The sequence below is a fragment of the Oncorhynchus nerka genome, linkage group LG23 (genome assembly GCF_034236695.1).
Source record: "Oncorhynchus nerka isolate Pitt River linkage group LG23, Oner_Uvic_2.0, whole genome shotgun sequence".
Taxonomy (NCBI): Eukaryota; Metazoa; Chordata; class Actinopteri; order Salmoniformes; family Salmonidae; genus Oncorhynchus; species Oncorhynchus nerka.
This window is the reverse complement of record NC_088418.1, coordinates 24335148-24396095: the sequence shown is the minus strand read 5'-3', so window position 1 is coordinate 24396095 and position 60948 is coordinate 24335148. Positions and strand designations below refer to the sequence as shown.

Genomic DNA, 60948 nt, shown 5'->3' with positions numbered 1-60948 from the left:
ACAGCTTGTTGTGTCATACCCAAGAAGACTTGAGGCTGTAATCACTGCCAAAGGTTCTTCAACAAAGTACTGAGTAAAAGCTCTGAATACTTATGGAAATGTCATATTTCATTTTTTTTGGGTGTTGCTAAAATAAAAAATAAAACTGTTTTTGCTTTGTCATTATGGGGTATTGTGTGTAGTTTGATGAGGAAAAAAAATCTGTTTGATTAATTTTAGAATAAGGCTGTATCGTAACAAAATGTAGAAAAAGTCAAGGGGTCTGAATACATTCCGAATGCACTGTATAGCAACACTTTGGTGTCAGTATAAAAAATACACAAACGTTGAGCTTAGTAAAGAATTAGGACTTTTATTTTTCTAATACAACCCAATGCCAGTTGTAGAACTTAATTTACTAAGAATTATGTATGTCCTTCAATCATCTATAATATGCATTATCATACAGCTTTCAGATTTTAATATCGGCATACACAAATCCCTGTAAACCTGTGGTCTTTCCTGGTCGAGGGTAAATCCTAATACTGCTAATTAAATCATTTTAAAGTAGTGACAGAGGCAGCCAAATGTGTCCCTGCCCACACCCACCTGCAAAAGTAGAAATAGCGCATGAAAGAAGTTCATTTATATTGAGCTCAAACCATTTAGGTTAGATTGTAAAATAATTAAGGGAATTGTATGTCTCTCTTTAATAAGGTATTGGTAACATTACACATTTCAGCTTGATGATTATAACATTGTGAGCGTCAACCTTTTATGTTAATTACTTTTCCCCCCCTTCTAATTTCAGAGTCAAATCAAAATTCAAATTAATTTTGCACCAAAGTGGATTTTTCCATGAAGACATGCACATTTCATTTAAAAAAAAAAAAGTTGCTGACATAATGCTTGAGAGTTTTGAGAGTGGTAGCATGACATCACTGCACAACAACTTCCACATAATTGGCAGGGTAGAAGCCGTCCTTCCCTCCGTCCAGCATCCCCTTGCACCAACCCTGGTCGTCTTCCTCCTCGACCTTCAGGAACACCTCACCTGGAATAATACAGGTATGGAAACAGACATGATTCTGGATGACACACTTGAGACATTGGACTGGCAAAAGGAACTGTAGTCTTTCCAATGTTTTCGACAAAATGCTGAATTGAACTGTGTTTTAAAAGGTCATGTCACCTGCTTTAAAGGACAGCTCGTCACTTTCCTCTCCCACATAATTATACAGAGCTCGCACCTTCACTCCTCCAATCATCACACTAGAGGATGGAGGAATGATAGAATTAATAAGGGAGTTTATCTGGAAATGTATTACCATAAAGCTTCAATTAATTGCCCAGATATTTATTTTCTTAAATCAATAAACACAATAGGCTCTTATTAGAACCAAGGCGTCTGTTTGAGCTAGGCGTCTATTTTGCAGTGGTGTAAAGTAAGCAAGTAAAAATAACCTTAAAGTACTACTTAAGTTTTTTGGGGGGGGTATCTGTACTTTACTATTCATATATATATTTTTTTACTTTACCTTCACTACATTCTTGAAGAAAATCATGTACTTTTTACTCCATACATTTTCCCTGAATTACTTAGCAGGACAGGAAAATTGTCTAATTCACGCGCTTATGAAGAAAACATCCTTGGTCATCCCTACTGCCTGTCATCTGACAGACTTACTAAACACAAATACTTCATTTGTAAATGATGTCTGAGTGTTGTCGTGTGCCCCTGGCTATCCGTAAATATTAAAAAAACAAGAAGATTGTGCCATCTAGGTTTAATAATGGAATTTGGAATTTGAAATTATTTACACTTTAGCTTTTATTTTTTATACTTAAGTATCAAAAGTATATGTAATTGCTAAAATATACTTAAGTATTTTTATAACCAAATATTTGTAGACTTCTACTGAAAAAAGTACCCAATTGTCATACTTGAGTAAAAGTAAAGATACCTTAATAGAAGATTACTCAAGTAAAAGAGAAAGTCACCCAGTAAAATACTACTTGAGTAAAGTCTAAAAGTATTTGGTTTTAATTATACTTAAGTATCAAAAGTAAATGTAATTATTAAAACATACTTTTAAGTATTAAAAGTAAAAATATTAATAATTTCAAATTCCTTATATTAAGAAAACCAGATGGCACTATTCTTGTTTTTTATTTATTTACGGATAGCCAGGGGCACACTCCAACACTCAGACATCATTTACAAATTATGCATTTGTGTTTAGTGAATCCGCCAGATCAGGGGCAGTAGGGATGACCAGGGATGTTCTCTGGATAAGTGCGTGAATTGGACCATTTCTTGTCCTGCTAAGCAATCAAAATGTAACAAGTACTTTTGGGTGTCAGAGAAAATGTATTGGATTAAAGAGTACATTATATTCTTTAGGATTGTAGTGAAGTAAAAGTAAAAGTTGTCAAAAAGATAAATAGTAAGGTAAAGTACAGATGCCCCCCCAAAAACGACTTAATTAGTACTTTAAAGTATTTTTACTTAAGTACTTTACACCACTCGCTAGAAGTTCTGTTAGCAGCCAATGGCTAGCAGTTTCTTACTGGGGATGAAAAGGGATGCTTGCCATTATTTTTTCTAGTCATTACTGAATTATTTTATGTAATAAATCAAACATTAAACCTTGTAAACAATTCATGGTAATTCACGGTAACTTTGTAAACAATTCATGGTAATTCACGGTAATTCATTTAGACCCAGCGTTTATTTGTTGAAATGTATTTGAGACTCAACGTTTAATTGACATTTTACAGTAATCAATTGTAGTGGACATGGTAATATGTTGGATACAAATACACACACACACACACACACACACACACACACACACACACACACACACACACACACACACACACACACACACACACACACACACACACACACACACACACACACACACACACACACACAGCTTACGGTTTATCCTTCTGCCCTTTCTTGTCTCTCTTTTTATTTTTCGGCTTCTTTACAGGTGGGATCCATTCCTGATGATACAGATAAGCGTTAGTTCTTCCTTCTCATTAAACTCTCTCCGTGTCATTTGATTTCACACAACACATGGTCTGTATACGGCAGTAATCAGAGCTCTCTCTATATATGGCTGGTGGGAATACGCCTATCAACACTATCAAAGGTCAAAGGTCAATATAATGAGTGACAGTTGTATACCTCAATCGTTGGCCAGTCAGTGGGCATGCCTGGGCCGTGGTTGTTCTTCCACCACCTCAGATCGTCCGCCTCACTGATGGACGTGAGAGTGTGGTGGAGCTCACTGTACACGGTCTTCACACTGACAGACAGAGACAGACAGAATGGGAGAGGATATTAATAAACTGTACACATAGATCATCACAGACCTTTCACAAACACACACACACGACTCTATGCACACTCACACTGACACTCCAACACACACCTACAAACACACACACTTCATTTGCTCACACACGCACACAACACGCACACACATTCATGCTGACTCTGTACACACGCAAGCACACACACTCACATACAATAATTATATACGCTGCTGCTACTCTGTTTATCACATACAGTGGGGAGAACAAGTATTTGATACACTGACGATTTTGCAGGTTTTCCTACTTACAAAGCATGTAGAGGTCTGTAATTTTTATCATAGGTACACTTCAACTGTGAAAGACGGAATCTAAAACAAAAATCCAGAAAATCACATTGTATGATTTTTAAGTAATTAATTTGCATTTTATTGCATGACATAAGTATTTGATACATCAGAAAAGCAGAACTTAATATTTGGTACAGAAACCTTTGTTTGCAATTACAGAGATCATACGTTTCCTATAGTTCTTGACCAGGTTTGCACACACTGCAGCAGGGATTTTGGCCCACTCCTCCATACAGACCTTCTCCAGATCCTTCAGGTTTCGGGGCTGTCGCTGGGCAATACGGACTTTCAGCTCCCTCCAAAGATTTTCTATTGGGTTTAGGTCTGGAGACTGGCTAGGCCACTCCAGGACCTTGAGATGCTTGTCCTTAGTTGCCCTGGCTGTGTGTTTCGGGTCGTTGTCATGCTGGAAGACCCAGCCACAACCCATTTTCAATGTTCTTACTGAGGGAAGGAGGTTGTTGGCCAAGATCTCGCGATACACGGCCCCATCCATCCTCCCCTCAATACGGTGCAGTCGTCCTGTCCCCTTTGCAGAAAAGCATCCCCAAAGAATGATATTTCCACCTCCATGCTTCACGGTTGGGTTTGTGTTCTTGGGGTTGTACTCATCCTTCTTCTTCCTCCAAACAAGGCGAGTGGAGTTTAGACCAAAAAGCTCTATTTCTGTCTCATCAGACCACATGACCTTCTCCCATTCCTCCTCTGGCTCATCCAGATAGTCATTGGCAAACTTCAGACAGGCCTGGACATGCGCTGGCTTGAGCAGGGGGACCTTGTGTGCTCTGCAGGATATTAATCCATGACGGCGTAGTGTGTTACTAATGGTTTTCTTTGAGACTGTGGTCCCAGCTCTCTTCAGGTCATTGACCAGGTCCTGCCGTGTAGTTCTGGGCTGATCCCTCACCAGCCATATATAGAGAGAGCTCTGATCATTGATGCCCCATGAGGTGAGATCTTGCATGGAGCCCCAGACCGAGGGTGATTGACTGTCATCTTGAACTTCTTCCATTTTCTAATAATTGCGCCAACAGTTGTTGCCTTCTCACCAAGCTGCTTGCCTATTGTCCTGTAGCCCATCCCAGCCTTGTGCAGGTCTACAATTTTATCCCTGATGTCCTTACACAGCTCTCTGGTCTTGGCCATTGTGGAGAGGTTGGAGTCTGTTTGATTGAGTGTGTGGACAGGTGTCTATTATACAGGTAACGAGTTCAAACATGTGCAGTTAATACAGGTAATGAGTGAAGAACAGGAGGGCTTCTTAAAGAAAAACAAACGGGTCTGTAAGAGCTGGAATTCTTACTGGTTGTTAGGTGATCAAATACTTATGTCATGCAATAAAATGCAAATTAATTATACAATATGATTTTCTGGATTTTTGTTTTAGATTCCGTCTCTCACAGTTGAAATGTACCTATGATAAAAATTACAGACCTCTACATACTTTGTAAGTAGGAAAACCTGCAAAATCGGCAGTGTATCAAATACTTTTTCTCCCAACTGTATATCCTGATGCATAGTCACCTTACCCCTATACATATCTACCCCTACCACTCCAGTGTCCCTGAACATTGTAAATATGGTATTGGTACTGACTCTGAAACTGACTCTGTATATAGGTTACTTACTTTCTTGTGTTTTTTTAAACTAATACTTTTTTAATAGTACTACTGATATTGATTACTGCATTGCTGGGAAAGAGCTTGCAAAGAAAAGCATTTCACTGTACTGCATGTGACAATAAAACTTGAAACACACATGCACACACGCACCCACATGAGTGAGGAGAGAGAGAGAAGAACGAGGCTCCTCTACCTTTCATTGTTGGTGATGTCCAGGTGTCTGTGGATGGACAGGAAAGCCTGTTTGAGGAAGCTGATCCTCTTCCTCTCCTCCTCCTGCGATTGGTCAAAAATGGCCTCCATCTCCTCCATGTAGCGAGGCGCATAGGACGTTACATCCTCCAACACCTTTTCATATTTCTCGCGGACCTGTCACAACATCAGAGTAGTGATGTCATACCATCAAAACACATCTTGCAGATAAAGACTGTGTAAGCTTGCCACCAAAGACTGTGTCCCAGTCTGCTGTTCCCACATGCTTCAAGAGGGCCACCATTGTTCCTGTTCCCAAGAAAGCTAAGGTAACTGAGCTAAACGACTACCGCCCGGGAGCACTCACTTCTGTCATCATGAAGTGCTTTGAGAGACTAGTCAACGACCATATCACCTCCACCCTACCTGACACCCTAGACCCACTCCAATTTGCTTACCGCCCTAATAGGTCCACAGATGACGCAATCGCAACCACACTGCACACTGCCCTAACCCATCTGGACAAGAGGAATATCTATGTGAGAAGGCTATTCATCAACTACAGCTCAGCATTTAACACCATAGTACCCTCCAAACCCGTCATCAAGCTCGAGACCCTAGGTCTCGACCCCGCCCTGTGCAACTGGGTACTGGACTTCCTGACGGGCCGCCCCCAGGTGGTGAGGGTAGGTAACAACATTTCCACCCCGCTGATCATCAACACTGGGGCCCCACAAGGGTGCATTCTGAGCCCTCTCCTGTACTCCCTGTTCACCCACGACTGCGTGGCCATGCACGCCTACAACTCAATCATCAAGTTTGCAGACGACACTACAGTAGGCTTGATTACCAACAACGACGAGACGGCCTACAGGGAGGAGGTGAGGGCCCTCGGAGTGTGGTGTCAGGAAAATAATCTCACACTCAACGTCAACAAAACAAAGGAGATGATAGTGGACTTCAGGAAACAGCAGAGGGAGCACCCCCTATCCACATTGAAGGGACAGTAGTGGAGAGGGTAGAAAGTTTTAAGTTCCTCGACATACACATCACTGAATTGGTCCACCCACACAGACAGCGTGGTGAAGAAGGCGCAGCAGCGCCTCTTCAACCTCAGGAGGCTGAAGAAATTTGGCTTGTCACCAAAAGCACAAAAGCAACTTTTACAGATGCACAATCGAGAGCATCCTGTCGGGCTGTATCACCGCCTGGTACGGCAACTGCTCCGCCCACAACCGTAAGGCTCTCCAGAGAGTAGTGAGGTCTGCACAACGCATCACCGGGGGCAAACTACCTGCCCTCCAGGACACCTACACCACCCGATGTCACAGGAAGGCCATAAAGATCAACAACAACCCGAGCCACTGCCTGTTCACCCCGCTATCATCCAGAAGGCGAGGTCAGTACAGGTGCATCAAAGCAGGGACTGAGAGACTGAAAAACAGCCTCTATCTCTAGCCACTTTAAACAATGCCACTTAATATAATGTTTACATACCCTACATTACTCATCTCATATGTATATACTGTACTGCCAAGACCATCTTTAAACAATGCCATAACATAATGCCATTATCATCTCATATGTTCTGTCAAGACCATCATCATCTTATTCATATTCATACATCATTCATTTATGTACATATTCTTCATCCATTTACACTTGTGTGTATAAGGTAGCTGTTGTGGAATTGTTAGGTTAGATTACTCGTTGGTTATTACTGCATTGTCGGAACTAGAAAGCACAAGCATTTCGCTTCACTCGCATTAACATCTGCTAACCATGTGTATGTGACAAATAAAATGTGATTTGATTTGATTTGTAAGCTTGCCAACACAGACTGTATAAGCTTGCCAACAAAGACTGTGTAAGCTTGCCAACAAAGACTGTATAAGCTTGCCAACAAAGACTGTGTAAGCTTGCCAACAAAGACTGGATAAGCTTGCCAACAAAGACTGTGTATGCTTGCCAACAAAGACTGTATAAGCTTGCCAACAAAGACTGTATAAGCTTGCCAACAAAGACTGTATAAGCTTGCCAACAAAGACTGTGTAAGCTTGCCAACGAATACTGTATGCTTGCCAACGAATACTGTAAGCTTGCCAACGAATACTGTAAGCTTGCCAACGAATACTGTAAGCTTGCCACACACAGTCCCATTGTTTTAACGTAATTTGTCAATGTATTGTGACGTGGAATCTATGTGGAAAATACATTGGATTTGAAAAAAGTAATCAACTGTTGATTTTGAGGGTTACATTTCATCATGGATATCAAATTACAATACAGAAAAACCGTTGTATGAAATGTGTTGAATTTGTACATTTAAAACAGATCTTCAAGGTTATATCCACTATCAGAAGAAAAGAACAACAGGCCGGGCAGATAATTGATATGTCTACAGCTCCCCTTTGGTCTCCCATCCAAGGTTTTAACCAAGCCCAGCCCAGCCCTCCTTAGCTATGATATTTGTCACTGACTATTTCCAAAGTGCTATCATGAGAAAGATTGTTGAGAGATCTCCACTTAAAAACTAAATATACTCAACTGTTGCTATCGAAGTCATTCCAAAGGGTAGGTTTAACAGAGCAATTGAAATGTGACCACACTTTGTCACTCATATATCATCAATGCCGCTATTTAGGACTATATACCATAGGCAAAGTCATCCATTTGAGATTCTTCAAAGTAGCCACCCTTTGCCTGAATGACAGCTTTGTACAATCTTGGCATTCTCTCAACCAGCTTCATGAGGTAGTCACCTGGAATGCATTTCAATGAACAGGTATGCCTTGTAAAAAGTTCATTTGTGGAATTTCTTTCCTTTTTAATGCGTTTGAGCCATTCAGTTGTGTTGTGATAAGGTAGGGGTGGTATTCAGATATCCCTATTTGGTAAAAGACCAAGGCCATATTATGGCAAGAACAGCTCAAATAAGAAAAGAGAAACAACAGTCCATCATTACTTTAAGACATGAAGGTCAGTCAATACGGAACATGTCAAGAATTTTTGAAAGTTTCTCCAAGTGCAGTCGCAAAAACCATCAAGCGCTATGATGAAACTGACTCTTATGAGGACCGCCACAGGAAAGGAAAACCCAGAGTTACCTCTGCTGCAGACGATAAGTTCATTAGAGTTAACTGCACCTCAGAATGCAGCCCCCCAAAAATGCTTCACAGAGTTAAAGTAACAGACACATCTCAACATCAACTGTTCAGAGGAGACTGCGTGAATCAGGCTTTCATGGTCGAATTGCTGCAAACCACCACTAAAGGACACCAATAAGAAGAAGAGACTTGCTTGGGCCAAGAAAAACGAGCAATGGACATTAGACCGGTGGAAATCTGTCCTTTGGTTTGATGAGTCCAAATTTGAGATTTTTGGTTCCAACCACCATGTCTTTGTAAGATGCAGAGTAGGTGAATGGATTATCTCTGCATGTGTGGTTCCTACTGTGAAGCATGGAGGAGGTGTGATGGTATGGTGGTGCTTTGCTGGTGACACTGTCAGTGATTTATTTAGAATTCAAGGCACACTTAACCAGCATCACTACCACAGCATTCTGCAGCGATATGCCATCCCATCTGGTTTGGGCTTAGTGGGACTATCATTTGTTTTTCAACAGGACAATGACCCGACACACCTCCAAGCTGTGTAAAGGCTATTTGACCAAGAAGGAGAGTGATGGAGTGCTGCATCAGATAACCTGGCCTCCACAATCACCCGACCTCAACCCATTTGAGATGGTTTGGGATGAGTTGGACTGCAGAGAAAAAGCAGCCAACAAGTGCTCAGCATATGTGGGAACTCCTTCAAGACTGTTGGAAAAGCATTCCAGGTGAAGCTGGTTGAGAGAATGCCAAGAGTGTGCAAAGTTGTCAACAAAGATAAAGGGTTAGATTTGTTTAACACTTTTTTGGCTATTATATGATTCCATATGTGCTATTTCATAGTTTTGATGTCTTCACTATTATCTTGCAATGTAGAAAATAGAAAAATTAAGAAATACTCTTGAATGAGTAGGTGTGTCCAAACGTTTGACTGGTACTGTATATGAATGTATATGAATGGGCCTTTCTGGTTTAGCCAGTGTCCCTATATACTGTACACTACATGAAATCAAGTTTTAAAAACCTGCTCGTTGAATATCTCATTCCAAAATCATGGGCATTAACATGGACTTGGTCCCCCCTTTGCTGCAATAACAGTCTCCACTCTTCTGGGAAGGCTTTGAACTAAATGTTGGGCGATTAGGCCTGGCTCACAGTCAGCGTCCCAATTCATCCCAAAGGTGTTTGATGAGGTTGAGGTCAGGGCTCTGTGCAGGCAAGTCAAGTTCTACCCCACCGATCTCGACAAACAATTTCTTTATGGACATCGCTTTGTGGACTGGGGCATTGTCATTCCGAAAACAAGAAAGGGCCTTCCCCAAACTCTTACCACAAAGTAAGCACAGAATCGTTTAGAATGTCATTGTATGCTGTGCTGTTAAGATTGATATTCCCTGGAACTAAGGGGCCTAGCCCGAACTATGAAAAACAGCCCCAGGCCATTATACCTCCTCCATCAAACTTTACAGTTGGCACTATGCATTGGGGCAGGTAGCTGGTGGATGGATGATAGATGGTGAAGTGTGATTCATCCCTCCAGAGAATGCGTTTCCTCTGCTCCAGAGTCCAATGGCGGCGAGCTTTACACCAATCCAGTCGACGCTTGGCATTGTGATCTTAGACTTGTGTGTGGCTGGTCAGCCATGCAAACCCATTTCATGAAGCTCCCGAAGAACGGTTATTGTGCTTATGTTGCTTCCAGAGGCAGTTTGAACTCGGTAGTGAGTGTTTCAAATGGGACATTTTTACGCGCTAATCGCTTCAGCTCTCAGTAGTCCCGTTCTGTGTCCTTGTGTGGCCTAACACTTCGCAGCTGAGCCGTTGTTGCTCCTAGATGTTTCCACTTCACAATAACAGCACTTACAGTTGACCAGGGCAGCTCTAGCAGGCAGAAATTCGACAAACTGACTTGTTGGATAGGTGGTATTCTATGACAGTGCCACGTTGAAAGTCACTGAGCTCTTCAGTAAGGCCATTCTACTGACAATGTTTGTCTATGGAGATTGCATGGCTGTGTGCTGTATTTTATACACCTGTCAGTAACGGGTGTGTCTGAAATAGCCAAATCCACTCATTTGAAGGGGTGTCCACATACTTTTGTATATATAGTGTAAGTAAAAATAATTTACTACTGGATAAACAAAGATGGTGCCTAACAATAACATGGAAGGTGGTTACTATGGTGGTTACAATAACACATTTTTGCCCCTGCCATAAAAGGAAACTGTATGTGGGAAAAATTCCGCAAAACAGTCTACCAGATGGGCGCATGGGCTAGGGAAGTGCAACATTTCCATATCTGGCTAGTTGAGCATCCCACACTCTCAAATGAATGAATATAAATTTAGCAGTTGTGAGTTAGTAGCCTTTCAGTTTTTCTCACTTTGTCTTTCTCCTCACTGGCCTTCTCTCGAGCGTCTTGGATCTTTTTCAGTTTCTCAGGACTCAGCACTGTGTTCTCCTTGGCCTGCGTCTCTCTGTCTATGGCTATCTGTTCCTTATGGCAAGCCTTATGGTATGCACCACGGGCTTTCTCCAGCTACGACATACGGGTAAAAAGAGGCAAAACAAAGTTAAAACATTGTATTCCCTGCTTCCATGAACATGCCACTCACTACTCATCAGATCCGGGTTCAAATACTACTTTAATCCTTTCAAATACTTTGAGCGTATGCTTTAGACTGCCTTGGAGTGCCAAGTACTGGGTGTGGTTTGCAGATTTGGGACTTTTTAATTGGTTTCAATGCAAAAGACTTATCAATCAAACACAGCTAAAGTATTTAATTTAAAAAAGATATATATTTGAACCCAGTTCTACTACTCATGTCCTACTACTCATAGGCTAAAATAACACCTCCCTTGGGAGTAATTCAATCACTATAGTAGGGTGTGCCGCATACAGTAGGATACATAAAATATATTTTGAGGGTTCAGGAATTTATCACCTAGCTTCTAATCTTACCAGCAACGGGTAAGTCTTGCATGCTACTAGCCTTGGAGATGTAAATGTAATGGTGCCCAAACTTAGACTACAGCAAAACTAAACTACTGTAGAGAAACAGTTAGGCATAAAGTTGACTTCCTTGTAATCAAGCAATAGGGATGTGAAGTACAATCCCCCCAACGCACACAAATGCGGGCCCATTTGGTCAGTTCATGAAGATGTAATGTACACCTAACATATGGGTTTTGTAACCTTTCCCAGCCTCTTGGCCCAGGGTTTCTGAGCGCGTGCAAACCCTGTCTCGTTTTCGTGGGTCTCACGGAATCCACAGAATATCTTCTTAGGGAAGGTATCCTTCTGCCAGCTCTTTACTCTGTCCCCCTCCTCAGTAACGAGGGACTGGGAGATAGAGGAATGGAGAATGGATAGACGCTCAGCGGAGGAGAAGAAACACTGCCACGCCCTCATGAGGGAGCCATAGAGCGGCCCTAGGGTGATAGAGAAGAGAAAGGGAAAGATAAAAAGAGAGATGACTTTTAACTGATTAGGGATTGATAACTAATTAGATTGATGCAACCTGGACTCAGGGGTAAACGTAACATAGTAAACGAAAATGAGGAGACACTCAATTTACTGTGATATGCTACGTTTGGTATGGTATGCATTCATTTGTGGATGTCCATCAACCATTTCTTATGATATGTTACGCATTACAATTACAATGTGTTACAAATTGCAATTTGTACAATATGTCATGAATTTGCTATACGTATGATATGTTATGAATTCAAATTTGTTGTGACTAACATTAACTAGGTTGCTAGGTCGCTAACGGTAATTTTAACTAGGTTAGGGGTAAGGTTAATGTTAGGTTTAGGAGTTAGGTTAAAGGATTAAGGTTAGGGTTAGGGTTAGCTAGCATGCTAAGTAGTTGCAAAGTTGCTATTTATCTAAAATGCAAAAGTTGTTCGTGATGAGATTCGAACACAACCTTTAGATTGCTAGACGTTTGCGTTAGGAGTTACTGTAGGTTAAGGTTAGCATTAGGGGAAGAGTTAACATGCTAAGCAGTTGCAAAGTAGCTAAAAAGTAGTAAGTAGTTGCAAAGTTGCTAATTTTCTAAAATGCAAAAGTTGTCTGTGATGAAATTCGAACACGCATCCTTTGGGTTGCTAGACATTTGTGTTATTTTGTAAACTTCTGTCTTATGTATCCATACCAAACGTACCATACAGTATCATACTCATTTGAGTGTCCCGGATTTCCGTTTAATATGTTACGTCTAGTCTATGAGAACAGCCTGATTGATAATACAAAGACCAGGTAGGAGGATTTGGCATAGTGTATTTGTTCATCATTTTGACAGTTTATAATAAGTGCTATAGTATAGAAGTCCAGTCCTGAGGTTCTCCTTGGTTCTCCTTCACTTACGGGCGTCTACTATGGCCTTCCACTTGCTGCCCCACTCACTGAGCTGCTGGGCGTACTGCTTCTCTACGTTGGCCCTCTCATTGAAACAGGCCATGATATCTTTACATGCACGGAAGGACTGGTCAGTGCGTCGGACGGTTCGCTCATAGTTCCCTGGCTGGGGAGGAAGAGGGGGAGAGAGGGAATGGCGGAGAGAAGAGTTGATCAGGATCAGGAGGAACTGCAGAAAGAGGTATTGCTATAGAATCAACTCTCCTATTATAAGAACACATAGAAAATCAGTTAACGGTAGCCATGAACTGTTGTAAAAAGGTTCATGTTTATATTCATATCTGTAACTTCCTCCTCACCATCCAGAAGCTCTGCATCCTGGAGTCCTCGTGGGGTTCTCTAGGGAGCGTCGACATTTTTCGGTATGTCTTTGATGAGCAGAGGAAAAATCATAAACAACCTTCAGAACTTTCACAGGGATTTCATCATTATGTGAAGTACTGTGCCATGTTACAACTCCAACCAAGTGGGTTAACCCTATTGGCGCGATGTGTAGGGTGTTTGCCTTTCATACCAGCAACCCGGGTTTGCATCCCTGGACTGTAGTTCTATACATTGTTGTCAGAAGTGGGCAGTGGTGTAAAGGTACTTTAAAGTACTACTGAAGTCATTTTTTTCGGCGTCTGTACTTTATCTTATTATTTATATTTGGACAATTTTTACTTTTACTTCACTACATTCCTGAAGAAAAGAATGTACTTTTTACTCCATACATTTTCCCTGACACCCAAAAGTACTCGTTACATTTTGACAGGAAAATAGTCAAATTCACGCACTTATCAAGAGAACATCCCTGGTCATCCCTACTGCCTCTGATCTGGCGGACTACCTAAACATAAATACTTCATTTGTAAATTAATGTCTGAGTGTTGGAGTGGTGCCCCTGGCTATCTGTAAATAAAAAAATATATATACAAATTGTGCCGTCTGGTTTGCATAATATATGGAATTTGAAATGATTAATACTTTTACTTTGATACTTCAACATATTTTAGCAAGTCCATTTACTTTTTATGCTTAAGTATATTTAAAACCAAATGCTTTTAGACTTTTACTCAAGTAGTGTTTTACTGGGTGACTTTCACATTCACTTGAGACATTTTCTATTAAGGTATCTGTCACGTTCTGACCTTAGTTCTGTTATTATATCTTTGTTTTAGTATGGTCAGGGTGTGAGTTGGGTGGGTTGTCTATGTTTGTTTTTCTATAATTTGGGATTTCTGTGTTCGGCCTTGTATGGTTCTCAATCAGAGGCAGCTGTCAATCGTTGTCCCTGATTGAGAATCATACTTAGGTAGCCTGGTTTCACTTTTGAGTTGTGGGTGTTTATTTTTCCGTGTTAGTGTCTGTGCCACACGGGACTGTTTCGGTTTGATTTACTTCACGTTTATTGTTTTGTTCAGTGTTCATTATTCATTCAAAAACATGAACACTTACCACGCTGCGTTTTGGTCCTCCAATCCTTCATACTACTCCTCTTCGTCAGAAACCCTTACAGTATCTTTACTTTTACTCAAGTATGACAACTTGGGTACTTTTTACACCACTAGCCGTGGGGCCATCGGAAAGGCACGGCCCGGGACATGAGGGGTCTGAGCAGTCGAAGCACGGGGATTTGCCTCCCTGATAGGAAGGGGCAGTGCAGCTAAATGAGCCACATTACAGTTCTTACCAAGTGGGTTAAACCTATTGGCTCGATGCGTAGGGTGTTTACATTTTACGCCAGCAACCCGTGTTCGCTTCCCTGCCCCGCCATTCACTACAATATCAACAGATACACATGTATCTTTTAAATATAAGCATTTGGCTCTTGAATGTGAAATGTACATGCCAGTGATCAAACTTAATGGCTCGATGACATAATTAGTACAGATTTGTACAGAATCTACTCAAATTAAATATGATATACGATGTGATTTGGGATATACAGAATCTCATTGAAATCGATAATGCAACAAACAGCTACAAAACAGCTCCTACACTGAGCCTTCGGAACTGGAGCCAGCTGCAACATTATTTATACATTACATTGCTTACATCTATGATATACTAGCTGAACCAGAGGAGGCTGGTGGGGGGAGCTATAGGAGGACAGGCTCATTGTAATGGCTGGGATGGCATAAATGGAATGGTATCAAATGCGTAGAAACCACATGTTTGACTCCGTTCCATGAATTCCATTCCAGCCTTTACAATGAGCCCATCCTTCTATTAGTGCCTCACGTCAGCCTCCTCTGCTCTGAACCCATCGTGAGTAAGGGGAGTGTCATTCCGAGACTGGAATTTATAGACTGGAATCTAACAGCAGGAATAGAACACCCGCTCCGACATTCTTCCTGCTGCTGTCCCAAAATAAACAGGGAGGGAAAGGTCATATTTCCCTGGCTCTGACTAACGGCCTCCCTCACTATTAGCCGAGCCATCTTCTACTCTCACACGTCCATTCCACGCTCATGGAAAACATGACAACAAAGTGCGAGGGGAGAGAGTTTGGGTTCAGCAAATCAGATAATATGCATACTGTAGTTCTAAGTCAAAGCTTTGTTTGAAATAATTAACACAGCTTTGTGATATCCCAACTGAGGGAAAAGATATGAGGCTGTGTCAGTATAGGAGGTACTTTGAACAGTACAAGATAAAAAATCAGATTCATGCACAAGCACACAAGCACTCAGACACTTACAGGCTTATTTATCTCCCTAACACATTGGCACTTTGTTGGCTGAGTGATAATTTACTCTGTGTGAAACTGACTAACCGCACCTCATCACAAGACTAACGCAGAGGGAAGAGAAGAACCAAGGTTTTGTCTCCGAAACGTTCTCCCCCTTGCTGCTGTGCTTATCTACCATCTCCCTCCCTCAGCTGGTCTTCTATGCCATGATATAACAGTACAGAAGGCCTACTGTTGATAAATGTCACAGGATTGTTGTTCAGTTTTAGATATGGTCCCACTATAGCGACTTTGTTGTATTACATATCTGTCTCTACCCCATCTCTTCCTCAGCATGCCGAGGTAAGGTGGGTAGGGGACTGGGGTGTTTAAGTATCAATTGGCTAGTTTGTCTTGGCTCAGTTTCACAACACTGAACAGTATCATAGACTATAATTCAAAGAAAAATACATTCAAGTTGCATTCAATCATTACAAGGATCAAGTCCTCATTCAAACGTGACAAAATAAAACCATGCCGGGGAGAATCCATCACTTACATGTCTCCCTCTGAATCACCAGTGACTACTCAAGTGGCCACTTGCTAGTTCTAGGGCCGTTCCGACTTTTCTCTCCGTCTCTCTTTTCTCTCCGAATGCCTCTCCCACAACACATGTTCCTCACTCCTCACTCACTGACCCAATTTTCCCTGGCACTTAAAGTTACACACACCAGTGTGATCTGAAAGACTGAGTCACCAAGGCAGAGCCAACGAAAGTAAGACCGAGACAGTGAATTTGCATGAAAATCACACAACGATTGATGGGCAAGGGGAAAAGAAGGTTCTCACCTTTCTCTCCTCTTCTGTCAGCAGGGCTGTTCCATCCTAATGCTCATTCCACCGTTGGTCAAATTTCTCTTTCTCCTTTCTGCTGTTGCTATCCAAGTCTCCCCATCCCTCTTTTACTCTCCTCGTGGTTTCCTTAATACTCCGTGTGTAAGATGATTCGTTTCGCCTACCCCTTCTTGCTCGCTCACTCATTCCCTCTCTCTCTCCACAACTCTTACAACTCTTACGTCTATTACAAAAACAGCTGGAAGAAACTTCATCCTCCTCCTCCTCCTCTCCTTCCCTCCCTTACTCTCCTTCCCTCCCTCCCTCACTCTCCTTCCCTCCCTCCCTTACTCTCCTTCCCTCCCTCCCTTACTCTCCTTCCCTCACCTCTCTCAATATGGTGCTAATGAATTGTAGAAGTTCATTTTGACCCTCTACTGGTCACAGCGTTGTGTCAATGTGGCACTGCGTCATGGGAGCTTATTAGTGTGTGAGTGACGGGTGGCCCCCGGGAACTGTCGCCTTCACCCTGTGCACTTTTGCAACACTCCATTCTCTGTTGAGACTTGGGATTTGTCTGTTTGGAGAGACTAGGCCGCCATGCACTCGGGCCACATAGTGCACACGCTGCCACACTACTTGGGTGCAAAGTGGGAGTGGGAGTTTCCCTGATGCAGTGGGCCCCTGCAGAAGGACCCGTCCAAGTGTGTCAGGGAACGACTTCTCGTTTACCCCTATCGAGTTTCTCTCTTTCTCCCTTCTGACTACCCACTTCTTAAAGACCCACCCTTCCTCTTACACTGTATGACCACAACAGATGAACCCAAGTACTTCATGTGGCCGGCTTTTCCTCATTCCTGCCAGATCTGAATTCATCCTGAACATGAGAACAATATGGCGTAAGGCCCCTGGTTGGCTGGGAGAAGGAGACTGATAAATGAGTCAATCATAACAGGGCAGTCTAGATTGGATCTTTATGTGAACCTAGAAGCCTTGGATTCAGAGAGGGAAAAAAAAATATCAATAGAGTTCAATAGTTTATTCAGCATTTATTTCAACACCTTAGTTATAACTCTATCATATCAGTACATTTCTGCATTTCATTTTGAACATAACTTCATAAATACCTCTTATCGCTGCATACATTTGCTCATACTGTAAATAGTCATCATATGTTTATATTACTAGTCCTAAAATACTCTTTAAAACATAGGACCTAATGCTTCCTACACTGACGCTCAATCATTTCCCTCGGAAGGTTGTCGAAAGGCAACAGCCCTAAAGAAGTGAAGGGTGTGTGTTGATGTGTAGGAGTTTCACAGGGAGGATGAAGTGGGTAATGGTAGAACAAGTCGAGCAGTATAGAAAGCATTTACCGGAAACAATAAATAAAGAGAAAACAAAACAAGTAGCTTCAAATCATTTCTCACACTATTTGGAAGACAGAGATTCTGTAGTGTTATTTTTTTTAAATTATATATATATATATTTTTTACATATACCTAATGATTAATATAATAATTGTTTTAAAATTATACTATAATTTATGTTTTTGTTGTCGTCGTTATCATACTCGTCATTATCACTATATCATATAGGCCTATAAAGGATGTGTACAGAGTTTGAGTGTATTCCTCATCTTACAGTGCATTTCACTGAAGGCAATAGCAAAAAAGGAACCTAAAAGTGTGTGTGTGTGTATCTCTGTGTGTGTATCTCTGTGTGTGTGTCTCTGTGTGTGTGTCTCTGTGTGTGTGTCTCTGTGTGTGTCTGAACGTGTTCTTCTGAAATGTGTGGATCTGAAAAAGGTTTCTCTTGAGATCCTGGAGAGGAGTTGATGAAATAGGGCAAAGTTAGGATTGTCAACTGGTGCAAAATATACATCTCTACATTTTCGGGAACCGTTCGAAAACTGGCGTTGAGTTGTGGAGAAGGCATATGAGAGAGGGACAGAGGGTGGGGAAAGGATCATGAGTAACCAGGCAGGCTGACAAACAGATCGACACAAACAGACACACACTCACAGAGGGAGAAGGCCTTAGGGAACCAGACATACCGTATAGACTGACAGACGCACAGTAAAAGCCCTTTTGTTTTGTTTTGATCGCTGCACCGGTGTGTGTGTGTGTGTGTGAAAGTCGACATGGGACAAAAGACGCTCACATCCCTGGTACAGTCGTAAACATCGTCATCATGAATGAATGACAAACAGCTTTTGTAGTGTAAAATGACATGAGTTCATAAGCAAACCCTGAGTCATGGCTGTGGACTCCAGTACAGTCATGTCTCAGGAAAAAACAAACCAACATTTGAATCTCCTCTGTACCTCTCCTACATACTCCGGATGGCCTTTTTAAAGATAATAACTATCATAGTAAAAATGACATATTACGACTATGTGTTTTGAATATTTTTTGAGTAATCGTCGTTACACACAGATCTGGATGATTAACTATCAATAATACTCTGACCCGTTTTAAATGAATGATTGCAATCAGCACTTGGTACGAAACAAATTCATGATTTGGATCTGTGAATCCATTTTTACATGTAAGCTATATTGTTACTCAGAGTTAGTAAAATAAGTCGAAAGCTTGTTGGGAAATCACTAGGGAATTAGGGCATAAACTGACCTCAGTATAAAAAGTCCACTATTTTACTTTTTATTTTTTTATTTTTTTTTAACTGTTTAACTTAAAATGTCATGTACTTTTCCATTTTAGGACCATATTCGGACTTTTAGACATTCCAACAACAGCTTCCAATCCCATGCTCTAATGCGCGTCAGAGTTTGCGCATGAATTTCAGGATAAGAATAGGGCCTGTATTGTTTATTAGACGTACCCAACCACCACCTTTAGTATATCCATGGGCTTACCATCTCTGTATGGGTAGCAGCATTACAATCTCAAGATTCTTGTTAGCATTTCTCCCAGTACTGTAACCGCCAGGCAGCAGATGGAGTGTGAGAATCACCAGTCAAATGTCTGTGTGTCTGTGTGTGTGTGTGTGTCTGTCTGAGTCCATGTGTTCATTAAAAGCCTATTTATCAGTAGTTGTACAGTGGGTGTAAATAGACAATTGTCCTCCACTCATAACAAATCTCTCCTGGTGTGTTTAAGCCTTTTCCGTCGTGATCCTTTACGCCATTTGTCCAGCTCACAGTCTGTGTCCAATGGTCTTCTATAGAACTCATCTCGGTCTGTGTGTTTCTCTGTCTTTCTCTGAGCCCTGAGTCACCTCATCTTTCACTCTCTGCCTGTGGCTCAGGGGAGGGGCTAGGGTCATGCATGGGAGAGAACAGCCTGAGGAAAGAGGGAGGGGGGTAAATCAAGAAATAAGAATAAATAGAAAATGAAAAGTAGTGAAGGTAGTCAATTAAATGATAGAGAGAAATACATGTAGAGAGAGAGAGTGAGAGAGAGTGGGAGAGAGGAGAGAGAGAGAGAGAGAGAGAGGGAGAGAGAGTGAGGGAGAGGGAGAGAGAGAGAGAGAGAGAGAGAGAGAGAGAGGAGAGAGAGAGAGGGAGAGAGAGTGAGGGAGAGGGAGAGAGGAGAGAGAGAGAGAGAGGGAGAGAGGGAGAGAGAGAGGGAGAGAGAGGGAGGGAGAGAGAGGGAGAGAGGGAGAGAGAGAGGGAGAGAGAGAGTGGGAGGAGAGAGAGGGAGAGAGGGAGAGAGGGAGAGAGAGAGAGAGAGAGAGAGGAGAGAGAGAGAGAGAGAGAGAGGGAGAGAGGGAGAAAGAGAGTGGAAGAGAGAGAGAGAGAGAGAGAGAGAGAGAGTGAGGGAGAGAGAGAGAAAAGAGAGAGAGAGAGAGAGAGAGAGAGAGAGAGAGAGAGGGAGAGGGAGGGAGAGGAGAGGGAGAGAGAGGAGAGAGAGAGAGAGAGAGAGAGAGAGAGAGAGAGAGAGAGAGAGAGGAGAGAGAGAGAGAGAGAGAGAGAGAGAGAGAGAGAGAGAGAGAGAGAGAGAGATGGAATAACTTAGCAAATTAACTCTAAGGATAAATGCTTAATGGCTAAAAAGGGAAGGGGGATGGACTCATCTGGCTCGCAGGGAAGGAAAGAGGCACTTGTCTTTCCTTCTCCATCCGGTCCTTTTGTCTCCCTCTTTATTTCCACTTGCCCCCTGGCTGACATGTTGCCTCTGTCTGTGCATTGACTCTGCCGTTCTTCCCTCACCTGTCAGTCAGTTTCTTCAGCGCTCTCTCGATGTTCATGCGGTGGCCGACGCGCGTCACCCCCAGGTCCAGGAAGTCGTCCTTGGTGAGGGAAGGCAAGTGGGAGCCGTCGATCTCGTTATCCAGGAAACGTTCCCTGTGCTCCCCCAGGTTCAAGTAGGAAAGCCAGTCGGCCACGTCCCACTTGGTCCAGTAGGACAGCGGCTTGATGGCGAAGGGCTTGGCTGGGGGAGGAGGGGCGAGGTGGGGGTAGTTGAGGCAGGATGGAGAGGGGGGCAGGTGCATGGAGGGTGAGGATGCGCCGGAGAGTAACTGGGTGGGGGAGAGGGAGCGGGAGACCAAGAGGGTGCTGGGAGGTTGTGGGGATGTGGGAAAGAGAGGAGAGGTGGAGGGGTTGTAGGGGTCTCCTAGGGTGTGACCTGGGGATGAGAGCGTTAGGGGAACGGGGAACTCAAAGGGGGTGTTGTAGACAGGGGTGCTGGGGAGGATGGGGAGGGAGGAGGGTCTGGGAGGGGTGGGGCTGGGGCAGTTTGTGGAGTAGATGAGGGGGCTGGGGGCACGCCGGCGGGACATAGATGACCTCAGCTCTGGACCAGGGGTGCACTGGAAGTCAAAAATCTTGGCTCCACGGTACTTAGTGCGATGTTTGGGGGATGTGGGATAGGGTGAGTACGTGGGGGAGAGAGGAGGGTGGGATTGAGAGGGGAGTAAGTGGGGGAGAGAGGAGGGTGGGAGGAGTGAGAGGGGAGGTGGGCATCTGGGGAGAGGGGGAGTGGATCCAGTTAGGCTGGAGTGAGGGCTGGTGGGATGGCGAGCCAGACGGGGTGGCAGTGAGATTGGGGGTGAAGATTGACGGGCGATGCTGCGGGGAGGAGGTGGGTAAGGGGGAAGTGGAGTGACCTGTGGGGGGGCTCTGAAACGAGGCAGAGAAATCCCCTGAATATCTGAAAGAGAAGATATAAGGGATTACTGTACTCAGTAGGCAGTGCCGTGGAGTCACTGAGTGCAAACCTTAAACAACAGCCTCACCTTTGCATTGTGGGCGACCTCGGATTAATGGGACTCGGACCTCGCATCTCAGACTGACTCCAGTCCTCCGTGCTCTTATTGCTCATCTGTTGCAGTTTGGAGCTCAGCTCGTTGATGATGCTGGCCTTTACTCCCGATAGGGGTGAGTGCAGCCTGCGCCCCTCCACAGACATCCCACCCCCGCCTCGCTCCAGGCCCTGCCCCGGGTCGACCCCCTCGCCCCAGGACAAGGGTCTTGGCTCCAGGGTGTTGGGCCGCTCAAGACAGGCGGCCAAGGTGGAACCGAAGCTGTCGTCCATCTTGGGTCGACTCTGTCTGCGTTGTTTCCTCTCGTCCGCTGCTCCTCCCTCTCCTCTCCTGGCCTCCTCCTCTGGGTTGGCCTGTCTCTGGGGGTGTTGTGGGACGCTCTGGCAGGGCGGATTGGTGCTTGCCTGTCGACGCAACGCTTCCCTTGTGTCCTTGATGCCCCCCTCTTTGTACTGCATCGTCTTTGGATACACAGGGGGGTTGGCCGTGTGTTTGGCATGGTGCACTTCAAACGTCTGCCCACCTGAGTAAGTCAAGTAAGGATCCGGGTGCTCGCCGCCCACTCTCTCCCCTTCCGCTCCTCCTCCTCCTCCTCTCTCTCCCTTCAGTCTGCTCACTCCCAGTGTTTCCAGATGGTGGTCGCTGCTACTGTCCAGCTCCTCAATCCCAGAGTCCACCACCGTCTCTGTCTGCCAGTCTCCAGTCTTCATCCTGGAGGGTTGGTGGTCGCCTGCCTTGTCAACAACACTGACGGTGGTTCTGGGGGCGGTCCCAGCTACATTGTAGCCTGAAGACGGAGCAGAGGCGGTGGTACTGGTGGCGGCGGCGGTCACGGTCATCGTGGTGGCGTAGGTCACAGTCGTAGTGAGGGTGGCCGCGCCTCGGTCCTGTGCTAAGGTCACCGGGGGAACAGGGGCCCCCGTATTAGCGGGGTTAACCGGTACGCTGGGGCCACTGGAGAAGGGGTGTGCACTGGGCTGGGGTCTGTGGAGTGAGGGGGCGGGTAAAACGGAGGCGACTGTGGCGGCGGAGGAACGGGGGAATATTTGGGGCGAGGTGAGGGAGGGAGACAGAGCTGACTGGGTGAGGTTGGCCACCTCGCTGTCGTAGGACGTGAGGCTGGAGGCAGCAGAGTCCCCAGTTTGGGGGAAGGGAGGGGGCGTTGGAGGCGAAGCCTCCTGGTGGAGGTACTTTAGGGGAGGGAGGGGGCGGCGGGGGGTGGCGGGGGTGGCAAGGCGAGAGGGGCGTGTTGAGCTGAGTGTTGATGCTGTTGAGAGTATCCCCTCTGCAGTTCTCTCTGGCCTTGGCCATTGGCAAACTGCAAGGGAGGGGGTAGGGGGTCAACAAAGACAAACTCATCATCTATGTCTATGGAGGGGGTGGGCGGTGGAAGCACCATGAGCCCCAGTCCCACTCCTCCTCCTCCCTCTCCCTCATCTTCATGTGGGTGGGCTGGGGCTGCGGGTAGGCGGTATTGGGGGATGTAGCTAGAGTTTGCACTGCTCTCCATCTGTAGGAACGAGGGTCTGCGGGGTGCAGGCTGAGGCGGCGGGCCGGGCGGCTGCATGGGCGGGCCAGGTGGCTCCCTGTCTCTAGGACTCTGTTGATAATACTGGGTCTGGTACTGGTTGGTTCTGTCCTCTGAAAAGCGAACTCTGAGGCCCTCTCTGGTTCCGGCCGCCTGGTCCCTCTCCACTCTCTCCCCTCCCCCTTCACCTCCCAAGCGTAATATCCTGGGTGACAGCGGGCGGCTCAGGGAGGCGGGGGAGGTAGTGGCGGGGAACAGGGACGGCGTGGGGGATGGGAGAGAGGTAGGAAATGCCCCCACGCTGGACATCTGCCGGCCAAAGTGCCGCTCCTCCCGCCGGGTCCTCCGGTCGTCCTTGAGGGCCCTTTCCCGTGCAGCCAGCGCCAGGCCCAGAGGGGACGAGGGGTCAAGGACCTTCCCAGTCAGAGGGTGGATGAAGGTGGTGGCTGGAGAGCCTGGGCCGTAGTTGGAGGGAGCGGACTTGGGCTGGCCGTCCTGGCCCATCACAGGGGAGTGGTACTCAGGCAGCCCGAAGGCAGGGGGCATGCTGCTGGCGTAGTGGACGTAATTGTCCCCAGAGAACATGCCCTCATCGATGGACTTGGAGGGGCGGAGGCGGGGGGTGGGGACATCCATCCCCATCCCCTGTAGGGGCTGGGTCCATACCCCTCCACCTCCCCCCGCCTCCCCTTGGATGTCCTCTTCGGAGGAGAGAAAGAAGGAAGCACTCTTCCTCCTCATGTCACGGAAACGTTCCCGGTCCCGGCGCGCTGCCCCCACGAAGGCCCCCCTGAACTGGTTGGTGAAGTCCAGATTCTCCAGGTTAGGGGGCAGCTGGGGGGCGACAGTCGAAGGGGGCATGGTGGAAGAGACAGGGGGCTGGGGTGGTAAGGGGGACACAGGGGAAGGCAGGCCGGGAGTGGTGGGGGTGTCGGGGGAGGCGGATGCGGAGGTAGGGTCACCTATGTCGGGAGGCGGATGCTCGGCATCTACGCTGCTGCCCTGGCTGCTGCGGCCACTGCCGCTGCTGGTGGAGGGGGCCTTGACGATGATGGTTGGGATGGGGATGGAGCTCTTCTCTTTGGCTCCTGAGCGCTTACCCCCCTGGCCTTGCCCCCCTCGGTGGTGCCTGCTGAGCCCACCTTCCACTGTGGTCTGCTTTACTAGAGGGCCCCTCCCGCCCTTCCTGCCTCCCCCACCCCTGCCTGCCCCTCCGCCCCTCTCCCGGGTCGCCACTTGCTGCTGGGGCTGCTGCTGCTGGGGTTGCTGCAGCTGGGGTTGCTGTTGAGTTTTGGGAGCTGCACTCGTGGGTGGAGTAGCACTACTGTAGCCCCTCCTCAACACCCCCATTTTGCCCCCTCCTCTCTTCGTCCCCTCTGGGGGCTCCCTGTGTATTGTCCTCCTCCTCTCCGGAGGGTCGGGGCCATGCCGTGCTGTTGATTGGCCCCGCCAGGGCCTCCCCTGTCCCAGCCTGCCTGGGTGGCGTGGACTGCCTGCTGCTGGGTGAGGAGGGCCTGGGCCTGGGCCTGGGAGGATGGAGGTTGGGGGGCAGACTGCTCCCCCCTCCAAACAGTATGGGGGTCAGCAGATAAGGGGGGTTCCGGGGCGGATGTGTTTGGGGGAGGGGGGATGTCCTCTGACAGACTACGGGCCAGTTTCATGGCCGGGTTGTGGAGGTACTGCCTCTCCTCCTCCATCACACCTGAAACAGGGACACACAGAGATAAACAGACTATCTGGTTGGAAAACAGTTAACAAACAGTCAGAATGTAGCTTTTTTTTGACAGTCATAGCAATAATATCTGTAGGACTTACCAATAGATTTCTGTCGCAGCATTACTCCATGAGGCTGGCCGGGGGGATATTGACCCTGGTTGTAACCAAACCCAGGCGGCATCACACCAACCAACTGGTCATGACTTGGCTTTAGGTGTTGCAAGACACACAATGGAGGAAGATGCACAGGGAGAGATGCCCGAGAACGGGAGGAAGTGATGCCGCATTAAAAGTGCATTGGCAGTAAAAGGGATATATAGTGTAATATGGAGGAAGCAATAAGTTCATATCCTGTTCTGTGATGTTTCTTTCACATCCATCGTTACAGACACAAGCACTGAATTGAGGGTAGGATCCCCAGGGCCAGTAGGACCTGCAGGTACAGTCATGGTAAGGTAATGTCAAGAATGATGCACTACCTCATTGGGGGCGATGCTCTTGGTTCGGTCTCTCTTCCCTCCTTGACCCCGCTGTCCCTGTCCGTCTGATGTGATTGTGTGCTGAGCCGCCGCCAGGATCTCATCCAGTTTATCTGAAAGACGGAGGGCGATAGAGCGACAGAGCGAGGAGAGGGAGAGAAATAAAAGATATAAGTTAGGGAAGAGAGAGATCAAAAGCGTAAGACGATTGAAAGCGGCGGCACATTATTGTCACCCAGTTCAAAGATGGCCCTTTTGGAAACACAAAGGGGAGGGGGGGGGGGGGGGGCAGAGGTCAGATCTTACTCAGTGCCATTTGATAGACTGTCCTCTTCTTATCAGGCACCTGGGAGGACTCGTACTCTGAAAAACAGAGGTGATATATTCTCAGGACCCGAGCAGACTGATTTTGAATGGAGGCTTAAGGGCTGATTAAGGTAATGATTAGAGAGATATTCACCTGCTTTCTTTTTCCATGGAGAGGCAGCTGCAGCATAATTAGAGACAAGAAGGTTATCATATTATGCTATAACAGGACACTGAGACTGCTATTATGGGCATCTCTGTAGCATCACAAAATAACATGAATGAATACAGTACATTTTGTGCATTAACAATGATGATGACTCTGATGACGGGATGGTGATAATGATGGTGAGGAGGAAGACGACGACCATGACAATGACGTCACACAACTCAACCTTTTCCCACCTTTCTCCACTGTTAGTCGTCCATTGGATTCAGCAGAAAAAAAAGAAGACATCGAGCAGAGGTTATGTGCATAACGTAGAGCTTCCACAACGTGAATGACTTCACTGTATCTACATCTTACCTAGTGTTTATACATTCACTTGAAGGAGGACATGTATCCCCACAGTCCTCCTCATTAAGCCATTGGTAATTAAAACATGAAATCTTACCTATATCCCGAAACATCCAAGCTTCCCTGCATCAACTCACTTCATATTTAATGGACTTTTTCAATTAACGTCGTTTTCTATGGGTCAGAATTCTAACGTGAACAATCCTTTTCTTCTCCTTTTCTCCCTGCTTTTTATGCTTCCCAGCCCCTTCTTCTTCTATTGTCTTACCCATGTCTTCCAGCTCTGATGTCATTGATTTAGAGCGCAGGGCAATGGCAGGAGGAGTCAGCCTCTTAGCCTGCTGGGGGACTGCCAAGGGACAAGGACCAAACAAACTTACTGCTTACTGCTGTATTATAAACGTACACACAGTAGCTGTTACGGTATTGCGAACAAGCATTATTATTACTAAGTTATAAACATGAATTGTATACATTACACAGAACAAACTGAAAAAAGTATACCTTTCTTCCTGAGGTTGGTCTCCTCCATCTCCGGGTTGCGGGCCACCATGACAACCTTGACCATCAGCGCGTTGCCACCTTGTCTGATCATGTTGACCACCTGCCTGTGGCCCACCTTCACTACATTCTGACCATTAACCTAAGCACACACACACACACGCACACACACACACACACGCACGCACGCGCACACGCACACACACACACGCACAGAGAGATAACATTGGCTGTCAACAACACTAAACTGTCACACTGCACTCAACACGATACAAGTTCAAACTCTTAACAAATTAACAAATGTACAATTTGATAGTGATTACAAAAGTTGGACCCACGTTGATTACCAGGCCTGCATAAACTGTCAGGGTGACAAGCTTTTTCAGGGATCCATACCTCAATAAGGAAGTCCCCCATCCTTAAACCAGCCCTCCAGGCCACACCCCCCTCATCCACAGACTCCAGGTACTGCAGCGCGGGGAATGCTGGGGTCGGAGTGAACTCCTCTATAGGAGTCTGGGCTGCGGAGAGAACAAGTCAAGAACAAGAGGATGTCAAGAACATGAGGATGAGGGAGATTTGAGAGAAGTAATAAAATAGTGTCAAAGTAGGGGGAGAAGGGAGGCCGAGAGATGCGATGGAAGAATTGGGTGAGAGAGGAAGTGCAAGGAGTGAAAGTGAAATAACAGACGAGTAGAGGTATTTCGGAAGGGGGGGGGGCTCGCACTCACCTTTGGCTCCCCGAAGCACAAAGCCAAAGCCCTCATTGTCTTTCTTCTGCAGGAGCACTGTCTTCTCCTTAATGATGTAGTCACTGAGAGATAATAAGGGGGGGGGGGGGGGGTGAGAGAGCGCAAGCTACATGACTTCTTTGGCAGCAGAAAGTCTAATTGTCATGCAAATAAAGTATTTCTGAATCTGGGAGACAGCTATACTGCATCACATTATGAAATCACACTGCACCAAAAGATGGGAAGGGGGGGTTGAGGCATGTCATACCAAGACCACCACCGTACAAAGACACCCGACAACCAGGGTAGAGTTGATGTCATGACGGGCAAGGATGGAGTGCACCGGAGAGACCTCTACATAATCCGGCATAATGCTGACGAGCACCAGGAAGCACATGGGAATGTACACGAAAACGGCTGCCGAGACTCTTCACTGTTAGTAATTAGAACTTATAAATGCACCTGTAATGCTGCACGAGCTTTCCTCAAGCGTTCACTGCACCAGCTATCTTGGCTACCACTCATCGCCACATGTTTTTTTTCTTCTTCTCAATTGATGATTGACATGGCCGTGTTGTTATGAGATGGTAGGAGTAGTGTTATGGAGTGGGAGCCAGAGTTGTCCATGCTGTTTCATTGCTCCATTACCGTGTCTGGAACTCCTGTTCATTGTCAGATTTACGGATGCGTTACAGCAGCTTTGCCTCATGTAGAGAGCTCCAATGTATACTGTAGCCTCACACTCCACAGTACCCATATAATGTACTGTACTATAACAACAGTGTCTCCAATTCATTTGAGGTCTCCATCCTAGACAGCCCGGCCGGGTCTCAATTGGCCGCCGACCGACTGCTGACTGTGCAAACCCACCCAGGTACCACATGACTGGGGACAGGGAGTCTTTGCTTTATTGGGAGTTGCTGAACTTGGTGTGAGCAGGCAGCGCCCGGAAGCCATTGCAAAGCTGTAGACTCAACTTTCAACTTTCGCGTGCAAGAGGTCTACAGTTTGCGCCGTCCCTTTCCATCCGTCGCTTGTGCTCTGTCATACTGTCAACGTTAGTGTTTCGCCAACGCAAAAAAAAAAAAAAGAAAGACGCCTTCCATCCATCTGCTGTTCACGCCTCGTTCCCTTTCTCTCACCCTGACTCCTTCGCGCGTTCCCTCTCAAAGGATCAAATCGACATGCAGCAGTGTGTTCAAACGGCTGGTTGCAATCCACTACTGTCTGGGAACGGTATCGTTCTATCCCCGAGGCAATAGAGGTGTAGCTCTGATGCTGTGGATCTTTGAAATAGTCCACCATTTAACCCTCTCGCTCCTGTTCGCTCTGTCCCTGCTGTTCAGGAAAGGACCTTAAATGTGCATGAGTGTTTTTACGTAACATGAATTCCCAATTGGCCAGTGCTCACAGTATGACACTCACATATTACAGTGGCCTACACTATTACAGTAGCCTACAGTATTACAGTGGGCTACATTATTACAGTAGCCTACAGTATTACAGTAGCCTACAGTATTACAGGAGTCTACAGTATTACAGTAGCCTACATTATTACAGTAGCCTGCAGTATTACAATAGCCTACATTATTACAGGTGTCTACAGTATTACAGTGGGCTACATTATTACAGTAGCCTACAGTATTACAGTGGACTACATTATTACAGTAGCCTACAGTATTACAGGAGTCTACAGTATTACAGTAGCCTACATTATTACAGTAGCCTGCAGTATTACAATAGCCTACATTATTACAGTAGCCTACAGTATTACAGGAGTCTACAGTATTACAGTAGCCTACATTATTACAGTAGCCTGCAGTATTACAATAGCCTACATTATTACAGGAGTCTACAGTATTACAGGAGTCTACAGTATTACAGTATTCTACATTATTACAGGAGTCTGCAGTATTTCAGTAGCCTACATTATTACAGTAGTCTACAGTATTACAGTAGCCTACAGTATTACAGTAGCCTACAGTATTACAGGAGTCTACAGTATTACAGTAGCCTACATTATTACAGTAGCCTGCAGTATTACAATAGCCTACATTATTACAGGTGTCTACAGTATTACAGTGGGCTACATTATTACAGTAGCCTACAGTATTACAGTGGACTACATTATTACAGTAGCCTACAGTATTACAGGAGTCTACAGTATTACAGTAGCCTACATTATTACAGTAGCCTGCAGTATTACAATAGCCTACATTATTACAGTAGCCTACAGTATTACAGGAGTCTACAGTATTACAGTAGCCTACATTATTACAGTAGCCTGCAGTATTACAATAGCCTACATTATTACAGGAGTCTACAGTATTACAGGAGTCTACAGTATTACAGTATTCTACATTATTACAGGAGTCTGCAGTATTTCAGTAGCCTACATTATTACAGTAGTCTACAGTATTACAGGAGTCTACAGTATTACAGTAGCCTACATTATTACAGGAGTCTACAGTATTACAGTAGCCTACATTATTACAGGAGTCTACAGTATTACAGTAGCCTAAAGTGTTATCATGTACCCTCCCTCCTGACTCATCCTCTGTAGCCTCCACAATTATACAGACGAAGCAGCATGTTAGTCATACACACTCATCTTCTACCTTTACCACAGGAGGTTGGTGGCTCCTTAATTGGGGAGGAAGGGCTCATGGTAAACGGCTGGAGCGAAATGAGTGGAACTGTATCAAAAACAGCAAACACATGGTTTTCAGGTGTTTCAAGCCATTCCATTCGCTCCCGTCCAGCCATTATTATGAGCCGTCCTCCCCTCAGCAGCCTCCACTGACATTTCCATACATACAATGAAACCATGAGACACAATGACACATACATGCAGCCAAAATCCAGGGACAGAGACACAGATGAACTAGTCCCAAGACGACCCTCAACCACACTGTGACTACGCTCACACCAGTTTACAGTCAAATGAAGGAAACCACAAACAAACCACTGTGTCCTCTGTCCCTTTCTATACAAGACTTTCATCCTGTATGTCAGTGGTACCAACACAGATGCACATTTATGAAACACAAAATGCATGTCACACACAATTCATGAGACATGGCAATATATACCGTAGCTATAAAAATCCACCTACCCAACAGGAATCAATGATACCATGAATGAGAGAAATAAATCATTTGAAACGGTGAGACAAAATGAACGAAACACACACCGGCTGACATTACTAGAAATGCATTTACAAAATGCTCTCAGATCACATTCAGAAATACACGAGAGGAGAGACAGAGATAAACACGCTGCAGTCAGAGCCTACGGTACATTCAATAGCCACTTCCATCACACACAAACGTTCGCACACACAGGAAAAAGATGATTCACACACACACACACACACACACACACACGCACATATGTACACAGACACACATGCACAAATTCAATACATAGCCTTTCACATCCACGGCCTTTCTGTTGCATCTACCTCTCCCCTCTCTCCATTGTCCTCTCCTCACATCCATAGCCAGGCAATGAATGAGGAAACAGCCTCTACCTGTAAATGAACCACACGCTTCTGTTTCTGGGGCCCAGTGACGGCCACGAAGAAGAGAGGGAGAGAGAGCGAGACAGATCTCTCTCTCTGCATCCCCCCATTGCACCCCCCCCCCCCCTTCTCTCCTCCACCCCCTCCTCTCCCTCCGCCTCCCGGTACTCCAGCGAGAGCACAGCCAGAGAGAGCCGCGAGAGTGGAGGAGAGGAGAGAGAGAGAGAGAGAGAGAGAGAGAGCGACTGAGCGCTGGCCTAGCATGTCTACACCCTGCCTGCTTGAGACAGAGCGAAAGAGGGGGAGAGAGAGAGGGTGGGAAAGAGGGAGGGAGAGTGAAAGGGAGAGCGACAGAGATGGTTCTCCGCGACAGGGAGAGAGAGCGCAAGAGAGTGGAGGGAGTGAACGGTGGATTTGAGAGTGGTGGTTCAGCATGGAAGAGAGAGAAAAGAGGTGATTTTGCGGTTGGGGGAAGTGGGGGGTGGATTTAATGTGAGGGGAGACGGGGTAACAGGAAGCAGGGATGGTGTGTTTATTTGAACGTCCACTGACTTGCTTCTGGCAGATTCACAGACAGCTGATTTCTCCCCGCTCCAGAGAGATTTCCTCATGGGCCAAAATACACACTACCCCATGAACAGAACAGCACTCACACCATTCACGTTCAAACCAAACCCACTCAAAATTCTCATTGACATTATCCCAAGCACAGAAAATGCAGTGGGTAGCAGCGGCCATACATATGCAGCTGGATCTGTCTCAAAACGCCACTGTATTACAATAGGCCACATAATCACTACCACTGTACTGCACACATCCTCCATGCACTCTCCGTCTCCCTCTTCACACAGACGTCATTCACCGTCTGTCACTGGCCATTGTTCACATTGCCAAATACCAGTGAACCTTTATTAAGCTGATTGACTTTGTGACTGATAATGAGAACTTCTTAGCGCACGGCTAATGTCAGCTACACACTGTCAACCCAAAACGCCGGGGGGGCATGGAGTCCCTCCTCACACTTGCCGATGGACCGAACGAACGCTCATCACCTCCAAATCCCCATGACTCATCATCGGGACGTTGTGCCGAACGCTCACACGCGTAGAAACACACAGACAAGCACACATACACACAGAGCACTGTTAGCCCTCATGATGCACCGCACAACTGCAGCTTCCTAGGGTTGGGCTGCAGATTGATGCTAGCGGATTAGACAGATGCAATAGAAGGGTTGGCTGACAACGTCACGAAAATGATGCGCGCGCATCAATGTGGCCAGAAGGCGTGCGTTGTGAACGGTCAAATTGCTAGCAACAAGCTGCCTTGTGGGGAATCGTAGTTGTTTCTTTTCAGCTCGTTGTATCTTGTTTTGAGGTGTTTTGACTGATGTCATGTCTATGCTAATACGGCAAACATTTGCTAGTTAACTAACAATGTATTTGAGAGACAACAAGTGCTCATTGTGCAAATGTATTCAAGTTTTAAAGGACATTTGGAGACTAAATTTTGTTTACATATTGTTAACAGTCTAAGCCAACCTCATTTGTTGCTAAACAACGAACCCGTCTATGGGGGAGAAGGGAAACCATTGTCCACATTTTGCCATTATTTTTAACTGGAAAAATAGACAGGGGACTGGAAGGGCAAATTCGGTGGGGTGATGAGTCATGTGAGGGAGGACAACACAAGTTGGGCTCCTCTTGGCAAAGATGATCAAGGAAGTGTCAAAGAAGAGCCAAGGAAGAGTCGAGGGAGAGCCAAGGAAGAGTCGAAGGAGAGCCAAGGAAGAGTCGAGGGGGAGCCAAGGAAGAGTCGAGGGAGAGCCAAGGAAGAGCAGAGGGAGAGCCAAGGAAGAGTCGAGGGGGAGCCAAGGAAGAACCGAGGAAGAGTCGAGGGAGAGCCAAGGAAGAGTCGAGGGGGAGCCAAGGAAGAGTCGAGGGAGAGCCAAGGAAGAGTCGAGGGGGAGCCAAGGAAGAGTCGAGGGGGAGCCAAGGAAGAACCTAGGAAGAGTCGAGGGAGAGCCAAGGAAGAGTCGAGGGAGAGCCAAGGAAGAACCGAGGAAGAGTCGAGGGAGAGCCAAGGAAGAGTCGAGAAAGTGCCGAGGGAGAGCCAAGGAAGAGTCGAGGAAGTGCCGAGGGAGAGCCAAGGAAGAGTCGAGGGAGAGCCAGGGAAAAGTCGGGGGGGAGCCAAGGAAGAACCAAGGAAGAGTCGAGGGAGAGCCAAGGAAGAGTCGAGGGGGAGCCAAGGAAGAACCGAGGAAGAGTCGAGGGGGAGCCAAGGAAGAACCAAGGAAGGGTCGAGGAAGTGCCGAGGGAGAGCCAAGGAAGAGTCGAGGGAGAGCCAGGGAAAAGTCGGGGGGGAGCCAAGGAAGAACCAAGGAAGAGTCGAGGGAGAGCCAAGGAAGAGTCGAGGGGGAGCCAAGGAAGAACCGAGGAAGAGTCGAGGGGGAGCCAAGGAAGAACCAAGGAAGAGTCGAGGGAGAGCCAAGGAAGAGTCGAGGGGGAGCCAAGGAAGAACCAAGGAAGAGTCGAGGGAGAGCCAAGGAAGAGTCGAGGGGGAGCCAAGGAAGAACCAAGGAAGAGTCGAGGGAGAGCCAAGGAAGAGTCGAGGGAGAGCCAAGGAAGAGTCGAAGGAGAGTCAAGCGACTTTGTCTGCTAGATCAGTGTTTCTCAACCTCAGTCCTCTAGTACCCCCAGCAGCACACATTATGTTGTAGCCCTGGACAAACTCACCTGATTTAACTCATTGAGGGCTTGATGATTGAATAAGGTGTGCTTCTCTGAGGCTACAACAAAAATATGTGCTGTTAGGGGTACTCGAGGGCTGGAGTTGGGAAACACTGTGCTAGATGTACATATTACTGCACTGTTGGAGCTAGGCACACAAGCATTTCGCTACACTGCAATAACATCTGCTAAATATGTGTATGTGACCAATAAAATTTGATTTGAAGAAATGGAATTGACCCGACGTGTCTAGTTCAGTGGCTTTAGCACTAGCATGGTCTAAATACAGCTGATACACGCACACACACACACACACACACCCACATACACACACACACACATACACACACATACACACCCTCGTCCAATTCTCAACCCAGAAACACAAACAAATTAGCTGTCAAAGGACACAAGACACACATAAAACCGCAGGTTGGCATTTATTAAAATGACTCATGTACTGGAGGTAGCTCTGCAGAGTGGTCACTAGCTGGCACATCCACAAAGTCTTAAACCTAACCCTAACCTTAACATTAACCACACTGCTAACCCTAATGCCTAAACCTTAAATTAAAACCCAAAAGCACATTTTTGTTCTTATGAATTTTTACGAAATAGACAATTTTGACATTGCAGCTGGCCCATCTAGCGGAAACCGCTTAGGGCAAGACAGCACTAAAACATTAGCATGGGTTTACAAAGTAAATCATGTCTAATTTTACTGTATGTTTTCTACTGAGAATTAAATGGGCTACAGAGCACGATTAGTGCTGGGCATTCAATGTAAGCATAGTTAGCTAGTGATTTCCCCTAGCCCCTACGCTTCTGTTTCTTCACTACGTCTCTACTCCTGCCTTCAGAAAGTATTCACACCCAATAACTTTCTCCAAATTCTGACGAGTTGCAGTCTGAATTTAAAGGTGCAATATGCAGAAATAGCACCGCCATTTCCTGGTTTCTAAAATTCTAATAGTTCGCCTAATTTCAGATTATGTGACAAAACAAGCAGCCATTGTGTAGAGAATCATTAGCGCCATCTTAACCACTGACCTACACACAATACCCAATAATGTCAATGTGGAATTATGTTTATAGAAATGTGTTGTAAAAAATATAAAGCTGAAATGTCTTGAGTCAATAAGTATTCAACTCCTTTGTTATGGCAAGCCTAAATAAATTCAGGAGTAACAATTTGTTTAACAAGTCACATAATAACTTTTACCCAACATATACAATTACATGTATCTGTAAGGTTCCTCAGTCGAGCATTACATTTCAAACAGATTCAACCAGGGAGGTTTTCCAATGCCTCGCAAATAATGGATCGTGTATCAATACACCCAGTCACTTCAAAGTTACAGGCATCAGGGATTTGACCATGAGGCCAACTGTGACTTTAAAACAGTTACAAGAGTTTGATGCCTGTGATAGGAGAAAATACTGACCTAAATGACTGAGTGAAAAGATGTACGCCTGTACAGAATAAAACGATTCCAAAACATGAATCCTGTTTGCAATAAGGCACTAAAGTAAAACTGCAAAAAATGTGGCAAAGAAATTAACTTTATGTCCTGAATATAAAGCGTTATGTTTGGGGCAAATCCAACACAACATATCACTGAGTACCACTCTTCATATTTTCAAGCATGGTGGTGGCTGCATCATGTTATGTGTATGCTTGTCATCAGCAAGGACCATGAAGTTTTTTGGAGTTCAAAATAAATGGAATAGAGCTAAGTGCAGGCAAAATCCTAGAGGAAAACCTGGTTCATTCTGCTTACATTCAGACACTGGGAGACAAATGTACCTTTCGGCCACATATACACTGGAGTTGCTTACCAAGACAACATTGAATGTTCCTGAGTGGCCTAGTTACACCTTTGACTTAAATCGGCTTGATAATCTATGGCAAGACTTGAAAATGGCTGTGTAGAAATGATCAACAACCAACTTGATAGAGCTTGAAGAATTTTACAGCTGTAATCGCTGCCAAAGGTGATTCTAACATGTATCGACTCAGGGGTGTGAATAATTATGTTAAGGAGATATTTCTGTATTTAATTTCAATTTCAATAAATTAGCAAAAATGTCGAAAAACATGTTTTCACTTTGTCATAATGTATGTCATATGTAGATGGATGAGATATATAATTGTTTTTATCCATTTTGAATTTAGGCTGTAACACAACAAAATGTGGAGTAAGTTGAGGGGTATGAATACTTTCTGAAGGTACTGTAACTTGGTGACCATGGTGACCATGTTTCCCAGGGGTCAAAATGAGGTCATTCATCCCTACATCTAGTCTTTGAGGAGCAACACATGACAAGCTTTTATCAATTCCAGTCTTACCTGGGGCCATCCACACCATCATATGCTCCCACGGTAACATTACGAAACAGCTTCCTCTTGGCTTTCTCACTGCGCGTCTCTGGAACACAAAGAGTTCATGTGTCACAATTCTATTGATGTGTGTTTTGTGTGTCTTTGTGTTCCCCTATTGGTTTATTCCGTGTGTCTTTGTATACTTTTGTATTCCAGTACATCTCTGAAACACACTATGATCAAGTTGTTTTTGGTGGTGTCATTACTGTTACTGGGTGGGTGTGATACATGGCCTACTGCTTGTAACATTGTGAGGATGTCCTGCAGTCAATAAGAACGCTGGGAACTGAATGACGGCAAAAGGAGTCATTCAGTAAATGCGGGGCTAGCATCTGTAGATGGATTTTGGTTGTTGTTTGTCTGAGCTGATGTAATGCGAGTGGAGATAGTGACTTTGTCTGAACACATATATTATTTGGTTTCTGTGAGGTTGGTAATGTTGTCTCACCTGATCGATTGTCCTTAATGGGAGGACCCACCTCCTCCACATAGTCTGAGGGGAACCAGCCTGTACGACCCTTCACTGTGCCCTCCCAAAACCCCCCCTCTCCCACACTCAACACTGAGGGGAGAGGGAGAAAAGAGAAGAGGGGTGAATCAAAACTTTACAATCAACACAATGCATTCCAAAAAACCCACTCCTCTCTGAATCTCACTTACCTTTGACTTTGTCTCCTTTGCTGATGCTAAGCTCTTTGTCTCCGTGGGCAGTGTAGGCCCTCGTGGCCACGTACACTCGCCCTGGAACCGCACTGTACATACGCCTCATCTGACCCCCAGCTGACCCTGCACCACCACCCGTTGTTGAGGTCGCACTGCAAGAGGAAAGACAGAGCGGGACAGAGTAAAAATGTGTGTTAGTGTGTAGCGGAACAACACCTGGTGACACCAATAGCTGAGAGGGAATTTAAATGACTTAGGAGTCATGCCAGTGGTTTACACTATTACAATAACACGTTTTGAAGCTTCAAAGTTGGTCAGACAACCGAGGATGTAAAAACACAATATTTTGCATTTTCACATTATTTTATAAATTGAGTTACATACAGTTGAAGTCGGAAGTTTATATACACCTTAGCCAAATGCATTTAAACTCAGTTTTTCACAATTGCTGACATTTAATCCTAGTAAAGATTGCCTGTCTTAGGTCAGTTATTTTATCACCACTTTATTTTAAGAATAATAGTAGAGAGAATGATTTATTTCATATTTCATTCTTTCATCACATTCCCAGTGGGTCAGAAGTTTACATACACTCAATTAGTATTTGGTAGCATTGCCTTTCAATTGTTTAACTTGGGTCAAACGTTTCGGGTAGCCTTCCACAAGCTTCCCACAATAAGTTGGGAGAATTTGGTCCATTCCTCCTGACAGAGCTGATGTAACTGAGTCAGGTTTGTAGGCCTACTTGCTCGCAAATGTTTTTTTCAGTTCTGCCCACAAATGTTCTATAGGATTGAGGTTAGGGCTTTGTGATGGCCACTCCAATACCTTGACCTTGTTGTCCTTAAGCCATTTTGCCACAACTTTGGAAGTATGCTTGGGGGTCATTGTCCATTTGGAAAACCCATTTGTGACCAAGCTTTAACTTCCTGACTGATGTCTTGAGATGTTGCTTCAATATATTCACATAATTTTCATTCCTCATAATGCCATGTATTTTGTGAAGTGCACCAGTCCCTCCTGCAGCAAAGCACCTCCACAACATGATGCTGCCACCCATGTGCTTAACGGTTGGGATGGTATTCTTCGGCTTGCAAGCCTCCCCCTTTTGCCTCCAAACATAACGATGGTCATTATGGCCAAACAGTTCTATTTTTGTTCCATCAGACCAGAGGACATTTCTCCAAAAAGTATGATCTTTGTCCCCATGTGCAGTTGCAAACTGTAGTCTGGCTCTTTTATGGCGGTTTTGGAGCAGTGGCTTCTTCCTTGCTGAGAGGCCTTTCAGGTTATGTCGATATAGGACTCATCTTACGTGGATATAGATACTCTTGTATCTGTTTCCTCCAGCATCTTCACAAGGTCCTTTGCTGTTGTTCTGGGATTGATTTGCACTTTTCGCACCAAAGTACATTAATCTCTAGGAGACAGAACGCGTCTCCTTCCTGAGCGGTATGATGGCTGCGTGGTCCCATGGTGTTTATACTTGTGTACTATTTGAACAGATGAACGTGGTACCTTCAGGCATTTGGAAATTGTTCCCAAGGATGTTTTTTTTCTGAGGTCTTGGCTGATTTCTTTTGATTTTCCCATGATGTCAAGCAAAGAGGCCCTGAGTTTGAAGGTAGTCCTTGAAATACATCCACAGGTAAACCTCCAATTGAGACAAATGATGTCAATTAACCTATCAGAAGCTTCTAAAGTCATGACATAATTATCTGGAATTTTCCAAGCTGTTTAAACCAGAGTCAACTTACTGTATGTAAACTTATGACCCACTGGAATTGTGATACAGTGAATTATAAGTGAAATAATCTGTCTGTACACAATTGTTGGAAAATTACTTGCGCCATGCACAAAGTAGATGTCCTAACCGACTTGCCAAAACTATAGTTTGTCAACAAGAAATTTGTGGAGTGGTTGAAAAATGACTTCAACTGTATGTACGGTCACTCCCTCCACTATGTCCTTACCCTTGTCTGCCGCGCTGTGGTTTGCTGTGATGCCTCTCCTCTGTGTCACTCTGTCCTCCTCCTCCTCCTCTTCCTCGTGATGGGGAGCGGGTACGAGCCCTGGGACTGCTGGAGCTCCTCACACCTACAGAGGCCCTGCGACCCTAGAGAGAGAGGGGAACAAACAATTACACAAACACACACACTGATGATATAAATACATAGGCTAAATTATGTAATTGTGTTGACACTTACACAAACCCAAACTCACAAATCGTTAACTAAAAGTAACTTAAAGCATAGCTCCCCAATAAACTATTCCCCACTGCGTCTCCATACTGTGGCCCTCAGTACCTGTCCAGGGATGGGATTGGATCTAGCAGACTTGTTGGGCAGGGCCATGGTATCAGGCAGGGTCATGCTGTTATCACTGTTAGCACGCAGAAGGGGGTGGGGGTGAGGGTGAGCCATGAGGAGAGGGATTGCGCGTGCACTCTCTCCTCTTTTGGGAGCATACTTTGGGAATTCCAGAAAGGGCACTGAGAAAAGAGAGTGACAGGTAGGTGGGAGAGCAGTGAGGTTAGTGCAAGAGGGGGAGAGAAAGAGGGAGGGAATATTGTGAGAGTGTGAACGATTACCGACCAGACTCAAGTGATTCGGATGAAAAGACAAATACACAAGCAACACGGATGGACTTGAACACCACACACACAACCCTGAAACTGGGCAAGCAATCATGAAAAGGATCACTTGAGGTAAAAGGGATACTTCGGGATTTTGGCAATGAAGCCCTTTATGTACTTCCCCAGAGTCAGGTGAACTCATGGATACCGTTTTTATGTCTCTGCATCCAGTATGAAGGAAGTTAGAGGTAGTTTTGCAGGCCAATGTTAACTAGCACAATAACTGGAAGTCTATAGTCTATGGTAACAGCTAGCTGTTGGGGCGGCAGGTAGCCTGGTGGTTAGAGCGTTGGGTCAGTAACCGAAAGGCTGCTAGATCGAATCCCTGAGCTGACAAGTTAGAAATGACGTTCTGACGTTCTGCCTCTGAACAAGGCAGTTAACCCACTGTTCCCTGGTAGGCCGTCATTGTAAATAAAAATGTGTTCTTAACTGACTTGCCTAGTTAAAAAAAAAACATCTGTTACCATAGACTCCCAGTCATTCAGCTAACGCTAGTTAGCAAATTTCTTTGAAACAGCACATAAATGGTATCCACAAGTTTAGGCCACCTCTGAACCAACACAGTGCTTTCAGAAACAAAATCGTTTGCAAAATGTCTAGGGATTAGCCTCTATTCAGATTCAATGCACTGCAAACAAATACTATCTACCAGTGTGATAAAACAACTTAATAATATGACAAAAGACAACATATATTGTGAGTCAAAGGTTGATTGAGGAAGCAGGACATTCATACCAAATGATGCACTGAAAGGTGTTTTATAGGAGACAGAACAAAATAAATATAGTAGACACTCATTCATCAAAACACACTATCAATCACTCCCGAATCTGAAGATAACCCAAGTGGAGGACCAAAACTTACCTACATCTGCATCTCTGTGGTTTTTGATGATTTCCCCGATTTCAAAATGGCCTGACATTACTGCTACCTTCAAAACACAAACACATGTAGACACACAATTACATGCAACTGTGCAACACAATACATGCTCCATGTACAGGAACAATTCTACAAAAACACAGAATTTGATAAATGCTTTGCAAATAATACATTTAAAACAAGTAACTGATTATTAACTCAATGGTTTATTTACCTATTTATTTTATTTTTTAATTTAACCTTTATTTAACCAGGTATGCCAGTTGAGAACAAGTTCTCATTTACAACTGCCACCTGGCCAAGATAAAGCAAAGCAGTGCGACACAAACAACAACACAGAGTTACACATGGAATAAACAAACATACAGTCAATAATACAATAGAAAAAGTCTATATACAGTATGTGCACATGGCGTAAGGAGGTAAGGCAATAAATAGGCCATAGTAGCGAAGTAATTACAATTGAGCAAATTAACACTGGAGTGATAGATGTGCTGATGATGATGTGCAAGTAGAAATACTTGTGTTTAAAAGAGCAAAAACGTTTTTTTTTAAACAATATGGGGATGAGGTAGATAGTTAGATGGGCTATTTACAGATGGGCTGCGTACAGCTGCAGCGATCTGTAAGCTGCTCAGATAGCTGATGCTTAAAGTCAGTGAGGGAGATATGTCTCCAACTTCAGCGATTTTTGCAATTCTTTCCAGTCATTGGCAGCAGAGAACTGCGTTCATCCACCTCTGGCCTGCTCGCCTCCCTACCACTGAGGAAGTACAGTTCCCGCTCAGCCCAGTCAAAACTGTTCGCTGCTCTGGCCCCCCAATGGTGGAACAAACTCCCTCACGACGCCAGGACAGCGGAGTCAATCACCACCTTCCGGAGACACCTGAAACCCCACCTCTTTAAGGAATACCTAGGATAGGATAAAGTAATCCCTCTCACCCCCCCTCCCCCTTAAAAGATTTAGATGCACTACTGTTCCACTGGATGTCATAAGGTGAATGCACCAATTTGTAAGTCGCTCTGGATAAGAGCGTCTGCTAAATGACTTAAATGTTAAATGTAAATGTAACTGGAAGGAAAGGCGGCCAAAGCAGGTGTTGGCTTGGGGATGACCAGTGAGATATACCTGCTGGAGCGTGTGCTACGGGTGGGTGTTGTTATGGTGACCAGTAAGCTGAGATAAGGCGGAGCTTTACCTAGCAAAGACTTATAGATGACCTGGAGCCAGTGGGTCTGGCAAAGAATATGTAGCGAGGGCCAGCCGACGAGAGCATACAGTTCACAGTGGTGGGTGGTATTTTGGGCTTTGGTGACAAAACAGATGGCACTGTCTGCATTCAGTTTGCTGAGTAGAGTGTTGGAGGCTATTTTGTAAATGACATCGCCGAAGTCGAGGATCGGTAGAAGTGTCAGTTTTACGAGGGTATGTTTGGCAGCGTGAGTGAAGGAGGCTTTTTTTGCGAAATAGGAAGCCGATTCTAGATTTAATTTTGGATTGGAGATGTTTAATGTGAGTCTGGAAGGAGAGTTTACAATCTAGCCAGACACCTAGGTATTTGTAGTTGTCCACATATTCTAAGTCAGAACCGTCCAGAGTAGTGATGCTTGGCGGGCGGGCAGGTGCGGGCAGCGATCAGTTAGTTTTACTAGCGTTTAAGAGCAGTTGGAGGCCATGGAAGGAGTGTTGTATGGCATTGAAGCTCGTTTGGAGGTTTGTTAAAACAGTGTCCAAAGAAGGGCCAGATGTTTACAGAATGGTGTCGCCTGCGTAGAGGTGGATCAAGGAATCCCCTGCAGCAAGAGCGACATCGTTGATATATACAGAGAAAAGAGTAAGCCCGAGAATTGAACCCTGTGGTACCCCCATAGAGACTGCCAGAGGTCCGGACAACAGGCCCTCCGATTTGACACATTGAACTCTATCTGAGAAGTAGTTGGTGAACAAGGCGAGGCAGTCATTTGAGAAACCAAGGCTGTTGAGTCTGCCGATAAGAATACAATGATTCACAGGGTCGAAAGCCTTGGCAAGGTCGATGAAGACGGCAGCACAGTACTGTCTTTTAGCGATGGCAGTTATGGTATCGTTTAGTACCTTGAGTGTGGCTGAGGTGCACCCGTGAACAGCTCGGAAACCGGATTGCACAGCGGAGAAGTTACGGTGGGATTCGAAATGGTCAGTGATCTGTTTGTTAACTTGGCTTTCGAAGACTTTAGAAAGGCAGGGCAGGATGGATATAGGTCTGTAACAGTTTGGGTCTAGAGTGTAGGGAGATAACTGTGGTAGCTTTCCAATCTTTAGGAATCTCAGACGATAAGAAAGAGAGGTTGAACAGACTGGTAATAGGGGTTGCAACAATGGCGGCGGATAATTTTAGAAAGAGATGGTCCAGATTGTCTAGCCCAGCTGATTTGTATGGGTCCAGGTTTTGCAGCTCTTTTAGAACATCTGCTATCTGGATTGGGGTGAAGGAGAAGCTGGGGAGGCTTGGGCAACTAGCTGCGGCGGGTGCAGAGCGGTTGGCCGGGGTCGGGGTAGCCAGCAGGAAAGCATGGCCAGCCGTAGAGAAATGCTTATTGAAATTCTCAATTATCGTGGATTTATTGGTGGTGACAGTGTTTCCTAGCCTCAGTGCAGTGGGCAGCTGGGAGGAGATGCTCTTATTCTCCATGGACTTTACCGTGTCCCAAAACCTTTTGGAGTTAGAGCTACAGGATGCAAATTTCTGTTCTGTCCTGACTTTACTTCAAAGTTGCATATCACGGGGACTATTCGATGCTAGTGCAAGCCGCCACAGGATTTCTTTGTGCTGGTCGAGGGCAGTCAGGTGTGGAGAGAACCAAGGGCTATATATCTGTTCTTAGTTCTACATTTTTTGAAAGGGGCATGCTTATTTAAGATGGTGAGGAAATTACTTTTAATGGATGACCAGGCATCCTCTACTGATGGGATGAGGTCAATATACCCGGGCCAGGTCGATAAGAAAGGTTTGCTCGTCGCAGACGTGTTTTAGGGAGCGTTTGACAGTGATGAGGGGTGGTTGTTTGACCGCGGACCCATAGCGGATGCAGGCAATGAGGCAGTGATCGCTGAGATCCTGATTGAAAGAGCAGAGGTGTATTTGGAGGGCAAGTTGTTCAGGATAATATCTATCAGGGTGCCCATGTTCACAGATTTAGGATTGTACCTGGTGGGTTCCTTGATCATTTGTGTGAGATTGAGGGCATCTAGTTTAGACTGTAGGACTGCCGGGGTGTTAAGCATATCCCAGTTTAGGTTACCTAACAGAACGAACTTTAAAGATAGATGGGGGGCAATCAATTCACATATGGTGTCCAGGGCACAGCTGTGAGCTGACGGGGGTCTATAACAGGTGGCAACAGTGAGAGACTTAATTCTGGAGAGATTCATTTTTAAAATTAGAAGCTCGAAATGTTTGGGCATAGATCTGGATGGTATGACAGAACTTTGCAGGCTATCTCTGCAGTAGATTGCAACTCCTCCCCCTTTGGCAGTTCTATCTTGATGGTAATTGTTGTAGTTGGGGATGGAAATCTCAGAATATTTGGTGGCCTTCCTAAACCAGGATTCAGACACGGCAAGGACATCAGGGTTGGCGGAGTGTGCTAAAGCAGTGAGTAAAACAAACTTAGGGAGGAGGCTTTTGATGTTAACATGCATGAAACCAAGGCTTTTACGCTTAAAGAAGTCAACAAATGAGAGCGCCTGGGGACACACAGGGCCTGGGTTAACCTCTACATCACCCGAGGAACAGAGGAGGAGTAGGATGAGGGTACGGCTAAAGGCTATCAAAACTGGTCGTCTAGTACCTATAACAATCCTGATTACATTTGGCGTAGTAGGCAGTATATATATATATATATATATATATATAAACTGAAAACATGAAGTTGTTATTGATACCTGAAAGGGGGTTTGTCCATGCTTGTTCTTCATTTCCTTATTGGCACCTCTGTAGAGCAGAACACGAACACAGCTTTCCTGATAGGCCAGAAAGAAAGTCGTTGTTTTAAGGCCCAGTGCAGTCAAAAATGTAATTTCCTGTGTTTTATTTCTATTTCCACATTTTGAGGTTGGAATAATTATGTGAAATTGTGAAAATGATGATAATGCCCTTTTAGAGAGGGAGGGAGAGGGAGTTTTGTTATATTACTTAATTAGACCAATAAGAAAGAGATTTACAAGCCTCTCTACCAATAACAGCAAATGTAACGTTTTCCCCTCCCCACTCAAACCACTCCCAGACAGTCCTATCAACATACTTGCTTGAAAAATTGCTCTTTGCTAAGAAACTATTTGTTCATTTTTTTACCATTTTAATTGTAAAGGTACTTCAGTGTTATCCAGAAATTATTTGATATTTCGATAAAAATGGCTGCATTGGACTAAAGGACTAAAATATCATACAGTAGTTTTGGAACTCACATACCAGTTTCTTTAAGTTCAGCTTTGAATGGAAACACACACTCTTTATTGCATATTTTAAATGGTACTTACCTTATTATACAGAGCACAAATGTGAAGTGCAGTGTTCCCTGAGGCATTCTGAGAAGTGGTATCTGCCCCATAGAACAGAAGGTGCTCCAGGTGCTGGGCAAAACCATTCTGGCAGGCCTTGGGGGAGGGTGTATAAACAAAGTATCTAAATATGACAATTATTAGCAATAGAAAATCTCAGGGGTTGTAGAAGGATCATCACGTCACAATCAATTTCAAATAAATGAAATATATTGTATGTAGCAACATTTGTGACAACGTGAAAGATAAACAGAATAGAAAGATATAGAGTTGATGAATAAAATGATATAAATACGCTTTTGACTTCCCCTTCTGCTTAAAGATTTCCTCATTCTTTTTTGCACTTGAAATAACACAAGAAACCAAATTAAAGAAGTACCACAGGACACTCCAAAAGCTAATATGAACAAAAGTAAAATAGCATGACACCACACTGGTGAACAGCACAGCACAGAAAAAGTGAGGAAATGATGCAGAGATAGAAGATGTCAGCACGGGATGGTATCTAATGTCTATTCGCATTGGACTCAACAGTTACATGAGATGAAGGTACGGATTTGGCACTTGGGAAGGATCCCTGTTTCAGGAAGAAATGACCAATCTCCCCTTTCTTTCTTTCTTTCTTTCTTTCTTTCTTTCTTTCTTTCTTTCTTTCTTTCTTTCTTTCTTTCTTTCTTTCTTTCTTTCTTTCTTTCTTTCTTTCTTTCTTTCTTTCTTTCTTTCTTTCTTTTTTTCTATAACATTTTTTCTTAACCACTTTGAGACCATGGAAGGTTGTGTAAGGTCATGACCCTAAGTGTTACTCTTCCCCCAACTTCATGACTTAAATCGAAGTATTAATGGATTACATGACGAGTACCTTGTGTATTTCTTGCATTCCAAATTCCTCTTCATCCCTGAGCTGTGGAGAGAAAGGAACAGTGGAGGAAAGGGAAAGAATGGAAAGAGATGAGTGAGAGTGTTTCTCAATGGGAGAGAATGGAGAGTAGAAAAAGAGGGATGAAATGTTTAAGACGTGGACAGGACAGGAGACTGAAAGTAAAGTAAAAACCTAATGTACTATACCAACGTATGATAATACACAGAAGACAAAAATATGAATAGACATAAAAACAACAGTATACATGTCACCTTCCACAAAAAGATCCAGTTATTGCGTGTGACAAAACAAATTTCAGTTCATTACTGTAGCTACCGCCTTGGTCCAGTCTGTGTAGTTTTGTAGATATCAGATCTCTATGGAAAGACACGTCCCTCAGCCAATTTTAGTCAAAATAGGGCCAGTGCTGTCTGAGACATTGTTTGTGATGATCATACGGATGGAGGTGATTCTTTTTTTTTTTTTTTTAGGGAAATTGATCTGCTTTAGACAGCCAGACGGATACCTGGTGAGACTCCTCCCAGCCGTTTTCATCTCTCACTCCCAGTCTGGCCCTGTAGTAGAGTAGGGTCTCACAGCAGGAGGTGTCGCCACCTATCAGCACTGAGTGGTACAGCGGGGTCAGGCAACATCTGTCTTTGTAATCAGGAGACGCTCCCAGGGACAGTAGAGCCTGGCAAGGATGGAGAAAATACATGCTTATTAAACCCATGTGTGTGTGTGTGTGTGTGTGTGTGTGTGTGTGTGTGTGTGTGTGTGTGTGTGTGTGTGTGTGTGTGTGTGTGTGTGTGTGTGTGTGTGTGTGTGTGTGTCTGTGTGTGTGTGTGTGTGTGTGGAGTCCTAGTTACCAGCAGCGCAACATGATTGTGTGCCTTGACAGCCTTGTGTACAGCTGTCAGTCCATCTCTGGTTCTGAAGTCGACATGGGCCCCACCTTGAACGAGCGCCCTGATCCCCTCCACTGTCATACCAGATTGCACCGCCACAGACAGGGGAGACTCTGAAGAGGAGGGAGCGAGAGAAATGAGGGAGGGGGAAATGGAGGATCAAGAAGAGAGGGAGGGAGCAGGGAAAGAGTTTGAGATTATGGGGGTTGTTAATATCGGTAATGATCATTTGACTGAAAACAGTGCCAGAGTCATGCAGTGGTAACCCTTTCAAGCTAGTTTTCAACTCACCTCCATTGTCAGGGTCATGGTAGTTTGGGTCGAGACCTTTGTCCAGGACCTTTGATATCTTATCTAATGATCCACTCACAATGTAGTCCATGAACTTTTTCAGACTCGCCTGCAGTGGAAGATGTTCACTGGACATTAAAAACATTGGCCTGCCATAAACTTTCATTTCCATAGCTGTACAAATATCTTTCACCTACAACAAGGGACATAGGAAGTACCTTGGTGTGCAGTTTAGTAAGTAGTTTTTCATCCAGGTTTGTTTGTTTGTATACCCTGGTCTTGTACCTAAACTGTGGAACAGAAAATATTTGCGGTAGAATCAAATCTTTAAAGCCATCTGAAGGATGAAAACACGTTATTTTCATACCCCTGGCTTCAACCTTGCCTAATCTAAACACTGTAGTCCTTCTGGAACCAACTCCAGCCCTGACCTCTTACATATTTGGAACCCCACCCAGGTCATAAACACCCACAACAGACATACCACCAGAGGGCATCATAATACCAGTGCATGGGTATCACTGTACTGTGTATTGGTTTCACAGTAAGTGGAGCTCCGCAATGAAAAATCGAAGCACTGCAAACCCACTAAAAAGCAAATGTATATAAATATATTGATCCAAATCTGTTTTGACCTACAAGCTGGTTGTGGTTAAGGTTGAGGTCAAATCCATTCATATCAAGTCAGTTAAAAAAATGCAATGAAAATCTGACTTGGGGGCAGCCCATTAGTCAAAGTGAGTTTTTAAATGCACTCCCCGAAAAGTCCGGGGTCACTTAGAAATGTCTTTGTTTTTGAAAGAAAAGCAATTTTTTTGGTCCATTAAAATAACATCAAATTGATCAGAAATCAAGTGTAGACATTGTTAATGTTGTAAATGACTATTGTAGCTGTCTTAGGTCAGTTAGGATCACTACTTTATTTTAAGAATGTGAAATGTCAGAATAATAAGAGAGAATTTTTAATTTCAGCTTTTATTTCTTTCATCACATTCCCAGTGGGTCAGAAGTTTACATACACTCAATTAGTATTGGATAGCATTGCCTTTAAATTGTTTCACTTGGGTCAAACGTTTTGGGTAGCCTTCCACAAGCTTCTCACGATAAGTTGGGGGAATTTTGGCCCATTCAAACTGAGTCAGGTTTGTAATCTGTCTGTAAACAATGGTTGGAAAAATTACTTGTGTCATGCACAAATTAGATGTCCTAACCGACTTGCCAAAACTATAGTTTGTTAACAAGAAATTTGTGGAGTGGTTGAAAAATGAGTTTTAATGACTCCAACCTAAGTGTATGTAAACTTCCGACTTCAACTTTACATACTGTAGGTGTACAGAGGCCCATTATCAGCAACCATCACTCCTGTGTTCCAATGGCACGTTGTGTTAGCTAATCCAAGTTCATTATTTTGAAAGGGTAATTGATCATTAGAAAACCCTTTTGCAATTATGTTAGCCAGCTCCTAGCACAGTTAGCACACATAGTACCCGCAAAACACCAGTCTCAACGTCAACAGTGAAGAGGCGACTACGGGATGCTGGCCTTCTAGGCAGTTCCTCTGTCCAGTGTCTGGGTTCTTTTGCCATCTTAATATTTTATTTTTATTGGCCAGTCGGAGATATGGCTTTTTCTTTGCAACTCTACATGGAAGGCCAGCATTCCGGAGTCGCCTCATCACTGTTGACATTGAGACTGGTGTTTTGCGGGTACTATTTAATGAAGCTGCCAGTTGAGGACTTGTGAGGCGTCTGTTTCTCAAACTTGACACTCTAATGTATTTGTCCTCTTGCGCAGTTGTGCACCGGGGCCTCCCACTCGTCTTTCTATTCTGGTTAGAGCCAGTTTGCACTGTTCTGTGAAGGGAGTAGTACACAGCGCTGTACGAGATCTTCAGTTTCTTGGCAATTTCTCGCATGGAATAGCCTTCATTTCTCAGAAAAATAATAAACTGACGAGTTTCAGAAGAAAGGTCTTTGTTTCTGCCCATTTTGAGCCTGTAAACGAACCCACACATGCTGATGCTCCAGATACTCAATTAGTCTAAAGATGGCCAGTTTAATTACTTATTTAATTCAGAACAACTGTTTTCAACTGTGCTAACATAATTGCAAAAGGGTTTTCTAATGATATATTAGCGTTTTAAAATTATAAACTTGGATTAGCTAACACAACGTGCCATTGGAACACAGGAGTGATGGTTGCTGACAATGGGCCTCTGTACGCCTATGTAGATATTCCATTAAACAAATCAGCCATTTCCAGCTACAATAGTCATTTACAACATTAACAATGTCTACACTGTATTTCAGATCAATTTGATGTTATTCAAAAACAAGTACATTTTGTAAGTGACCCCAAACTTTGGAACGGTAGTGTATTATTAGTGCATCACTCTCTAACATCCAGTGTCTCCCATCAAAATACCTCCAGGTAAGGCACCCCTTTCTCAAAGGACTGTGGGTAGTCTCGGAGGCAGCGCTCCTCCTCCAGGAACATGGCGTCTCGTCCCTCTCCGGCGGGCTGGAAGAGGCCATAGTTGTAGATGTCCCACAGTGGCTCGCTCAGCGAACAGACGACCTGCTGCTTGGCACTCCACACCGTGAAGTCAGGGTCAAACTGCAGACACCTCTGACAGAGGGAGGAGATGAGAGACGAGAGGGCACAGTGGACAGTTAATAGGTATGAAAATCACGAGTGTATTCTTTTCAAGGTGGTGTGCATGTGTGTGTGTGCATGTGTGTGCGTGCATGCGTGAGTGTTGGATGGAAGCAAGGATTGGGGCATAGTGAGTTCTACATTTTAAATGCCATTTGATTTGACTGAAAGGTGTATAATTAGCTTGACATACAATTTGTGATCCAAATCTAAAGCATCATGGCAGTTAATTATTCATAACATGGTGACATTTTAGCAACAAGGCTGTATTAACGGCATGTGATTGACAAGAGTTTGTTTTAAAAGTAGACGTAGAAAGTACTTTATGGAAATTCGTTTCACCTTTCTATCAATGGCCTTTTACTGGTCCCATTGAAAACGGACAATTATCATGTTTACTCTACTTGAAATGAACAAATAATCTAACTGATCTAGCACACTAACTACTGAGCATCAAATGTGCTCATTCGCTGCAAAGCCACCGATTCGCTATCACCATTCTGACTCATTTGTATACAAATGAAAGGTGTGTAAATGATTAATCAGTCGCCATGTCTATTAACTGTGTCTATTAACAAGACTCAAGACACACAATGAGAGCCAATAATTACTAGGACCCAGAGTACAACACTCACTCTGTCAACTAAACCAATTATCTGCCTTAGCCATAACCTTAGACCTGCATTGCAATCAATGGAAGACAGAGATTTTCTTCATAGACTTCTTTAGAGGATAAAGCGCGTTCCCCCCACGTATGTCTGTGTTTGATACATTAGAGGCTTTCTGGTCACAATGGACAATGTCTTTGATGTTTTTATATGCATCTGGTAACTTTGCATTAATTTGATTTTAGGCTGATGTTTGTGGAGTATATTTCCATATTATTATTTTTTTGGGGGGGGGGACAACATTTTCTATAGTTTTCTCCCCTTCTGTCTATCCGTTTGATACTGTAGCCAACAGCACATGGCGAGATCATTAGAGGAGCAATGTACCCGTTGCCATAGCGATGCCGTCCCTTGGAGGAAATACCCGAGTATGTGTGTCTGTGTGTCTGTGTGTGAGAGAGACGTGTGTATGCAAGACGTATGGTGTGTGTGTGTTGGTGTGTGATTCCTGGGAGAGAGCGGAACTTCAGAAAGTATTCACACCCCTTGACTTTTTCCACATTTTGCTATGTTACAGCCTGGATTGAACATTTATTAAATATAAATGGTTTGTCACTGGTTTACACACAATAATGTCAAAGTGGAATTACTGTTATTCAAAATTAAAAGCTGAAATGTCAATAAGTATTCAACCCATTGTTATGGCAAGCCTACATAATTTCAGGAGTCAAAATATGCTTAACAAGTCACATAATAAGTTGCATGGACTCATTCACTGTGCAAAGACAGTGTGTACCCTCTTAATGGGGGACGGGACAGGGGGAAGGGGGACGGGGGTGCATTGAATAACACGTTCATTAATGGCAAAAAAAGACAAACAATTAATCACCAGGAATAAGGTTTTGAAGTGTCTGTCCTGTATCTAGTCTAGTAGATATAGACTACCAGTAAAAGGTTTGGACACACCCTACTCAAGGGTTTTTCTTCATTTTTTACTATTTTCTACATTATACAATAATAGTGAAGACATCCAATCTATGAAATAACACAGATGGAATCACGTAGTAACCAAAAAAAGTGTTAAACAAATCAACATATACTTTCTACAAAGCTCAAAAAAATAAAGGGAACACTTAAACAACACAATGTAACTCCAAGTCAATCACACTTCTGTGAAATCAAACTGTCCACTTAGGAAGCAACAATGATTGACAATACATTTCACATGCTGTTGTGCAAATGGAATAGACAACAGGTGGAAATTATAGGCAATTAGCAAGACACCCCCAATAAAGGAGTGGTTCTGCAGGTGGTGACCACAGACCACTTCTCAGTTCCTATGCTTCCTGGCTGATGTTTTGGTCACTTTTGAATGCTGGCGGTGCTTTCACTCTAGTGGTAGCATGAGACGGAGTCTACAACCCACACAAGTGGCTCAGGTAGTGCAGCTCATCCAGGATGGCACATCAATGCGAGCTGTGGCAAGAAGGTTTGCTGTGTCTGTCAGTGTAGTGTCCAGAGCATGGAGGCGCTACCAGGAGACAGGCCAGTACATCAGGAGACGTGGAGGAGGCCGTAGGAGGGCAACAACCCAGCAGCAGGACCGCTACCTCCGCCTTTGTGCAAGGAGGAGCAGGAGGAGCACTGCCAGAGCCCTGCAAAATTACCTCCAGCAGGCCACAAATGTGCATGTGTCTGCTCAAACGGTCAGAAACAGACTCCGTGAGGGTGGTATGAGGGCCCGACGTCCACAGGTGGGGGTTGTGCTTACAGCCCAACACCGTGCAGGACGTTTGGCATTTGCCAGAGAACACCAAGATTGGCAAATTCGCCACTGGCGCCCTGTGCTCTTCACAGATGAAAGCAGGTTCACACTGAGCACATGTGACAGACGTGACAGAGTCTGGAGACGCCATGGAGAACGTTCTGCTGCCTGCAACATCCTCCAGCATGACCGGTTTGGCGATGGGTCAGTCATGGTGTGGGGTGGCATTTCTTTGGGGGGCCGCACAGCCCTCCATGTGTTCGCCAGAGGTAGCCTGACTGCCATTAGGTACTGAGATGAGATCCTCAGACCCCTTGTGAGACCATATGCTGGTGCTGTTGGCCCTGGGTTCCTCCTAATGCAAGACAATGCTAGACCTCATGTAGCTGGAGTGTGTCAGCAGTTCCTGCAAGAGGAAGGCATTGATGCTATGGACTGGCCCGCCCGTTCCCCAGACCTGAATCCAATTGAGCACATCTGGGACATCATGTCTCGCTCCATCCACCAACACCACATTGCACCACAGACTGTCCAGGAGTTGGCGGATGCTTTAGTCCAGGTCTGGGAGGAGATCCCTCAGGAGACCATCCGTCACCTCATCAGGAGCATGCCCAGGCGTTGTAGGGAGGTCATACAGGCACGTGGAGGCCACACACACTACTGAGCCTCATTTTGACTTGTTTTAAGGACATGACATCAAAGTTGGATCAGCCTATGGTGTGGTTTTCCACTTTAATTTTGAGTGTGACTCCAAATCCAGACCTCCATGGGTTGATACATTTGATTTCCATTGATCATTTTTGTGTGATTTTGTTGTCAGCACATTCAACTATGTAAAGAAAAAAATATTTAATAAGAATATTTCATTCATTCAGATCTAGGATGTGTTATTTTAGTGTTCCCTTAATTTTTTTGAGCAGTGTATTTCAGATTCTTCAAAATAGCCAACCTTTGCATTGATGACAGCTTTGCACACTCTTGGCATGCTCTCAACCAGCTTCATGAGGAATGCTGTTCCAACAGCCTTGAAGAAGTTCCCACATATGCTGAGCACTTGTTGGCTGCTTTTCCTTCACTCTGCATTCCAACTCATCCCAACCCATCTCAATTGGGTTGAGGTTGGGTGATTCTGTAGGCAGCATCATGCTGTGGGGATGTTTTTCAGCGGCTGGGAGACTAGAGACTCAGGATTCACCTTCCAACAGGACAATGACCCTAAGCATACAGCCAAAACAACGCAGGAATTGCTTCGGGACAAGTCTCTGAATGTTCTTGAGTGGTCCAGCCAGAGCCCGGACATGAACCCTGTGTAGCGACGCTCCCCATCCGACCTGACAGAGCTTGACAGGATCTGCAGAGAAGAATGGGAGAAACTCCCCAAATACAGGTCTGCCAAGCTTATAGCGTCATACCCAAGAAGAATCGAGGCTGTAATCGCTGCCAAAGGTGCTTCAACGAAGTACTGAGTCTGAGGTCTGAATACTTATGTAAATGTGATATTTAAGTTTCAGATTTGTTAAAAATGTGCAAACATTTCTAAAAACCTGTTTTTGTGGTATTGTGTGTAGATTAATGAGGGGGAATTTAAAAAAAATCAATTTTAGAATAAGGCTGTAACGTAACAAAATGTGGAAAAAGTGAAGGGGTCTGAATAGTTTCCAAATGCACTTTATATATGTGTGACACTTCCACCCTATCATTCTGTTGTTTCTGACAGGGCTCTTCTGGGATGCTCTCAGCAGCTATCCTCATTGCATTCAATAAAGTGGGGCAAAAAAGTATTTAGTCAGCCACCAATTGTGAAAGTTCTCCCACTTAAAAAGACGAGAGAGGCCTGTAATTTTCATCATAGGTACACTTCAACTATGACAGACAAAATGAGAAAAAAAATTCCAGAAAATCACATTTTAGGATTTTTAATAAATTAATTTGCAAATTATGGTGGAAAATAAGCATTTGGTCAATAACAAAAGTTTATCTCAATACTTTGTTATATACCCTTTGTTGGCAATGACAGAGGTCAAAAGTTTTCTGTAAGTCTTGACAAGGTTTTCACACACTGTTGCTGGTATTTTGGCCCATTCCTCCATGCAGATCTCCTCTAGAGCAGTGATGTTTTGGGGCTATTGCTGGGCAACACGGACTTTCAACTCCCTCCAAAGATTTTCTATGGGGTTGAGATCTGGAGACTGGCTAGGCCACTCCAGGACCTTGAAATGCTTCTTACGAAGCCACTCCTTTGTTGCCCGGGCGGTGTGTTTGGGATCATTGTCATGCTGAAAGACCCAGCCACGTTTAATCTTCAATGCCCTTGCTGATGGAAGGAGGTTTTCACTCAAAATCTCACGATACATGGCCCCATTCATTCTTTCCTTTGCACGGATCAGTCATCCTGGTCCCTTTGCAGAGAAACAGCCCCAAAGCATGATGTTTCCACCCCCATGCTTCACAGTAGGTATGGTGTTCTTTGGATGCAACTCAGCATTCTTTGTCCTCCAAACACGACGAGTTGAGCTTTTACCAAAAAGTTATATTTTGGTTTCATCTGACCATATGACATTCTCCCAATCTTCTTCTGGATCATCCAAATGCTCTCTAGTAAACTAACTTCAGACGGGCCTGGGCATGTACTGGCTTAAGCAGGGGGACACGTCTGGCACTGCAGGATTTGAGTCCCTGGCGGTGTAGTGTGTTACTGATGGTAGGCTTTGTTACTTTGGTCCCAGCTCTCTGCAGGTCATTCACTAGGTCCCCCCGTGTGGTTCTGGGATTTTTGCTCACCGTTCTTGTGACCATTTTGACCCCACGGGGTGAGATCTTGCGTGGAGCCCCAGATCGAGGGAGATTATCAGTGATCTTGTATGTCTTCCATTTCCTAATAATTGCTCCCACAGTTGGTTTCTTCAAACCAAGCTGCTTACCTATTGCAGCTGCAGTCTTCCCAGCCTGGTGCAGGTCTACAATTTTGTTTCTGGTGTCCTTTGACAGCTCTTTGGTCTTGGCCATATTGGAGTTTGGAGTGTGACTGTTTGAGGTTGTGGACAGGTGTCTTTTATACTGATAACAAGTTCAAACAGGTGCCATTAATACAGGTAATGAGTGGAGGACAGAGGAGCATCTTAAAGAAGAAGTTACAGGTCTGTGAGATCCTGAAATCTTGCTTGTTTGTAGGTGAACAAATACTTATTTTCAACCATAATTTGCAAATAAATTCATAAAAAATCCTACAATGTGATTTTCTTTTCTCATTTTGTCTGTCATAGTTGAAGTGTACCTATGATGAAAATTACAGGCCTCTCTCATCTTTTTAAGTGGGAGAACTTGCACAATTGTTGGCTAACTAAATACTTTTTTGCCCCACCGTATATCATCGTTCAAACATTCACTACTGAGAGATTTATCAATGTACAGAGATGTGTGTTGTAGTGTTGGGGGAAAAAAATTGATAGAGTTACATATTGGGATATTATTTTTGGTGATATATCATAATATTATTGTTGACAATATCGCAATAATATTTGTGCGCTAGTCGGCTGTACCTGCACCAAAACTCCAGTATTTTTCCTTCAAAGTTTGTTCTCCATCTTCTTTTTAAGTAGTGAGACAATTTGTTTTCAGCACCTTTATTTCCATGACTGATCAAAACAAATGTTCTCATGGGCTCACTCTTGTCCCCCTGCAGCAGACATATGGTGAGCAATATGTTTGGAACATTGATTCGCAATAAAATCGCAGTATCGAATTGCAATACATGTCATATCGGCACCAAAGTATCGTGATAATATCGTAACGTGAGGTCCCTGGGAATTCTCATCCCAAGTATGTTGTTTGTGACCTTTTGACCTATTCATGCCTCTTTTTGTCTCCCTCTCTAACATCCTGTGCTTCTCTCTCTCTCTCCTTCTCTTTCAGCCTCCACTCAACTTCATTTCCTCATTCGCTCCATCTCATTTTGAACAATTCTATTTCCTGTGCGAGGTACTTTAAGTTGTTTGTTGGGGTGGGTAGTGGGTAGTCTAGGATGCCCCGTGGGTGACGGTGCTTTAAGACCAAGACACCAAATGCCCTCTTTTGTGTTCACGCCCTCCTCAAACTCATTAAAACTCTATTAGATAATTAGCAATTACTGTTCTATTGAGGGCAGATCAGCTGACATGTAGAACAGTTGGGAATGTTCTGGGAATTGGAGTACGGAGAAGAGTCATAACGGGGGAGGGGTTAACAAAGGGTACTCATTCTCATCTGAAATGCCGCTGCAGTATGGAGCAAGGGGGTTGGCCAACTCTCACCCACAATCACACCTATCTATGCAGTACAGAGAAAGCGTCTATCGCTTCAAATCATTGCTAACTTCATTGAGAAGTGAGAACACTGTCAATTGCTTTGGATTATTAAGTGAGCCGTGTTTAGCACTTGCATGTAGCCTAACCTGAGTCAAGTCTCTGTTCTTCATAGATTCATAACCCATGTGAGAGAGATGGTTGTTCTGAATGTAGTAGGGTTCCCCTCAGGATTGATCTCTGGCCTGGGCTTGGCTGTTACACTGTCTGTATCCAATGATAGTAATGTGAGAAGAATATAATAACAGCTTGACATAATTGTACTTAGCAGTACCATGAAACATGCACCTACTGTCTGTTTGATGTCAGGGATTCCAATGCGGAACACCATCATGGTCAGGTGAGTGTCCTCTATGGGCGCCACTGTGGTCATACTCCGCTCCATGTGAGCGCGTCTCTTCTGGGTCTGAGTGGACGGGGCCGGGGCCGGGTGATACTGCTGCTGATTGGCTGGGATGAGATGGTGTTGCTGCTTTTGGGGAGCCTGATTGGATGTATAGGGGATGCCTCTATTTCTTGGATTGGCTGGCCTCAGTGTCCGGTCTCCTCTCTGTCTTCCAACCACAATGGCCGAGGGTTTACCTCCCTCCCATTTACCTTCGCGTGATTGTCTGCCTCCCTTTATCTCCATCTCCTCGAGCCCTTCTATCCCTCCATTCTCCTTCTCTCTACCCTCCCCCTTTCTGTTCTCTCGTCCCTGCTCCTCTTCCTCTTCCTCATCCTCCCCATACTTGTCGTCCTCCCCGGGATAGTAGTGTTTGCTATTCCCCAGCATTCTTCGCTGTGCAGGGTCACTGCAGAGAAGGCCAGGTGACATTGCTGTCGTGGCAACGTGACATGGCTGTCCCGTGCGACATTGTCTTCACCCCCAAAAACATGCTGTGGAGGAGAGAGGGACGTAAAGGGTTAAACAAATGACTAATTAACACATTGACTGACAACACTCAAATCAACACACTTCTCGAACTGCGAGAAAATAAATGAACTTGTAAAATGTAAAGCATTTGGTATTAACAGTAGCGTAGGCATATGCGATAGAAGCAATAACTCATTGGTGACATTGGCTTCTCGCATAGCCTAGGTGAATGAGTGCTGGTCCACATTTTACATTTTGCTGTCGGGAATACATGGGGGAATAGAGCTGATGAAAGACGGCCTATATATAAACTCTATGAATATTTGCAGGTTCATTGCAGGAGAGAGAGGACAGGCAGTTTAGTATTGAGCATGGTCAAAAGCTTTGTGCTTTGTTTTTTTAATGGTCATAGTCCCATTGTTTTCTCTAGTGAAACTAACAGCAAGTTGCCCAGTTTAATAATACTGTCCTTCCACGAGCATTTGGCTGGGAAATCCCTCCATATGCTTTTTGCTGGTTTCACTATGCAGTGTAGTCTGGCTACAGGGCCTGCCATCATGCAGATCTTGGATCTTGTCCAAAAAAAAAAAACGTCTTAACGATGGTGGATGAAGTTGGGATTCCCTACTGCCCTATTGGCAGTTTTGAGGTCGGAATTGAAAATGAAAGCGGTGAGCCCCACATACTGTAGATGTGAATCTGTAGACTCAAATGAACAGACGGAGCTCAATGAAACATCCCATGATGCCACAGGGACAGCTTTCATTTTAGACTAGTAGCAGGCAAACTAACACAGAAAGGGCCGCTTCTGGAAAGCTCATGATGCTTTGAGAATTACAGACGTGGAAAAAAAAAGCACAGACACATCACTCACATAGGTTTACATGGCAAACATGATAGATATGTTCTCGGGTTTTCAACCAGTGTTTGTGTTCGTACCACTCAATGACAGTATGCTGGAGGTATGTTTGATGCATGCAGATCAATAGGGTCTGTCCATGTCTCAGTACCCAGAAGGCAAACAGGAAGCATACCCATTGAATAGCTGCTGTGTAAAGAGGATGGGGAACCGAGGATTGAGCACGGTGGGAAAGTGATCCCCAAGGAGCCAGTGAGTGACGGGGATGGCCACTTCACCCTGAGCAACTGTCTGTCAAAGGAAGTGAGGCGGGCAGGACAGAGAGATGAGCCGGCCGGCTGGAGAATGGTGAAGAAGGAAACGTGTCTCTACCCACTTCAGTAAACACACATAATATACATTATATCAATGAAAATCGCTTAGAAACTATGCATCAACACATGTAAAAGGAACTGCAGGGAACCACCTATGAAATGGACAAAGCTACCATTCGTCCTACACTCTAGTTGTTATTGGCGGCATTAGAGTCGACATTCCCTAACCACGCCTCACATTGATGGTGATGGCGTCTATAATTCCCACGTTGGTAAACCGCAGCATGTTAAATGCTTAGAATATTTTAGGAGGTTGCCACCGCCATGAAATGAACAAGGAGGGACGGAGATAGGCTGATTTATGTACATTGTCTCGTTAATTATTGAAGAACTTGGGAGTCTGCACTGGAGGAGAGAAGAGAAAGTCAGACAGAAGGCAGACAGACAGGCCAATAGAGTGCCAAAGAGCTAACTCATTGGGGAGGGAAAGAGAGAGAGAGTGAGATGTATACTGCATAAAGCAGAGTAATCAGATTGAGGGAGAAATAGAGAGTGAGAACAATTGGGCGGTTGGAAGGGTGATGAGAGAAAGTTGAAGAGAGCACTGAGAGGAAAAAGTAGGATACAAGCGAAAGTGACTGTGTGAGGAGCGATGAGAGGAAGAACTCATTGGCAAACAAGGAGTGGAAGAGATGGTACTGGAAATAGGCCTAGATCACAAGTTTGAGCAAAATTTACAATCACAATAGGTACTGAAGCCTCATGAACCTCCCAATAAAAGGATAAAACTCTTATGATTTCAAAAACTGAATACATCACACTTATTGGCTTGCTCTGCATGACCAATTGAACATGGAGGGCCCCCAAATGAATTAAAAACAGTGAGAGCTCAGCACCATCTGACGACTGTGTTTTTGAAAGGCTGCTGAAGTTGGCGAGAGAGGCTGCCAAGGGGAAAATTGAATGATCCGAAAATCAGGGCCTAAAGCTCACAGGTTGGAACTCTGATTAGCACCATAAACCCTTGTGGAAACCCGGAGAAAGGGTTTGGGGCACAAACAGTGCCTTTAACAGGGATATGGGGAACAGAACACATGGGTTCACTGAGGTGTGTAGCCAAGGGGAGGGAGAAGGAGTTGAACATAAGAGGAGGATCAGAGGAGGATTAATCATGATAACGAGGAATAAGATGAATTGCCCTCCTTCAGGGCCCAGGAAGCAAAGATGGCTGGATGGATTTGGGGAAAGTTTCCATCATATATTTTCCTTCCATTTTTCTTTTCATCTTCACGTTGGAACATAGTATCTAGAGCTCATCACTTGTGCATCTTGCAACAAAGTCACAATGACTTTGGGCTGGCATTGATGTCTAACCACCCTCAGTAGCTGTGTAAACAATCATAGACTCAACAAGACATGATACTGTATACAGTGCATTCGGAAAGAATTCAGACCCCTTCACTTTTTCCAAATTTTGTTACGTTACAGCCTTATTCTAAAATGGATGAAATATTTTTTTCCCTCATCAATCTGCACACCATAGCCCAGACTGACAAAGCAAAAACTGTTTTTTAGAATTTTTGCAAATTTATTATGAATCAAAAGCTGAAATAACACATTTACATAAATGTTGACACCCTTCACTCAGTACTTTGTTGAAGCACCTTTGACAGCGATTACAGCCTCAATTCATCTTGGAAAAAACTCTACAAGCTTGGCACACCTGTATTTGGGGAGTTGATCCCATTCTTCTCTGCGAATCCTCTCAAGGTCTGTCAGGATGGATGGGGAGCATCGCTGCACAGCTATTTCCAGGTGTCTCCAGAAATGTTAGATCAGGTTCAAGTCCGGACTCTGGCTGGACCACTCAAGGACATTCAGAGACTTGTCCCGAAGCCATTCCTGCGTTGTTTTGGCTGTGTGCTTAGGGTCATTGTCCTGTTGGAGGGTGAACCTTCGCCCCAGTCCGAGGTCCTGAGCTCTCTGGAGCAGGTTTTCATCAAGGATCTCTCTGTACTTTGCTCCGTTAATCTTTTATTTGATACTGACTAGTCTCCCAGTACCTGCCACTGAAAAACATCTCCACAGCATGACGCTGCCACAAACTATGCTTCACCATAGAGATGGTGCCAGGTTTCCTCCAGATGTGACGCTTGGCATTCAGGCCAAGAGTTCAATCTTGGTTTCATCAGACCAGAGAATCTTGTTTCTCATGGTCTGAGAGTCCTTTAGGTGCCTTTTGGCAAACTCCAAGTGGGTTGTCATGTGCCTTTTACTGAGGAGTGGCCGATTGGTGGATTTCTGCAGAGATGGTTGTCCTTCTGGACGGTTCTCCCATCGCCACAGAGGAACTCTGGAGCTCTGTCAGTGTGACCATCGGGTTCTTGGTCACCTCCCTGACCAAGGCCCTTCTCACCAGATTGCTCAGTTTGGTTGGGCAGCCAGCTCCAGGAAGTCTTGGTGGTTTAAAACTTCTTCCATTTAAGAATGATAGGGGCCGCTGTGTTCTTGGGGACATTAAATGCTGCAGACATTTTTTGGTACCCTTCCCCAGATCTGTGCCTAGGACACAATCCTATCTTAGAGCTCTATGTAGAATTTCTTCAACCTCTTGGCTTGGTTTTTACTCTGACGT

The 60948-nt window shown here is 44.7% G+C and overlaps 2 protein-coding genes across 4 annotated transcripts; both read right to left on the bottom strand.

The window, feature by feature from the left end:
* Positions 1–336: 336 nt before the first annotated feature.
* Positions 337–16757, bottom strand: LOC115106542 (protein kinase C and casein kinase substrate in neurons protein 2-like). 3 transcript variants are annotated; one of them, XM_029629383.2, is made up of 10 exons: positions 16509–16753; positions 13306–13374; positions 12956–13112; positions 11777–12012; positions 10964–11119; positions 5472–5647; positions 3179–3299; positions 2927–2994; positions 1172–1251; positions 337–1033 (listed from the first exon to the last, which is right to left on the bottom strand). In XM_029629383.2, exons 2-10 carry the CDS (start codon positions 13360–13362, stop codon positions 918–920), a joined length of 1167 nt encoding a protein of 388 aa, XP_029485243.1. In that variant the 5' UTR covers positions 13363–13374; positions 16509–16753; the 3' UTR covers positions 337–917. The 3 variants fall into 3 exon arrangements, with proteins under 3 accessions (XP_029485243.1, XP_029485244.1, XP_064864049.1); XM_029629384.2 differs by lacking the exon at positions 16509–16753 and adding an exon at positions 16219–16355; XM_065007977.1 differs by lacking the exon at positions 1172–1251 and having other exon boundaries at positions 944–1033; positions 16509–16757.
* A 766-nt stretch (positions 16758–17523) lies between these two features.
* Positions 17524–57101, bottom strand: LOC115107194 (SH3 and multiple ankyrin repeat domains protein 1-like). The gene is given in 32 exon segments (XM_065007975.1): positions 17524–19798; positions 20668–21373; positions 21376–21414; positions 21417–21610; positions 21696–22877; positions 22879–22931; positions 22933–24635; positions 24638–24952; positions 25066–25174; positions 25446–25558; positions 25752–25808; positions 25906–25932; positions 26157–26165; positions 26537–26617; positions 26773–26911; positions 27166–27290; positions 27501–27583; positions 36103–36181; positions 36584–36697; positions 36796–36950; positions 38772–38914; positions 39105–39289; positions 40301–40367; positions 44244–44321; positions 44838–44954; positions 46244–46411; positions 46587–46738; positions 46917–47025; positions 47135–47206; positions 49341–49544; positions 56577–56679; positions 56722–57101. Coding segments are annotated over 32 exon segments (7125 nt in total). The 3' UTR covers positions 17524–19734.
* Between the last annotated feature and the right edge of the window lie 3847 nt (positions 57102–60948).

Excerpts from the sequence above, each read along its gene's own strand:
- LOC115106542 (XM_029629383.2), bottom strand. The coding sequence starts at position 13,362 with ATGTCGACGCTCCCTAGAGAACCCCACGAGGACTCCAGGATGCAGAGC. Across the intron at positions 13,113-13,305 it reads GGATGCAGAGCTTCTGGATG|CCAGGGAACTATGAGCGAAC; the intron begins GTGAGGAGGAAG and ends CTTCCTCCCCAG. Across the intron at positions 1,252-2,926 it reads AAAGGGCAGAAGGATAAACC|TGTGATGATTGGAGGAGTGA; the intron begins GTAAGCTGTGTG and ends TCCATCCTCTAG.